Below are 72,089 nucleotides of genomic sequence, written 5' to 3'. Positions count from 1 at the left end.
AGCGGGCAACTGATAGCTTCTTTCCCAGCAGGCCCTGCCCACTGAAGCTCAGAAGGACAGGGCCAGGGCACTTAATATTTGGCATTAATAGTTTGTCACTTCCCGTCCCTGCATATGGCCCCATTTCTATTCATAACCGCCCATCTATTTCAATGATTAACTTGGCCTCAGCACTGCCGCCTGCCTCTTCCCAATCCTCTGGACTTATTCCAATCTGCACTGCAGTCTGAGACATTCCAAATGTCTTGAGAACAAATGTCTTGAAGACCAGAGAGGACCTAACAAACTGAACTTAAAAAAAAGGGAAGCACGGAAGCAGCACAGTCACAGGAGTGACTGTCAGCAAGTCACTGAGGCTACTTCTTTAGAACAAAATAACTTTGAAACTGTAAGATTTCCACTGTGCTTTTCTTCCTAAGGGCTGGGAAACTGCCCTGGTGAACAAGAGGTATATGAATGAGGGTGGTTAAGGACATGCTGGTCTACCTGAATAGACCAGTCACACCAGTGCAGCGACAGACATGTAAACGGAACAGCCACATCACAAGCCACTGGGGTCAGCCCTAGAAAAGGAAAACTTCAGCACTTTACATTAAATCTTGTAAAATTCATGGCCTTCAGGGCAGCCGGGCCCAAAAGAACAAACGCAGCCTAGTTCTACTCAGAAGTTTCTTGGGCTATTCGAACAATATCAAAAAAAAGCAATGTAAACGAATGAAAACTTCAGTCTCTCTGAGCTTATGTTTCTAGGTGACGGAAATGTTCTATATCTTTGCCACTCAATACGGTCACTTGCCACATGTGACTACTGAGTACCTGAAATGTGGTTAGTAGCTATAGCATTAGACAGTGCAGCTCTAGAAAAGTTTAACTCGCAGCCTTGGCTTCTAACATCTGGTGAAGGTGGGCAGACAACCATGAAGTCTACTGGCTGTACACAACAAGCCCAACACAGTGCAGCTTTCCCAGGCATGTCACATGTGGCCACACTGCCTGGCAAAGTGGCAAAGGCCCACTACTGGGCTCAAGAAAACCTCCTGATGCTAGGTCACTGGCATCTCAAGCTACATACTGAAAACTAGAGTCCCCAAAGACAAAACAATGTCATAGACAGACGTGAAATTACATCAAGCTCGGTCTCCTCCTCTGGAAGCCCCAGTAAGCCCTTGAGTTCATCATCCTCTCCACCCATCTTCTCATCTCCTTTCACAGCTGACGGCAGTGTCTGAGGCTTCTCACGTAGAGTATATGCCCTTGTGGATGCACCAAACGAGACTGTGGAATCGATGGGAATTTGCTGAGGCTTGTGAGGCTCCAACCGAATGTGACCCAAGAAAGTGCCGTGTGCTGGGAATAACCAAATCAGAAATATAAGAGAGAAAACAGAAACAAAAACCAACCTGAGTTGTAGGAGGGAGAACAGCTCCTCCCAGAACATCAGTTTTGTTTTTTAAAATGAAAACAGCACCGGGTCCGCTCTGCATCCCTTGTCATGTGTCAAAATGAAAAGGAAACTCTTCATTGGGTCTTGAATCTCTTCAGTGGATCTCTTATACATCTTCAGACCTGACGTTACCCCATGTAATAAAGACCACTGCTTGCTCTCTGCTGCCAGACAAGTTTGGCTTCATTCTGGGTTCAGCAGGAATGGCTCCAACCCAACAAGAGCCATGCCCCCCAAGGCAGAAGACAGGCATCACTGTGGTCTGACCTCTCCAGCCCCAAGTATAAGGAACATAAGAACTTCTGGCCTGGTGGCAGTTATATTTGGGTTTTCCCCAGGACAATAAAGGAGGCTGGCTGAAACAGGTACAATATGAATGCCAAGGCAAGCCAAAATCCTACTGGAGAGTTTGAATATTTTTCCATGTCTGCATTCTGCATGTTATAAAATGGAGAGAAAAAATGAGATAAATTTGCAGGTTAAGTACTGGTGAGGCAAGTTTCTCCAAAGCCATTATATAAGCATATTGTGTCTTTGTGTGTGTGTGTGTGTGTGTGTGTGTGTTAGAGGAGGGGAGAAAGGATAGAACACGACCAGCCTAGAAGCAGGAGCCTTTACATTTTACACTATATTTATACATGGACAAATGAACAAACTTCAGAGCCCCATGAAGTCTCAATTACATTTCTGGGATCATCTTTGGCAGAGTTGAAAATCTTACTTGGAGTGTGCTTATCCAATTAAAATTGGTATTATTAGTAGTCAAAGCAAAATGCTTTGAACCTATTATAAAAAATTAAATTTTGCTCAGAGCAAGTATTTTTTTAATGTCCTGCCCCACTACTCTAATACATTAATGGAGTTTATCACGGCTTCTGCTTAAATTGGACCACAATTTTATCATGGTCCTATCAACACCTGAATACCCATAGCCCCTGGCTCCTGAGTAACTTTTTCTTTGTTCTCTATATATTCCTATTGCCTCGTCCAGAACATGCCTCCCCAAAACCCTCTTCTCTCTCCAGTCATCAATTATTTCAGGAAAATAGGAGATATAACAGAAATAGAGAAGGGCTGATTTAAAAACCAAACAAAAACTTCTTCCTTGATGAGCAATAAAACATGATTTCAAAATGGAAGAACCCAAAGAGCATTTTCACATTGCCCCAAAGAGAATGTGTCAAACAGGGTGGGCGTGAGTTACTTACTACTGTTGAGATCTATTAGGAAAACTCTCTTCAGATGCTTGTGGTAGACCAAGGCAGCGTGGACCCGAGAGCAAGACTGGTGGTCAATGGTAAAGTCACACAAATCAGGGTTTCTCCCAAATAAGTAATACTTCTTCTCATCAATAATCAGTTTCTAAATAAATATTAAATTAAATATTATTTAAATCTCGTTTCAACAGGGTTTAGCAAAAACTCTTCCAATCTAGTAAGTAGAGAATCTTGAGTGGATAAAATTCCTTGCTGAGGCGAAAACAAAATTATTTCCCACTATCCTTCAAGATAAAGAGCTCAGAATAATTTACGAACATTTTTGGGGGGTGGATGGCAATTAATCTCCTCAAATACAGTGGTTAAAGGTCTTGTGTTGGTATGAAAAGAACTTTTCTTAATTCTAGTAGATGAAAGTGGCTTGTGGGAGTGGCTGTCTTCTGTCCATTGGAAATTTAAGATTTCACCAGATCTTAATTTTAGGTCAACCAGGAAACCAGAAATACAAAGCATGTCTACAAAGTAATAAGACTGCAATTCAGAAAATCTACATTCAAATGAAGATTAACAATTGGTTAGGAAAGGACAGGGGTATAAACACCTATATATATTCCAATTATGCTGCCATAGCCCCAGAGGATTTTTGGAATCTTCTATAGGCAGTGCAATTACATTAGATACCACTGTATGAGCATCTAAATCTAACTTTATTGTCACTTCACTCTGGCCACAGAAAAGTATTACTCCAAGTTAACTCTAAATGGGTGTTTGCTGTGTCCAAACATGGAACTACTTCATGGGGCAAAGATTTTCTAGGTTTGGGGGAATGGATTAACATTTATTAAAGGACTACTACTGCGAGGCATTTTAAACATGATCTCATCAAATCCTCAAAACTCTGTGAAATAAGTATCACCTCTATTGTTAAAGACAAGAAAACAGATTGAGAGAGATGAAGCCACAAATCTAAGGTGGCCCAGCTGGTTAAGTAGCAGAGCTGGGGTCTGAACTCAGGTGTGAATGACTTACAACGCCAATATTCTAAATAATGTGCTGTGGGTCCGAAACAATTCCAAGAGAAGAGTTCCAAATGTTTCTAGACACTGGTATGGCACTAAACAGAACCCAATATATAATAGAATACCCCAATATAATAGCAGAAAAGGATTATTTCACAGACCAGTGAAGTGTTATTAAAAATTTATGAAGGGAGGGATACCTGGGTGGCTTAGTCAGTTAAGCACCTGACTCTTGATTTCGGCTCAGGTCCTGATCTCAGGGTGATGAGATCGAGCCTCGAGTAGGGCTCCGCGCTGGGTATGGAGCCTGCTTGGAATTCTCTTTCTCTCTCTCTCTCTCTCTCTCTCATGAATAAGTGAGTGTGAGGGGAGAAGGAGCTGACAGAGCAGTGTTAACTTTTTATTTTGCCAAAAAAGGACACTAAAAAAATTGTCACCAATTAGTATAACAATTTGTATAAAAGAAAGGTCATTTCAACACCAAATAAATAGGAAGGGTAAGGGTAAAGGACATTCTCCGAGCTGAATTTAGCTTTACAGAACATTCACAACACTGTCCTTATTTTCCTTTAATCCTGAATCAGTAAAGCCTTTGCTGATTGGTTGCAGACTGAACTGTGGTAGATGAAGGACTCTAGATGAATTACTGCTAACACTTCTCTCAGTTCTAGAGGTCTACAACTTGACCGCTCAAGAACATGATGTTTTTCCTTTATTTCTTAAAATGATTATTTATTTATTTTGAGAGAGTGAGCCCACGAGAGAGCACGTGCATGCACAGGAAAGGGCAGAGAGTGAGAGGGAGAGAGAATCCCAAGCAGACTCTGCTGTCAGCACAGAGCCTAACATGGGTCTCGATCTCACAAACTGTAACCTGGGCCAAAATCAAGAGTTGGACACTTAACCAACTGAGCCACTCAGGCACCCCTATGTTTTTCCTTTAAACACAAAGTCTCCTTAAGCTCTAGTTGACATTTCACACTATGCTGCTCCTAAAATCCCCAAGAGAAGATAGCACAAAGCTGAGTAGAGAAACAGTCACGTCAGTATGGTACCAGGCTAGCTCTCAAGAGGTTTAGATTTCATTCCTGGCTGTCACTGAATGCACAGCGGGCCACTATTCTACCCTGTGCTTTAGTGTTCCCCTACAAAACCAGAAATATACCTCATACTGATAAGGAACAACTGCCGAGCACTTATGCGCCATATACTGTGCTGCGTTTTATGCTGGGTCACTTCATCTTCACAGCACTCTGTGGGGTAGGTAGGTACTTTTATTCTTATTTTTATGATGACAAAATTGAGGCACAAAGAAAATAATTAACCTATTCCAGTTTACACAGCGAAACACAGAAGCCACCCCCTTATCCGTGGGGGATATATTGATTCAGCTGATGCCTGAAACCTCAGATAATACCAAATATATGTATGTATCTACTATGTCTCTTCCTACACATACACCCTTATGATAAAGTTTAACTTATAAATTAGGGACAGTAAGAGATTAACAGCAGTAATAAGAAAAATTCTAATATCCTGCAATAAAAGTTATGTGAATGTGGTCTCTCTCTCTCAAAATATCTTACTGTCCTGTACTTACCCTTCTTACGATGATGTGAGATGATAAAATGCCTATATGATGAGATGAAGTGAGGTGAATGGCACAGGCACCGTGATGCATTCGGCTACTACTGACCTTCTGACACCATGTCAGGAGGATCATCTGTGCCAGTAACTGAACCCATGGAAAGCAAAACTGTGGATAAGGGGGAACACTACTGTATTTGTAAAGCTGGATTAGAAATTCAGGTCTGTCTTACTTCAGACTCTGACTCTTTTAACCACCACATGATAGATTTTCTTCACCCTGCCTCCCTTAAAAAATGTACCATGAGGCAAGGAACATTTTCAGGAGTGAACAAGTACTATGGGTCACTTTCTTAATTTTTCTTTTAACTATTACTTACCCAGTGTCTTTCAAGCTTAGCCTTAAGCCTCAATTAGTTCAATCTAGCTAGGTACGTGGGTCACCTCTGGGAAACTCTGTCCAGCAGTGCCCATCTGCTGCTGGCAGAGCTTATCCCAGGCCTGGACCACTACGGAGCTCCAAGATTTAACAACAGCCCTGACAGCTCAATCAATCACCCCCATGTCATCCCCAAGCTTTAAGATTTGGGTTGAAAATAAGACTTTGATTTAGAACTGAGAGAGCCCTGAAATTTCAACATCTTGTTCTCTCCAAGTACTGTCCATGCATGCTGAATCTCACGGCATTTCTCATTCATATTTATATGCACACAGATTATGTCCACACAAACTTAAATTTGCTAACTACAGTGCTCACAGACTGGTCTCAAGGAAGCAACATATAAAGTTACCCGCTCCTGGGTTCTAATACAACACTGACCAACCTTCTATGATTCTAAGGTGCCAAAGATATACTAGAGTATGTGTTCAGAGGGGGAAAAAAGAGGGGCACCTGGGTGGGCTCAGTTGGCTGAGCATCTGACTTCAGCTCAGGTCTCTGTGAGGTCGAGCGCTGGGCTCTGTGCTGATAGCTCCGAGTCTGGAGCCTGCTTCAGATTCATTCTCTCTCTCTCTCTGCCCCTCCCCTGCTCACACTGTCCCTCTCTCTCTCTCTCTCTCTCTCTCTCAAAAATAAACACTTAAAAAAAAAAAAAAGAGAAAGGGCCTCCAAATTAAATATATACATTCATTATTAAAGGGACCTCAATTACAGAAACGTTCAAATATACTGAGGATAACAGTATGTCTTAGAATCAAGGAATTGTGTTAATTCTTGGACAGTGTCCAAGTATATGAAATTAATTCATTGGTCTTTCAACAGTCATTAACACACAATTTCTTTTCTCTCTCCCTCTTTTTTTTTTTTTTTTTAAAGATTTCATTTTTAAGTAATCTCTATGCCCACCATCGGGCTCTCACAACCCCGAGATCAAGAGTGGCATGCTCTACTGACTGAGCCAGCCAGGTGCCCCTAACACAATCTCTTGACTGGCTATGGCTAATACCACTATTCAGTTGTGCCTCTGAGTTATAACTCAGAGTGTGTCTTTACACACTGGGCTTAAATGACTCATGGCTTTTGTTTTAATATTGCACTTCTTAAACCCAGCTATCACAACACATCACAAGCCTTTGACACAGGCTAGGATATAGATAGCTCGGTTAGTATCAAGTGCTAAATCCTTAAAAATAGGCACATCTCAGGTCTATTCTTCTCAGAAACAATGTAGTGATGTCTAAGGACTGTAACTTGACAATCGTGTGGCAACTCAGCATACCTAAGAGCACTGAAGGACAGAGAACACGATCAGTTAATGGAAACCAGTTATCGGCGGGATGTTTGAGAAATTAGAGTGCCTTGAAAATATGTATTATTTCACAAAGGAATATGATATTAGCATTAACACTAGGCCTCCTTGTCTGTTTCTTCCTACTACAAACTAAATATTTACTAAATTCTAGTAACAAAATAAATTCCTGTATGTCTTCAAAGCTTCATACCATGTAGCAAAAATATTTTTTGTATCTATCAAACAGTCTACAGTAAAAAGAGTTTACAGACATTTTAGCTAAATTATTTCCTTGAATAATCTTGATGTTTTGTAACCTTGAAAATAGAAGAACCCATAACAAAAAGTCTCTAAGTGACTGGCTAAGGCATGATGAATTCACAAAATTCAACACAACTCATGCCTTAATACTTTGCAAAACACCTGGGTCTCCTTCAGGAGATTTCACAGATGGCTTTTCAACCATGGAATACCTTGATTTTTACTATAGGCCAAAGGAAAACAACTGCTTTCAAGAATAGGGCTTTGAACCTTAATTCTGTCTGAGTGAGCAAACATAAAACTGCTTGAAACATGGAGACTCACAACTCCATGCTCACAGGGGACTTAATCTCCATTTGTTGGTAAATAAATGGTACCATAAGGATTTTAAAAAACTTAGAAACTTATACAGACTAATAGCTAATCAAAATTCATGTTCTCTTGAGGTTCTGTATGGTGTTCATTCTAAAGACTTGTGTAAAAGCTGGAATTCTGCTCTTTTCCCTTATAGTACTTATTTAAATTACAATCATCTAATTTTTGTGTGACTGTCTTTCCCACCAGATAATTTAAGAATAGGAACCACATTTGTTGTGTTCACTGTTGTAGTCTGTATGCTGAGTACCATGACTGGCACATAGTAAGCATTCAGTAAATGTCTTGAATGAATGAATGAGTTTTATCTTCAATCCAGTCTCTTTCTGAACAAGCATTTTAGCTTACTATATTTCTTTGAAGGGCTTGGGCCTGAATTGCATAAATGCAACTTAAAAAAGTGAAAATCTACATCATTCACTTTCTTCTTCGGTTACTGCATATCTTGCAACTTCAACACAATTCCACATACTCAGAGAGAAAGAATTCGCCAAGTTACAGGGCTTCCAGTTTGATGGGGACCCATAAGCCTATGATCAATTAAAACCCTTCATCTGGCAGGTGAGAGAAGTCACAAAAAACTGAGTGTCTGTGGGAGATACCAGTTTTGAATGTGTTATATCACCATGTGCTTTTAATAGAAAAAAAAAATCAGGATGAACGAAAGTAGCATTGCTGGAAAACAAAGCACAGGAGAGGGGGCGGAAAAGTGAGTCACTGGCAAAAATGCTTAGTGTGATGAGGGAAAAAAAAAAAGAAAAAGAAGACATGTGTTTCCATACCTCAATTAGCTTGTCTCCTTTGACTACATCCAGATGTAAACCAGGTGGGGGTTTACCTGCCCTGAAAAATAAGAGTGAGGAAAGCATTTTCAGGATGAGTTTACAAATGCCATTTACAATTATTGTCCCATTCAACACTGCAGCTCTTTTACCAGTCTATAATTAGTTCATGTTCAGCAGAAATGTCATCTACTTCACTGTTATTACAGCTCCTTTCTACATTTGACACTTCCCCAGTGATTCAATTGCTCTAAAACAGACTTTAGTGGATCTGTATTTAGAGCAGCACCAAAGAAACCTATATCTACCTTGGAGAAAAAGCAGCACAGAGAGTCCAAGTACTACTATAGCTGGGGCAGTCTGGTCACTTGAAGTTGGAATCTAAGATGTGCCACTACCACTAATACCATATAAAGGCAGAATGAATCAGGGGTGTTTGGGGCTGATCAAGATTAGTCTCATCACAGAATAAACAGAGGCTACCTGTCCTGGGCTCTGAGACCAAATCAGAGGTGCATAATTAGGGAGCCAGGGCAATCCAAAAGCATGTCCGTAAAACCAGGTGCCAATAAATACAAGAGGTGTTTGTTACCCTTGAACAGGTCTGTCTACAGGGGTATGTTTAAGGGAACTGTTCCCTATACTCCTATAACCTATACTCCTATAACACCATTCAAGGAAGATACACATAGGTCAAAGCAGCTAACAGTGGCTGGTACTTACCAGACTGAGGAAATGGCTGGTGATTGCAAATAGTCTCTTGTAACTATAAGTTTACAGTCCTGGTCCAACTTCTGAAACCCATGCAGCAAGGGACCAAAATGGACATACAATTTGTAGACTGAAGCAACTGGGTGTTACCAAAGTGCAGAGGGACCCAGAAAACAGCCACACATTTGCTTCAGGCCTTTGCTCCTTTTAAGTTTGAAGAAAGAACAATCTTGCCAGAGCCCCTACATTTGCATACACACATACACACGTACGTACACACACACACACCCCGTAGTCATCTCACAATCCTGCCTCAACTCTTCTATGGCAGTTGCTGAAAGGGCAGTGCACTGAACAAAAGCCCATTTTGTCCGGAAAACAGGGAAAGAAATGTTAAATGTTACATCCAAAACATGCTTTCTGAACTCCTACTGTGTGCCTGGCTTAGGCCTAGGGGCTGGGAACACAAAGGTGAATCAGACAGCCCTTGCCCTTGAGGATCTCAATATAACGGGAAAGAGATGAATAACACCTAAACTGGGATGAGCTACAGCAGAAATAGCTCTAACTCGGATGGGTCTCCTTGCAAGGCAATGCATATTTATTCATCTTGTAACCTACTCAAAGACTAACCTAAATTATTCCATTATTCCCAAGAGCTTGAGAAGGGCTGAAAGGGGTTCATTCCAAAAATTACTGATGCCTACTCTGAGGTGGGTCAAAGCCGTCCCTACCCTCAGGGCGCTTCCAGTCTGCGGGAGGCAGAAAAGTACTGCACGGGAGATGCAGCAACGACAGAGGGATGCTGGGCGCTGAGCTTGGGCTGGGGCCGGGAAGCTGGCTCGTGCGCGCTCGGGACAGAGAGCAGGGGGGCAGGTACGGTGCTCCACAAGAACACCAGGCACTCAGTCACTAGTTGGGGTAAGTTCGGGGCCAAGGCCCCGAAACGCCCCCGGCAACCGGCTGATCGCCCAAGGGACTGCCTAAACGAGCACCTCAGAGCCCCCACGTCTGGGTTTCCTCAGTTTCTGGGCCCGGGCTCCGGGCTCCCGGTTCCTCCACACGCCGCCCGGCCCGACCGACAGTTCTCCCTCAATCAGTTCCAGGGTCTCTGAGCCGTCCGGCTTGCTGCGAAAAATGAGCCGCCCTGCCAGTCCGGGCCAAGCCAGGCCGGGCCAGGCCACTTCAGCCCTGGCCGCCCCGCCACTCACCAGGTCGGGCAGTCGAACAGCGGGAGGCTGGAGCCGGAGTTCGCGGCTGCCGCCATCTTGCGTCTCCCCCTCCCATTTGGCGGGCCCTAAGCACGCCGGGAAACTGGAAGACCCAGAGGGGAGAGGCAGCATCCCAGCAGTCTGTGCGTACGCACTCGCGCGCGCGCGCACGCACACCTACGCATGCATAGGGCGTTTCTAGTGGTGGTGGAGCCTGTGGTCTGATTTCTTAAGTTCTCTTTCGGTGTTTTGAGACTGCCGCCCTTCTCCGGAAGATCCTGGGGAGGGTACGGCTTTCCTTGCCCAGGAAGTGCCTGAGGAAAAGGGGCTCGTAAGGAGGGGTGTCGGTCTCCCTTAATGTCCTCTTCCAGACAACGCTTCTGGGCTCTAAAATCTTGGGACTCTATCCTTGCCCTGGGCTTGCACCATCAGCCTTTCCACCCCTATCTAGCGTGAAGCTTGAGGGCAGAACTCAAAAGAGAGTGGAGTGTTCAGTTTCTCCTGGCCCTTCTCCACAGAGCTGCATGCACCCTACTTACTTCCCTTCTAATCCAAACCTGGGTTTTGAGGATTTGTGTAGATTCTGGGAGACTGCCTTAGGGGATCATCTAATCTGTTTATGAAAACCGGACAAACTGCAGCAAGGAGCGGATGCAATTAGAAGGCAGGCGTCCACATCTTAAGTGTACACGAATGAAATGGTTAATCAAGCTGTGGCCCCTTTGGATTTTAAATTTTTGGTCACAGTGATTAGGTAATGCAAGGAAGCATTAGGATTCAGGCCTGCCCTAGGTGTAAAGGCTGAAAGAGACCAATAGCAGATCCTGTGCCTGTAATGGCTTTATTGAACGATTATTTAACTGGGCAAGTATATGTTTTATATGGATCATCCATTTAATCCTCACAACACTTGAGATAGGTATAATGATCCCTGAGGGGAGGTTCAGAGAGGTTGAGTTACCCAGTCTCACCTTAGAACAAGTGGTGAGTGGGTTTCCAACCTAAATCTGTATGATGCTAAAGGCTGTGCTTTTTTTTTTTTTTAATGTTTTTTTTTTTAATTTATTTTTGAGACAGAGAGAGACAGAGCATGAGCAGGGGAGGGGCAGAGAGAGAAGGAAACACAGAATCCGAAGCAGGCTCCAGGCTCTGAGCTGTCAACACAGAGCCCGAGGCGGGGCTTGAACCCACAAACCTCAAGATCATGACCTGAGCCGAAGTTGGACGCTTAACCGACTGAGCCACCCAGGCGCCCCAAGGCTGTGCTCTTAAATCACCACTGTCCCTCGCACTTAGATGTTGGTACAATTACATTTATTAGCACACAACTGATGCCTAACATTTTTTCATTTTCGTAGAAAACATGAGAGGATTATCTGGCCTTTTTAAAAGAAACCAATGGCAAAATTACTGTTCACCCAAAAAGAGACACTGCACAGCAAGCTAGCTCTATGATGGGATTATTTCTTTTCCTGCTACTGGTCCTTTAGATTTTTAAACCAAACATCAGCCTGATGTTTGCTCTTTTGACATCTCCAGGCATCAAAATTTAACTGCAGCATAATATTAACTTTGGTTTTTAAATGATCAACTCTTATGGGTGTACGAGAATCACCTTTTCCTCTGGCCTTCAAAAACACAGTAAGCTCATCCAGCAAGCTAACTTGATCACATCACTTACCAAACGACCTGTTAATATCCTCCTTTCCAGAGGTCTTGTGATTCCAAAGATCAGGCTGATGAGAAAAATACAAATTCTAAACTTAATTTCAAGAAAACAGGCTACAGCTCCTCCTTTGAGCACAAGTACATGATTCTTGAGAAGGATTATTCTGAAGTGTTTTGAGTGTAACAGAAAAGAACAAGGTACTTTTATCTACAGAGATTGTCCATGCCTTTGAGGTTCCATGCCCTTTTTCAGGCATAAGGTGGTGTTGAAGCAATTTCCAGCTAACAGTGACCTGATATCTTATGTCAACTTTGCCTTTCAATTTCTCAGCTTCTGTGTGTGGTCCATTATTTAATCCCTTCTAGTGCTGACTATACACCCAAGAAACCTAAAGCTATATTCTTACCCATATAATTCTTTACTCCTTGGCCATGTTTCCTGTTTCCAGCACAGCTGACAATCACACTGGCTTCTGATATAATGGCGCCTTACATTTACCTAGGTCTTATAAAGCAAAATGCTCTTTGTTTGGGCGCCAATGATGTCAGCATAGATCAGCAAACTGAAGGGCAGCAGTCACTGAAATGGAAAGACTGATGGGCCAGCTGCCTTAGGATTTTGGTATCTCAACTAAGACTAATTTCTTAGACTCTGAGACCTCCTTAGAATAGAACCTAAAGACAATTAGGAGGATATTCAGGTCAGAAAACTTTCTTAAAAACATCTTTGTGAGTGATCAAATGGGGACATTGAAAAAAAATTGTGTTGGTGTATAGATAATACAGACAGGAGGCTTCATTTAGCAGAGTGGTGAATGAAAAGTTCACAGGGTCCTGACCGAAGAAAAGATGTTCTTGAAAAGTTGGGCAGACATTGCCACTACTCCGTATTTTTAGAGAATGCTTCATGAAAGAGGTGAGCAGGATAGTTGTATCAGTGATACACAGACACAGTGGAGTGTCTCAAGGTGTGGTTTCAAAGCCTGAGTGCTTGGGATCAAATCCTGGCTCCATCATTCCTAAACTGTGTGCCTGTGGGCAGGTTACTTACTATACCTCCATTTCCGAATCCATAAAAAACAGACAAGAAGCATACAAAATGTATATTTAGCATAGGAAATTAGTAGTAAGGGCTCAAACATTATGCCACAAATGGCCACGCACATGTAGAGCACTTCTTCAAGCTTTTAAATTCCTGTATTAGACTGCCATTCCTGGCCCAACTTCCTTCAACTGTAAAGTGATGGGGCTGGTCTAGATGAATGTCTCACAGACATCAGAGATGTCATGGACCAGGGGCGGGGAATAATGCCAGGTGTCAACTTTTATTTTGCCAATTAAGGAGATTTAAAAATTAAGACTTGTGACATCACCTTTTCATTTTTATAATCTTGAAATATCCTTTTTAAAAAGTGGGAAAGATCATCTCAGACTCAAAGATGGTACTTGAAAAAGCCCACTACATCATTTTTCTCATTTCTCCGTGGACTGGTAAAAACTTGGTCCATAATCACAGTCCAACATTAAAAATCCTATCATTTCAAGTTTATCCCTTAAAAATTAGGTGCTACATTGTTAAACAAATTTCATTTTGGGGAAGTACTAAAATGAACTACTCATTTGGCCTAAAAGTAGGTTCAGAGGTTGGGTATCAACACCTTTCAAACTCTATCCTGATTAAATGGAGAATCTATAAAGTAGTCATATCTCATAGCACTGTAAAGGAATACTGAAAAATCCTGTGAAACCTAGGGATACCCTTAACATGCTTAGAAAAGCAGGGAGAAGGGGTGCCTGGGTGGCTCAGTCGGTTAAGCGTCCAACTTCAGCTCAGGTCACGATCTCACGGTCTGTGAGTTTGAGCCCCGCGTTGGGCTCTGGGCTGATGGCTCGGAGCCTGGAGCCTGCTTCCGATTCTGTGTCTCCCTCTCTCTCTGTCCCTCCTCCACTCATGCTCTGTCTCTCTGTCTCAAAAATAAATAAACGTTAAAAAAAAATTAAAAAAATATCAGGGAGAAGCAGGTGAGTCTTAGCCTTAGGAAACAGGATAGACTGAAATCTGAGTTGGGTTTTGGTCTGCATTTAGTGATCACAAGCAAAAGCTTCATGCCCATGATTAAAGATAGCCTCTGGATAAGAAGGAAAAAAAGAATAGATTTTTAAAAAGATTTTATTATTTTTTTCAAATGTTTTATTTATTTTTGAGAGAGAGAACGCAAGCAGGGGACAGAGGATCTGAAGCGGGCTCCATGCTGACAGCAGTGAGCCCAGTGCAGGGTTTGAACTCATGAACCAAACCGTGAGATCATGACCTGAGCTGAAGTCAAATGCTCACCCAACTGAGCCACCCGGGTGCCCCTTTTAATTTTATTTTTTAGTAATCTCTACACCCAATGTGGAACTCGAATTCACCACCCTGAGATCAAGAGTCACATGCTTCACCAACTGAGCCAGCCAAGCGCCCCTAAAAAAGAATGGAGTTTTTAAAAAGAAGAACAAAAAGAACAAAGCTGGAAGTATCATTCTTCTGGACGTCAAACTCTACAAAGCTATAGTAATCAAAACAGTATGGTACTGGCACAAAAATAGACACACGGATCAATGTAACAGAATAGAGTCCAAAGAAAAACTACTTCTTACACGGTCAATTAGTCTATAACAAAGGAGGCAAGAATATATAATGGAGAAAAAGACAGTCTTTTCAATTAGTGGTATCGGCAAAACCAGACCACTCTATTATATATTAAAATAAACTCAAAGTGGGTTAAAGGCTTAAATGTAAGACTTGAAACATAAACTCCTAGAAGAAAACAGGCAGTAAGCTCTTTGACATTGACTTTAGCCTGTTTCCTCAGGCAAGGACAACAAAAGCAAAATAAATGTCACTATATCAAACTAAAAAATTTTCATACAGTGAAGGAAATCATCAATACAATGAAAGGCAACATACTGAATGAGAGAAGATATTTGCTAATGATATATCCAATATGGGGTTAACATCCAAAATATATAAAGAACTCATGCAACACAATATAAATTTTTTTCAATTAAAAAATGGGCAGAGGACCTGACTAGACATTTAAAAAAAATTTTTTTTTACATTTATTTATTTTTGAGAAACAGAGTGAGACAAAGCGTGAGTGGGGGAGGGGCAGAGAGAGAAGGAGACACAGAATCTGAAGCAGGCTCCAGGCTCTGAGTAAGCGGTCAGCACAGAGCCTGATGCGGGGCTCGAACTCATGGACCATGAGATCATGACCTGAGTCGAAGTCAGACATGTAACCGACTGAGCCACCCAGGTGCCCCATGACTAGACATTTTTCTAAGAACACATGCAGCTGGTCAACATGAAAAGATGCTCAACATCACTAATCATCAGGGAAATACAAAACAATACCACAATGAGATATCACCTCACGCCTGTCAGAATGGCTAGTCCCCAAAAGACAAGAAATAGCAAATGTTGGTGAAAATGTGGAGAAAAGTGAACCCTTATGCACTGTTGGTGGGGACATACATTGGTATAGCCTCTATGGAAAACAGTATGGAGGTTCCTCAAAAAAATTAAAAATAGGAAAAAAAAAATAGAACTACCATATGATCCAGCAATTTCACTTCTAGGTATTTATCTGAAGAAAATGAAAACACTAATTCAAAAACACATATGTACCCCTATGTTAATCACATTATTTACAATGGCCAAGATATGGAAGCAACCCGAGTGTCCATTGATAAATGAATCAAGATGGGGTATGTGTACACACACACGAACACACACACACACACACACACACGAATATTACTCAGCCACACGCAAAACATGAAAGCTTGCTATTTGCAACAACACAGATGTGGAGGGTATTATGCTAAATTAAATAAGTCAGAGAAAGATAAATACTATATGATTTCACTTATATGGAATCTAGAAAACAAAAAAAAAATGAACAAAGAAAACAAAATAGAAACAGACTCCTATATACAGGAAACAAACTGCAGGTTACCAGAGTGGGGAGGGGTTGTGGGTAGGCATAATAGGTGAAGGGGATTAAGAGGTACAAACTGCCAGTTATAAAATAAATTATGGGGATATAATACATAGCACAGATAATATTGTTGATAACGTAAAAACTTTGTTTGGGTCACCAGGGTGGCTCAGACGGTTAAGTGTCCAACTTTGGCTTAGGTCATGATCTCTACTTCGTGAGTTCAAGCCCCCCATCAGGCCCTCTGCTGTCAGCACAGTGCCTGCTTCAGATCCTCTGTCTCCCTCTCTCTCTCTCTCTCTCTCTCTCTCTCTCTCTCTCACACACACACACACACACACACTCTAAACATTAAAAAAAAACTTTGGTGACAGGTGGTAACGGTACCTTTGTGGTGACCATTTCATAATGTATATAGATATCAAATCACTATGTTATATACCTGAAACTTAGAATATTGTAGGTCAATTATGCTTCAATTTAAAAAACGAATGGAGGACACTTAGGGTGTTTTACTTTGCACTGATGCAATGGTAATTCCAATTTGATATTTTTGTCCAATGGTAGAAGGCAGTGTATCACCACCCTTTAGCAAAACAAGACAGGACAAAACATTCTCTGAAAGCAGGAGTCTAGCTGCTACCAAGTTCTTGTTCTGGAGCATTCCCAGATGAAGGGCCCAGAATGACGTTTCTACTTTATCCTATACAGTACTACAGTTTTAATTCACTTGAGAGAATGGTAGTTCTGCTTAGTGTTTCTATAACATTCCATAAAGGAAGGAGAAAGGGGAAGAGAAAATGAAAATAATACAGAGGCAAACAATTTGTTATGTTCAGGCCAAACCCCTGTGATCCTTATAATCAGAAAATTTTACAGCTGGAAGAGAGGTACTGAGAAAACTTGGGGCTCATACGTTAAAAGACTTGTCCAAATAACTACAGCGATTTAATGGCAGAGCCAAGATTCTTCAGTTTTTCTGTACTCCGGTCTAAGGGTTTTTGTTTGTTTGTTTTTAATGTTTGTTTTTGAGAGAGAGAGAGAGAGAGAGAGAGAGAGACAGAGCACGTGCAGGGGAGGAACAGAGAGGGAGACACAGAATCGGAAGCAGGCTCCAGGCTCCGAGCTGTCAGTGCAGAGCCCGATGTGGGGCTCAAACTCACAAACTGTGAGATCATGACCTGAGCCGAAGTCAGAGGCTTAACTGACTGAGCCACCCAGGTGCCCCCGTTTGTTTTTTAAGTTTATTTATTTTGAGAGAGAGAGAGAGAGAGAGAGAGAGAGCGCGCGCGCAAGGGAGGAGCAGAGAAAGAGAGAAGATCCCAAGCAGGCTCTGCCCTACCAGTGCAGAGCCTGACATGGGGCTCAAACCCATGAACTGTGAGATCATGACCTGAGCAGGAATCAAGAGTCGGACACTTAACCGACTGAGCCACCCAGGCACCCCACTCGTCTAGTTTTTGACCTCCAAACTAATGGTTCTCAACCATGGTTACACATGAGAATTATCTAGAGCTTTTAAATGCCCAGGCTATATATACTCCAAGCTAACTCAATTAGAATCTTGTGGCAGGGGCACCTAGGTATCAGTATTTTTTAGTTTCTGATGGGAAGCCATGGTTAAGAACCACCATCCTAGACCATGATGCCCCCTTCCCCCACCCCGACCCCAAAGACAAACAAGGCACAGATAAGGATTCTGTGAACACGTTTATTAAGACCACCTACCACAACCTCTTGGCAACTACCACAAACTCCAGGCCATTTGAATTCTAGCCAAGGTCATATTTGCTACCCATGACCACTAGGTACCACGACCACTAGATTACATAGTATTATAGAACAGAACTATGATAGCTTCATTTAACCCAAACTGAAATTGTTTTTCACAATCAAGAATGTTTTCTTGCCTGAAATGTTACAAATGATGCATCCGAGTCCAGCTTTAATCTGGAGCTGAAGGGGCCATGATTGTAGAACCAAGCAATTAGCCCTGAAGCTGCTGCTTGGGCCACTGACACCGCAGTAGCTCCATTCTGTTTTTCACGGAATGGGCAGCAGCGGCCCTTATTCCACCTCCAAACCAGCCCTCACCCGATCTCCAGCTTCTTGCGGGTCTCGACGTTTCTCAGGACAGCACATAACCTCATAGCTACCGCATCAGGACGTTAACTCATAAAAACTTACTACAAAAGTTTTTAAAATGTTTATTTGTATTAAGGAGTGCAAGAGTACAAAGAAACTTAGGCATTTGGGCCCTTGTTTCCCTACTATTCACATTAGTTTGGTAAAAGGAGATTAACATTAAAGGGAGTGGAAGAAATGAATATAAATATATCCAGGGTAGCCCAATCCTCTAATTCACTAAAGGATGAACTGAAATTGGCCCAAAACACATTTATGTGTGAGTCTACAGAAATTACATTCCCTTTAACTTCTCTAGACCTGTGTGGAAAAGGGAAGTGGACAACATTTATATTACAAGACAGCAATCTTTTATTGAAACATTTTTTTTTTTTTTTGTCTAAAACTACGCATGGAGATTAATCTCTTGTTCATAAATTAGGGTAAATCTAACATCACTATTCCAAACCAGTATTATTTACAAAAATGAACCTTTTCTGTATCACCAGGTTCATGGAAATAAATTTTAAACCAACTTCAGTCTAGCCTTTAAAAATCTTCCTGCCATCAAACGGCCAGCAACCCTCATGGGTAAGGGGCAGCCTTTTGACAGCAACATTCATCATTCGCCAGGAATGTAGAACCACAAGTGAACAACAACAAAAAGTTTAAATCATTCCAAACAATTCCTATTTGCTTTCCAAAAGCATGCTTTGTCTAATTCTCCCTTTCTATACAGACATGGGGAGAGGGACCCCAGAGAGCATAGTAACGTTAATTAAATTAACCTCTTATAAAAGTGAACAAGATGGTTTAGTGTGTGTACAGATGAACTGCTACGGATGACATTAGGAAACAATAAAGTAAACTTTAAGCCCCAGTAACAGGAACCCCAATAAGTGGCCAGCTCACATAGACACTTTTAATCTGGATCAAATGTGCAGTGTTTCACTTTCCAGTTAAATACACTGTCATAATCTTTCAAAAGCAGAAAGAGAATAGGCTTCTTGGGAATTCAAATTAAAATGTTAAATAATAAAAAGTACTGGCTTATAATATAGTTTCTGACAGACTCCGCTGCACTGGGTGTCAGAAAGAAATTCTATCTCAGTTGCTAGTAAAAAGGTGAATCTAGTATACACACAAAATGACAATATTACAAGACTGTAGTGTCACCTGTCAAAACAAGAACATCTAGAATGGAATTTTCAGTAAACACTTGGGATGAAGGGTGATCAGAACACAAGAGAAAGCAAAATCCACATAAATTAATTCTGAATTTGAGAAATCAATAAAATGTATACGTAAATTGATAAATACTGTCTCCATAGGTCACTAATTCCAAGGACTAGTTAGTAGTTATTTTCTAACTAAATTATTACAGGACATTCTGGTGTATGCTCTCTTCTTGTGATCAGTTTGTTCTGGCAAGACTCCATGAAGCACGTGCCCTTGAAAACAGCTCAGCAGAAGGCGGCTCTGAGGCAATCACTTCATTTATAAATTTGCCAGATAATAAGTACCAAGATTACAATAATCACTGACAGGACAAGCACCAGGATACAGATCTTCTTGCGAGATTTTTTCTGAGGAGAAAAATATGTAAGGAGACACTCGTGAAACAAGTAAAATTCTTCTTATCTAAGACTCCAAGATGTTTCATAAATCTGCCTCCTTGTAATTCAAAACGAATTCTATCCATGCATGAATACGGAGAGAGGCATGCCCCAAATCTCGACAGTTATCAGCAGCAGGAGGCAACAGTACGAGTTCTAATTCCTAATACATTTTTGCAAAGGGATTGTTTATACCTCTGCTGCTAGGCATTAGTTGTAATAAAATAAGTTACTTGTGCATGTGTATTTTAATAAACGTTTTATGCCTGTTATAAAATTTTATGTTTGTTGTAAAAAATACAGACAAGCAGAAAGAAAATAATCACCTACGGATAAAACTGCTGACATTTTGATTCTATTTCCTTATGATCTTTTTTATCGATGCATATCGTTATTTGACAGAATTGGGATCATACTGTATGATGTTTTTCTCACTTAACATTTTAGCATAAAAATTTAATTCCCACACAATATAATATTGAGTGGATGTGTGTAATTTACTTCATAATTCCTTTACTGTTTGACACTAAAGTTGCCATCACTCAGTTTTTAAAAGGAAACACTATTATTAAATACAGATTTCTTTAAGAACATTTCTGGGTAAAATATAACTAACCCAGGAACATGGAAAATGGCTGAAATGCTGTCTATTTCTAAAAAGCGATATAGCACCAAACAGAGGAAATGAACAGTAGCTCCTTCAGCGTGTTTGAGACAAAGATCCAGATAGATGTCACAAATCCGGAGTTTCAGCTAATATGTAAAAGAGAATCACTTCATACAGAGTACAACAATTAACTTCTACTTATTCATAGAAAAAGAACCCCCAAATGATAAACCCCTAATGATTCACAAATAGCAGCTGGAATTGATTTTATGCCCATCCTCTGTAGCAACAGTCAACATAAAGTATCTGCAAAGTCCTACTTTGTACCTATTACTATACTAATCGAAACAAATTTTAGCTGCTCATAATATAAAATAAGCCCTATGCCAGATTTAGGTATCATGCTACCTTATGGGGTTAGCCTCGTAGCAGTGAAGCTCCTGTGTAAGTTTATTCAAGGTTTGATGTCTTTTTGTAGATTTCTCTGTGGAGGAAATACTAAAAACGGAACTGGGACAGCAATTATGACCACTTGCCTCCAGCTCAAACCTAACAGGCAAAAGGCTGCAGCTGTTCTGAACGTGTCAATGAGCCGTGATGGCCCATAAATCTGCAGCACAGTGACTTTCTTTGGTACCTGCTTTTACCTGATAGTAGGCAGCTCGCTGTAACTGATCAGTGGCTCTTTCTACATGTACCTCTGAGCTTTCCACATTGGCTTCTATGCTGTCTGCAAAGAAAAAGAAGGGCAGTGGATGTTTTTACCACACTCGATGTTTCAAGATGGCAAATTAAACACACTCCTGATATTGTGGGTTCTGGTTTGACCACCATCTATCCAGCTATCCAGCCATGAAATCAAAAGTTACTAACTGGGTAAGAGAATAGCTCTATTCTTTGGAAATAAATAGTGAACTCTTTTTGTGGTAAAGGGTTATGAAGTATGCAACTGACCCACAAATGCTTCAGAAAAAATCGTGTATACACATATATATTTAGAGAGAAAGACTTAGAGCAAATATAAAGCAAATGGGGTAGAACGTTAATAAGAGGTAAATCCGGGTAAAGGTTACAAAAGAGTTCCTGTAGTATTTTTATTTTTGCAACTTTTCTAAACTTGAAATTATTTCCAAATAAAAAAGCTTAAAAAAAGAGTTACTAATCCCAAAATTGTGCAAGTTTCTGGAGATAAAAGCTGGGAAGCCAACAGCTATTTTCCTAAACAGCCAAAGACTTAAAAAAAGAGGCTATGGAGGGGCGTCTGGGTGGCTCAGTCGGTTGAGCGTCCGGCTTTGGCTCAGGTCATGATCTCACGGTTTGTGAGTTCGAGCCCCGAGTTGGGCTCTGTGCTGACAGCTCAGAGCCTGGAGCCTGTTTCGGATTCTGTGTCTCCTTCTCTCTCTGCTCCTCTCCTGATCACATTCTGTCTCTCTCTCGCTCAAAAATAAATAAACATTAAAAAATAAATAAATAAATAAAAATAAAAAGAGGCTATGGCAAGTTGAGCTGAGTACTCACGGGGGTCTCACTTTTGCATCTACATTTGACACTATAAGAGAAGGGCTAAGAAAATGAATTTAATAATTTTAATTTTTATTTATTAAAAAATTTTTTTTAAACATTTATTCATTTTTGAGAGACAGAGACAGAGTGCGAGCAGGGGAGGGGCAGAGAAAGAGAGGGAGACACAGAATCTGAAGCAGGCTCCAGGCTCTGAGCTGTCAGCACAGAGCCCAATGCGGAGCTCAAACTCGTGAACCATGAGATCATGACCTGAGCTGAAGTCGGATGCCCAACCGACTGAGCCACCCAGGTGCCCCAAATTTAATAATTTTAAAATGGCATTCCTAAATTCCTAAGACACATCTTACTGACTTCCTCATACACAAATACTACTATTAACTCACCTTATGGTAAAGGAATCAATGATACATACCAATTAGATCACCCTGATCATGGATCATCATGGCCAAATCTTTAAATATCTGATTGACATCCAAAATGTCAGCCTAAGGAACACAAAAAATAATTAATATTAGGCAACATGTTAGACAATTCAGTTCCTCTACTTAGCTAAAATTTTGGCTATAAACATAACACGTGTTTCTAAGGCTCATAAATCATGCTTTCTCCACAAACTGAAAATGAAAATAATGTTAATTAACATTTACTAAATGCCTACTATGTGCCAAGAACTATACCTGGTAGATAATTCAGCACAGACTCTTAGAGTCTGAATGTCAGCTAGAGAGGACCCACAGTCTTGCTGTGTGAAGTTAATCCTCCACAGTCTTGTACCATCTTGGGCCAGCCTCTCTAAAATGTGGATAATGACGGTACCCATCTCATACTAAAGCACAGAAGTACTAAATAAATTGATATAAAGTTCTCAGAACTGTGTGATAAGCATTTCATAAGTGTTAGCTATTATTAATCTTTACTTACTTGGTACCCATGACAACAAAATGAAACATATATTATCCCCATTGTACAGAAAACTGGGGCTCAGAGAGGTTTATGACTTGTCCCGAGGTCTCAAAGATAGCTAGTGGCAGAGCTGAGAATGAAAAGTTCATGATATTTTTATTATGTTACTATGCCTCTATGATATTTACATTAACTATTCAGTAACTGTATGAAGTCAAGTATCTCTGAGGATAATAAGGCTCAGAGAGGTTATATAACTGGTCACAAAGCTGGTCAGTGAGGAAACTAAGCGTTGGGGCCAGAATATCTCTACAGCCTACGCTCTTTTTTTTTTTTTCCTTATAAGTAGGCTCCGGGGAGCCCAGCACGGAGCCTATCACGAGGCTCGAACTCATGACTCTGAGATCAAGACCTAAGCTGAGATCAAGAGTCGGACGCCTACCTGACTGAGCCATCCAGGTGCCCCAAGTCCAGGCTCTTTCGATTGCAATATACTGCTTCTCGGAATGGCACAATAAAAAACAATGCCTTGAAAGCCATGACTTCCTAATCATAGCTTAGCAAGACTAGTTCTTACCAGCACCTCAAAACCTCAATTACTTGCTAAGAGTCTACTGTAGTTGGCACAGTCTGCTAGTTGCTGTAGATACAGAAAGACTGACTAGCTACTGGGGTGGGATGGAAGGGGGTGGGATCAGTACTTTTCTTTATAAGTCATTATATAGGAAGTGATTAGTAAATAGTACAGTAAGGAGTGTAGAGAAAGGCTTGCAGAAGAAGTAGGACTTGAGTTGTACCTTAAAGCAAAAGAGAAGCCATATAAACAAAAAGTTAACAGAGTTAAAGAGCAAAGAGCCCAGTTTGGTTACAACACAGGTATGCAATTGTGATTTATAATAAGAAGTATATATTTAGTCTTCATCCTGTTCCTGGAGCAGAGCTGTTAAAACCCTTGAAATTTCCTGAGTGATAAGAGAGATAAAATTATCTCTCGTTATTCATAAGAAACCCCTTTCAACCACACCTGAGCTTATGTTAAGAACAAGGCTTTTGGGGGCGCCTGGGTGGCTCAGTCGTTTAGGCGGCCGACTTCGGCTCAGGTCATGATCTCGCGGTCCGTGAGTTCGAGCCCCTCATTGGGCTCTGTGCTGACAACTCAGAGCCTGGAGCCTGCTTCGGATTCTGTGTCTCCCTCTCTCTCTCTGACTCTCCTCGTTCATGCTCTGTCTCTGTCTGTCTCAAAAATAAATAAACGTTAAAAAAAAAAAAAAATTAAAAAAAAAAAAAGAACAAGGCTTTTGGAAAGCCCCTCAGAATGGGGGCTGGTTGCCAGGGGAACCAATCTTCTCATCAGAGGGGCTGGAGGTTGACTCAACCACCAATAGCCAATGATTTAATCAACCATGCCTACATAACGAAGCCTCCACAAAAATACTAAACGGCAGGACTGAGAACACTGCTGGGTTGGTGAGCACAGAGGTCCTGGGAGAGTGGTGCACGTGGAGATGGCATGGAAGCTCCACACCCATTCCCCTGTGTATCTCTTCATCTGGCTGCTCCTGAGCTGTAACCTTTTATGATAAAGCAGTAACCTACTGTTTTCCTAAGCTCTAAGCTGCTCTAGCAAATTAATCAAAGCCAAGGCCATGAGAACTTCCAATTGACAGCCTGTCAGAAGCACAGGTAACAACCTAGACTTACAACTGGCTTCCCAAGCTGTGGAGAGGATGCAGTCTTGTGGGATTGAGCCCTTAACCTGTGGGATCTGATGCTAACTCCAGGTAGATAGTGTCAGAATTGGGTTAAATTGTAAAACACCCAGCTGGTGTTACAGAATTGCTTCATGTGGATGAAGCCCACGTTTGGTGGCCAGAAATGTTAGAAGTGCAGTGTGAGAGTCGAGGAGACACAACACTGTGTTGTTTCTCCATTAGAATAGGGTTTGTGGGGCACCTGGTGGTTCAGCCCATTAAGTGTCCAACTTCGGCTCAGGTCACAATCTCACGGTTTGAGGGTTTGAGTCCTGCATTGGGCTCAGCGCTGATGGTGCAGAGCCTGCTTGGGATTCTCTCTCTCCCCCTCTCTCTCTGCCCCTCCCCCACTTGTGTGCATGCGTGTGTGTGTGTGCGCGCGCGCGCGCATGCGTGCACGCTCTCTCTCAAAATAAATAAATAAACTTAAAAAAAGAAAAAAGAATAGGGTTTGTACAGTAGATGTAGGAAATGACTGGAGAGGAAAATCCAGCCCCAGTTAAGGCATCTGGACGTAATGTTGCTGAATCTGTCAAGTGCCCACTATGCTCCTGACATCCACCACCTTACACTGCTTTCCTTAGCTGCATGTCTCACTCGACTCTCTGCTAGAACAGTATTTCTAATGTCAGAGAACCAAGTTGATGATTAGTTGCAGTAGGTGAAAAAGAGAAAAAATAAGACATCTTTGAAGACAATAAAATCATCACAGTTGAGGATGAATTGTTCCATCTCAACACAGACACTTAAAAAAAAATTAAAAAAGAAAATAAAAAAGTGAAAAATAGGGGCGCCTGGGTGGCGCAGTCGGTTGAGCGTCCGACTTCAGCCAGGTCACGATCTCGCGGTCCATGAGTTCGAGCCCCGCGTCAGGCTCTGGGCTGATGGCTCGGAGCCTGGAGCCTGTTTCCCATTCTGTGTCTCCCTCTCTCTCTGCCCCTCCCCCGTTCATGCTCTGTCTCTCTCTGTCCCAAAAATAAATTTAAAAAAACGTTGAAAAAAAAAAATTAAAAAAAAAAAAAAAAGTGAAAAATATTACAAATAAAAATTAGTAAAAATTATATACATGTGTGTGTGTGTGGCTCAGTCACTTAAGCTTCCAACTTCGGTTCAGGTCACAATCTCACCATTCATGAGTTCAAGCCCCATGTCAGGCTTTGTGCTGACAGCTCAGAGCCTGGAGCCTGCTTTGGATCCTGTGTTTTCCTCTCTCTCTGCCCCTCCCCCACTTATACTCTGTCTCTCTCTCAAAAATAAATAAATATTTAATATATATATATACACATATATTTTTATTTTAAATATATATATAAATATATATATTAAATATATATATTTTTTATTTTAAATATATATATTTAAATATATATTTTTTTAAAATATATTTATATATTTTTATATTTATATATATATTTATATTTATATATATTTATATATTTTAAATATATATATTTATTTTAAATAAATATATATTTTAAATATATATATATAATTTAAATATATATATATATATATATATATATATATATATATATATATGTATATATATATAAAACACAGGAGCGCCTGGTTGGGTGTCCAATTTTGGGTCAGGTCATGATCTCTCAGTTTGTGAGTTCGTGCCCCACATTGGGTTCTCTGCTGTCAGCCCAGAGTCTGCTTCGGATCCTCTTTTTCTCTCTCTCTCTGCCCTTTCCCTGCTCATGCTTTCTCTCTCAAAAATAAATAAACACTAAAAAAAAATAAACACAAACACCAATGGTCTCTAGGGCAGTGAGTCTCTACCCTGAATGTCCATTATAATCACCTGGTAGGTTTGTAAAAAAAAAAAAAAAAAAAAAAAAAAAAAAAAAAAAAAAATCCATGCCCAGGGCCTCTTGTGGCTATCTGCCCATTTTTAACATACAAAAAATAGGAATTTCACAAAATTGAAACTAATAGTTGGTGGGTAAGGGAGGACAGCTGAGCATTTGGAAAAAAAATCTCCAAGTGACACTAAGGTACAGTCAGAGTTCAGAGCCACTGCCACAGCTGAAGGTCATAGAGGCGCTCCAAGTTTCTCCTCTCTACAGCCCCCCTCTCCCCACTGCCCCCAGGGATGGCAGTCTTCTAGCTGTGTGGAGGAGAAAACTCCTTAAGTTTAAGAATATACTGGTCATGGGGTTGCTGTGGGTGGCTCAGTTGGTTGAGCATCCGACTTTGGCTCTGGTCATGATCTCCCAGTTTGTGAGTTCGAACCCCACACTGGTTCTCCCTTTCTCTCTGCCCTTTCCCCACTTGTGTGTGCTCATGCTCTCTCTCTCTCTCTCTCAAAAATAAATAAACATAAAAAAAAAAAAGAATATGCTGGTCACTACATAAGTTAAGGTTAACCTGAAAATCAGGTAAGAAAGGCCTCAAGACCTTTCTCTCAACCCCCACCTCAAAAACTGTTCCTGTTTCTCTGCACTGAACTATATCCACAACCTGGGACTGGACTTTGGGAGGCACAAAAATTAAGCAAACTTTTTGGTCTGCCTTTATTCTGAGGTACTCAGATTAAGCAAAGGGGCTCTCTCCATAGACTCCTACCTGATCTAGAAGTTGACATAGAGGTCTAGGGGCAAAGTATTAACGAGCAATAAAATATATGTTTGCCTTGCTCTGTTCTTCATGCCTTGCTCTGTCGTTCTCGTGGACACCATGTACGACATGGTAATTGAAGAAAGGATTTGAGTCTTTTTGGGCACCGTGGCCGGTACTGTCGTAAGAGTAGTTCAAATTCGCCATGATTACACTGAGATATAATATACAAATCACATAAGGACTCATTTCATGCTTTTTCATAATCACTGAGGGAAAATCCAGGTGGGTTAGAGTGCAGACACACGGAGTCAAACAAACATCACAACCTGGCTCTCACCTCCAGCTGCCGAATTGCTGTTTCTCTCTCTTTAATAAGTTCCAGATCCTGTTCAGTGATGGCCACCTCATCCTCCTGGCTCTGCATCTGGTTCCACTCCTCATGGCTGCAAGGAGACAAGCACATTAGTTGATTCCTCCTCTCTAAGGTGTACACGAGACGCCTACAACATCTCGACTACCAGCAGAGCCTATCCAAGGACACTACTAGGGCTCGAACGCCTCTGGTATCAATACAAAGTCCTTGAGGGCCATGTTCTTCCTATCTGGAGGCGAAGAGCTGATAACACCAAGAAAACAAAGTCTCAGCTCCCATGGGCAAAACAGAGATGAAGCAGGATTATAAGGGACGGGACTCCTTGCTGTTTTCCAGCTGGGGGTACACGTTCTGCAATCTTGCCAGGGCTTACTAGACAAGGAAAGCAGACAGAGACTTGAAGTCAATGAAGCATACTGGCCCATCCCCTCTCAAAGTGCAAGCTGTGTTGGTCTCCCGGGTACTAAATGTGTGGAGGAGAGCAGGCTAAGCGATCTGTCAGTGCTTTTCCAATTTGTCTAACAGAATCACATCCTCTGGTTTTCAGAAAATTCCTTGAGGTTATGCTTTGGGTTAAATGCCTCTCAAAAGAAAACTAAAATAAAAAGCTAGTGAAATGTTTTAACTCTTCTTTTCAGGTACCATATTTAGAAAAAAGGCACACTACATATTATGTTAGACATAAAACACTTTGGAAATTCAGTATTAAGCATTTTCCCAATGGCCGGCATAAATCAGACATCATCTCCACAGTATTTAAAGGGTTTCCTCCATGCGCTAGAGATACAAAACTGAATAAAATAGATCCCACCAGGCACACCTTTGAGGTGCTCACAGTGTAGTGGGGAGAGACAGATACGTACCTATGATAAAGCATTTTAAGTTCTGAATACCACAAATACATTTCTATGCAATTGGTTAATTCAGTTTGGAGAAGTGAAAAAAGAAGATGTCTTTCAGGTGCAAATTGTTTGCTTTTTTTCTTGTACTGCTCCTAAAAGAATGAGTTGCTTCCGTTTTAGAGATGGGTAAACAGAGACCCAAGAACTTTGAAAAACTTAAATCTGAATAAGAGGTAAAATCCTAATCTGTAGATTCATGTGTTAATACTTACTCCTAGGGAGCCAAGCTCTCTTCCCAACACAAAGACATCAGGGATTCCTTTGGCTTTTTTATTCACCTTGAAATTATTCCTTCCCTAATTCAAAGATCTTAGAAAAGCCCACGGTTTTGACTTTTTAACTTTATTTGGTGGATTATAAATTACTCACCCCACATCTCCCTTTATTTTTCCTTCTTTTCTGTATTGTTTTTTAAAATTAGAGGTAAGTAAAACGTACAGAATCCCATCTCAACCAGCCAGCAGGCTATATGGATAATTCCTTACCCATCAAATGAGACGAGCTGCTCCTCTCTTTGCCTCTCCTCCGCCTAGAAAGCAGATGGCATTATTGCTGCTGTTATCCAGAAATACGTCACAGACACACAAAACAATGCTTCCTTTCGCTACAGTATAAAGAAGCAACATTCCTTGGCTCCAACAGGATCTGTAAGATGACACAGGCCTCTGGCAATCTGTCTCGACTAGGAAATGGATGTGAAGTAGCTAAAAGCATATCTGGGCTCAGAACGGCACCCCTACTGAACAGGACAGAGAGAACATGGGTAGGAGAGAGGAGTAAACAGTAATCATGATAACCTATTTTACAATCTATGTGGAGGCAGAATAAGGGAAAGAGTTGAAAACTTGCAAGGAAACAAACTTTCACAACATGTGAAGATTTTTTTAAATGGACATTTATGGCATATCAGGCACTAAAGTGGCAGACTCAGTTCAAAAATCTGTCTAATGCATATATTAAAAACAAGAAAAGATTTTAAAAGAGCAATCTATTCCAATTAGAAAAATTGCCTTTTTATAATAGCAATAATTAAAAGAGCAAACAAAATGGGGAAAATTTCAAAATTCAACCCATCCAGAGGAACACTGTGAAGTTTTTTTGTTTTTTTTTTTTTTTAATTTTTGTTCTTTCCCCAGATCAAGAAAGAAACAAAAACATTGCTAGTGTCCTCAAGCCTACCTATGTGCCCTTCTCCAATTACAAACCCCCTCCCTTGCCCTTAAAGTAATACTACCCTGACTTTATGGTGATCACTTTCTTGTATTTTTAATACAGTGATATGTATCCGTATTTAATATCATTTTGCCTGATTTTGAACTTCACATGGAGTTACACTGTTTGTATTCTTTCATGCTTTGATTGGATCACAACCAGATTGTGCCAGATCCATTCCTGATGCTGAATGTAACTGTGGTTCATGCATTTCCTTACTTAGCTGTATATTATAGTATGTGAACACACCATAATGCATTTATCTGTTCTACAACAGATGGACATTCGGAGGTTTCCAATTTTTGACTGCTACAAAAAATGCTGCTGTGAACATTCTAATACATATATCCTGATATAAAAATTTACAGTTTTCTCTAGGATAGAACTGGTGTGTTCTGAAGTTACAGGCAAAGTGTTTTCCAGGGGTTGCTTCACTTCAGACTATAACTGGCCAGGTAGGAATGTTCCTGTTGTATCGTATCTATAACAACTACCCTCAGTGTTCACAGAACTTAAAATTTTTGCCCTACTTTTGGACATGAAATAGTACCTCATTGTGGTTTTAATTTGCAGTTTCATAACTACTGAAGAAGTTGAGTACCTCTCCATTTGACCATTATTTAAAATAATACTAAGATGTTATTTGCCATTTTCACTGTGTTGATGTTTATACTCATGAAACAAAAACAATGGTGGATAAAACTGCTGGCATTTTAATGCGAATGCAAGGCAGTGGCACCAAACTGCACTACTGTTATTGTATTCTTCATCACTATACACAAAAAAGCCAGTTCGTCCTTAATGAAGCCATTAAAATTATAAACTAAGTATATCTCAAGACCTCAATACAGGTCTTTAAAACATTCCGTATGAGACCTGAAGTACACACAAAGCACTTCTGTGCTGTACAGAAATCCAATGCTTGTCTCCAGGAAAAGCACATGTGTAATTGAGCTGCTGGCTGAACTAGCTACTTCCTTTTAGGGGACATCATTTTACATATTTAATATAATTTATATATAAAACTGTTACAAACTTTAAAAAATATGTAAACTTTTAATAAAATTTGTCTATATATATAATTACAAACTTCTGTATGTGTGATATATGTATAACAACCTATGGTTATTCACATGGGTATTTGGCAGATAAGTTCTTTTTTTCTTTTTTTATGTTTATTTACTTTTGAGACAGAGAGAGACAGAGCATGAGCGGGGAGGGTTAGAGAAAGGGAGACACAGAATCCGAAGCAGGCTCCAGGCTCCGAGCTGTCAGCACAGAGCCCGATGCGGGGCTTGAACTCCCAGACTGTGAGATCATGACCTGACCTGAAGTTGGATGCTGAACCAACTGAGCCATCCAGGCGCCCCTGGCAGATAAGTTCTTGAAGATAAACAATGTAAGCTTGTCACCTCAAGGACAACAACGGACAGTGTGTGTTGCCAGTGATAAAAAATCTAGCTTCCAGGGGCACCTGGGTGGCTCAGTCAGTTAAGCATCCAACTCTTGATCGCAGCTCAAGTCACGATCTCATAGTTTGTGAGTTCCAGCCCCTGATCGGGCTCTGAGCTGATAGCGCGGAGGAGCCTGCTTGGAATTCTTTCTCCCTCTCTCTGGCCCTACCCAACTTATGCTCGCTCGCTCTCTCTCTCTCTCAAAATAAATAATAAACTTAAAAAAAATCTAGCTTTCAAATAAAAAAACCAGAATGCTGGAAAATTTGTATCTACCACTTGTGAACTTAAGAGTTTCACAACTCTCTCAAAGTCTCTTAAAGATTTTTCTGATAAAACTGAAGATAACTATATTACCTTTTGATATTGTATACTGAAGTATATCAACATTTGGAAGACCTGCATAACTTGGGGAATCAATATCTTCCAAATGATAAATACATGATATAAAAATCATATGTGGATAAAAGATCCAATCAAAATACAAAACAGACCAACACATTTGGATGTACCAGAGTACATCCAAAAGCAGTTATTTTTAATGAAAATCTAATTTATATTTATGTTAATATGTAATGGGTTTATTATTTGTAAATGAATAAACATTTTTAAAACTTCACAGTTTTAATTTCTAGTATTTATCAGTAGATACCATTCATACAAATAAAAGCTCTCTGGCGTCCCTAATAATTTTAAGTGTAATATAGCGTCCTGAGATCAAAAAGTCTGAGAAACCACTGCTCTATTGGGTTGTATCTTTTTCATATTGATTCATGGGAATTCTTTCTATATTCTGGTTACTACTAATCCCTTGTCAGGTATACATATAGTAATATCTTCTCTCTGTTTGTGGTTTGTCTTTTCACATATTTACCACTTTCTTTGCTCTTCATTCCTTTCTGCTTTTCAGACTTTCCATCTGAGCTCACCGTCCTTCTCCCTAAAGTACATTTTTTAGAATGTTAAGTAAGGTGTGCTGAGAGTAAACTCACTTTTGACTGAAAATGTCTTTAATTAGCCCTCATTCTGGATATCTATTTTCACTGGGTTTAGAATCCTACGTAGGCAGTTATTGTCCTTTAGGACATTAAAGACAGTCCTTGACTGGCTTCCACTGTTGATATTGAGAAATCAACTGCCAATCCAACTACTGCATCTTTGAAGGTATTCTATAGTTTCCCTGGCTATTTTTACAATTTTCCTTTTTCTTCGGAGTTCTGAAGTTTCTCTCTGATGTATCTACATGTAAGTCTTTTATTTATTCGTTTTGAGATTTGCCTTTTTGAAACTGAAGATTAGTGCCTCTCATAAGTTCTAAAATATTACCAGCCATGATCTCTTCAAATATCACCTCTGTTCTAAGTTTGCTCCGCTCTTATTCTGAAACTCCAATTAAAACTAGGTTAGATCCTTCACTTCATTCTCCATTTCTCATAATCTTTCTTCCTATTTAACTTCTTAACCCCGTCCTACATGCTGATACATAATATCGTAAGATAGAAAATATCAGGGCACCTGGGTAACTCAATTGGTAGAGAGTCCAACTTCGGCTCAGGTCACGATCACAGTTCGTGAGTTCAAGCCCCGCATCTGTGCTGTGCTGACAGCTCAGAGCCTGGAGCCTGCTTCGGATTCTGTGTCTCCCTCCCTCTCTCCCACTGCCCTGCTCATACTCTGTCTCTCAAAATGTGAATAAATGTTAAAAAAAAATTTAAAAAAAAAGATAGAAAATATCTTCTATTTTCTAGTTAAATCATCAATCAAGTTTTTAGTTTCCATATTTTTCAATTCTAGAAAATATTCTGACTCTTTTCCAAAGTTTTGTATAGTTTCCTGCTTCCTGTAGATGTTTTCAAAATTCTTTTACTTTGGGGAGCCTGGGTGTCTTAGTTAAGTGTCCGACTTGGGCTCAGGTCATGATCTCACAGTTTGTGGGTTCGAGCCCCGCCATTGGGTTCTGTGTTGACAGCTCAGAGCCTGGAACCTGCTTCGGAATCTGTGTCTCCCTCTCTCTCTGCCCCTCTCCCACTCGTGCTCTGTCTCTCTCTCAAAAAGAAAAACATTAGAAAAAAAATAAAATAATGACTTAAAAATGTTTTCTTTTATTTCTTTAAACCCAGTAAGTTACAGTTATCTTCTAATTCTAATATATGAAGTCTCTGTAGGTCTATTTCACCTCACTGTTGTTCCTACTAGTTCTTGTTCAGAGTTACTTCTTTGTGTACTTGGTTATTTTTAACCCAGTGCTGATCATTATGCTACAAAAATTGTTTGAGGGTATTCTTTCAGGGCTAGGCTTATCTAACAAGAAAGGATGTGTACTCGCTTCTGCCTGGCACCTACATACTCTACCATTGCAGAACTACTTGAAGCTTGAGGCTTTGGGGCCATTCATGTAGTATGAATTTGGGCAGTAAAATTGCTTCAAGGTTCCTTTGTGCTACAACTTATTGTCTGAATGTCCCCTCTCCCCTGCTGTCCTCCACCACCTGCTCAGCTCAGTGCTAATGCAATCTTTTTGTGGGAAAGAAGGGCTTACTTTTGGCATACCCATCCCGAAAAGAATATGGCCTTTCAGGGTCCAGTTTAATTGGAGTAGCACCTTCTTTTAGATTCCCCACCTTGTGTGTACTCTGGGTTTTGACTTTTGTTCCCCCTCAGGCCATAAAAACATCAAAACTGAAGTTCAAGTTTGTCGTCCGTAAATGTACTCCATGCAAAAGCAGTTTCAGTGCTCAGCTTACCTCTCTCTATGGATCTCACCTTCTCTTAGATTTTGACCTTAATATTTTCATGACTCTTTTATACTTCTGATAAAATTTAGTATTAGTTCATTTCAAAGAGAGGTCTAGTCCAAATAACCTCGCCTGCTGTATTCTAGAAAATAGATTCATTTTTTTCTTTTTTTAAGTCTTTAAGACAAATATAATAACAAAGAAATTGCATGCAATTCTACCTGTCACTTTTTCAAAACTTTGTGCATATTCCTTTCTGGTCTTTGACCATATGCATACATATTTTATTTTAGTTTTTATTTTAAGTAGGCTCTTCACCCAACGTGGGGCTTGAACTTATGACCCTGAGATTGAGAGTCACATGCTCTACTGACTGAGCCAGCCAGGCACCCTGCATACATATTTTGTATATAGGTTGTACCAATCTGGCATTTTCATAGCAGCTAATGTCTCTGTTTATTATCACTGAGGTGTGTGTGTGGGGGAATGGGGATAATAAAAGCTAATGGTCAAAATGGTCAGAGTCAGGAGGAAAAAAAAACCCAACAACATGGAAAAGAACATCATGAAATTGCAGAAGTCTTCTTTTGGGAATAAACTTACCGAGAGACGAGATCCAGCTCTTGCTCTGGCAATACTCTCCTTTTCTTTTTCAGATACCCTTCTCTGCACAGCCTGGAAATTATTTAAGGCTGCAGAGAAGTCATTCATGAGGCGTTCTTTCTGAAGTTTCTGCTGGCGCTAAGGAAATAAATAAGGACTTGAAATTTCACATTAACCCTGAATAATTTGGCTTTAATTCCCATTAAAAGCAAAACTAGTCCCCCTCAAGATTTCTAACCAAAAAAATTACTATAAAATAAGGTCTTCCTTAAATGAATACATTTGTTCTTTGCTAATTTAAATCCCTCATGAATACCATAGGCCAAGTTTGAATTTTCCTTCTTTCCTCTGACAAACCTGGAAACTGTGTGTCATTTACCTTGTAAGGTAATTTCAGAGAGAATTGCAATTGAGAATTTTGGTTCCCTGGAGAATCTAAAAGCGGAATAAATAACTTTAGGCCCAGAATGAACCCCAAAGAGATTGTTTTATGTTAAAACTATTCATCTATATGGAGTACGTAGCTTCCCCCCCCCCCAACTATGATAATCATTTTCCTTTATACTGTAATGAGGCTTAAAATCTTTGAGAACCTGAAAACTACTTTATTACAGGCTCTCTTTGCTAAGCTTACTGATTCTATGTCTCAAAAAACACATACTGAAAGGACTTGCTATGTGCTGAGAACACAGAAGTAAAAACTCATCCCTGAGCTCAAACGGCTTGCCATCTACTTACAGATAAAGGATACAGACACACAAGTCACAACTCATTATAAATAACTGCTATAATCAATTAATACTATAGGAGTTCAGAGGCAGGTATAATCAGTAAGAACTCAAGTGGTCAAAGATAAATGCCAAGCTAATCAGTTTGGGATTCAACTTCTGAAGAACACAGAGCAACAAAAATGTCTGAGCAAGAAACGTTGATGGGTACAAAATGATAATTTAGAAGAAAACATAGTCTGCCACGGTGCACAAGATGGGATGGAAAAAAGAAACAAGTCAAAAAGAGTATTATAATATTCTAGGTTAAAGGTTAGGAGGACATTGTATCAGTAATGGGAACGCAAAGACATGAGTTTAATAAATTTTATGAGTTAGTGACTGGCTGTGCAGCAAGGGGTTAAAGTCAAGAATGACTCAAATATCACACATGGGAGAGTCATGGTAATACTGAAAGCAAATTTAGATGAAGAAAGTTTCTCCTTTTCTGGGATTTTTTATTTACACATAAACATTATAACAATAAGTGGGAAAAGCCATAATTCCCTAATCTCACTATCCAAAACTAATTTTTTTTCTTTTTTGAGTAGGCTCCATGCCCAACGTGGCACTTGAATTCACAACCCTGAGATCACGAGTTGCATGCTCCACCGACTGAGCCAGCCAAGGTGCCCCATAAAAATACTATCTTTAAGTATATCATAAACATTTTCCATGTTATCATACTCTTCATAATTATGGTCTTCGTTACATAATACTCTACCAGGTTGATCTAGTAAATTTTATGTAAACATTCCTTCTAGATTGTTCCCAGTTTTTAACTATTATAAATAAAGTTAATGTGAGCCCCGCTGTAAGTGCTAATATTAATACAGTGTTTACAATGTATCGGTATGGTTATAAGTACTTTACATAATAACTCACTTAATTCATACAACAACCTATAAATTAGGTACTATATATATTTTACAGATCAGAAAACCAAGGCACAGAGAAGTTAACAATTTGCCTAGGATCACACAGTCAGTAAGTGGAAGGGGTAGACTGCAAATCCAAAAAAATCCGTCTCCAGACTATAGTTTTTTTTCTTCAAACTTTTTTCCTTAGGATAAATTTGCAAGAATGGGAATATTAGGTGAAAAGGCACAAACTTCTTTATGACAATAAGTATTATCAATCAGCTTAGTTAAGGGGTTTGGGTCAAATGGGAAGAATTCAGTATAAGACAACACATAATTTTTGATGAAAGCAGATTAAAGTGGGATATTAGAACAGGAATTGGCAATATGGGCCTAGTCCTTAGAGGTTAGGGGCTAGGGCTGGGAAAAGATCTGGGGGTCAAGTTCACAAAGGTCACAGAGAGCTCATAAAAGTAGATAAGCCTCTTGAAGGAGAAAGCAGAGGCTAAGAAAATTAGAGGGTCAATGGCAGAGCCTTGGGACATGCCCACTTCTAGGAAGACTGAGAGTCAGAGAAGAAGGCGGAGACTGCATCTAGGGAAAGAGAAAAGAAGCCAGCAAGGGATACCAGAGTTGGGGGACAGACTGAAAGGGGATCGTGGAAAGAAGAAGAAAGTTTCAGTATAGGCAAGATGGGCTGTTTCAAATGAAACAGAAGAGTGACTAAACACTCCAAAAAAAGGGGGGGGGGGTGGTGCCTGGGTGGCTCAATCGGTTAAGCGTCCAACTTCCGCTCAGATCATGATCTCTCGGTTTGCAAGTTCAAGCCCCACATTGGGCTCTGTGCCGACAGCTCACAGCCTGGAGCTTGCTTCACAGTCTGTGTTCCCCCCTCTCTCTGTCCCTCCATGCTCATGCTCTCTCTCTTTCTCTCAATAATTAATAAACATTAAAACAAAAATAAAAGAAAAAAGGGGGTAGGCACCTGGGTGGCTTAGTCGGTTGAGCATCCAACTCTTGATTTCAGTTCAGGTCATGATCCCAGGGTCGTGGGATTGAGCTCCGTTATCAGGCTCCATGCTGAGCACAGAGCCTGTTTAAGATATTCTCTCTCTCTTTCTCTCTCTCCCCCTGCCCCCTCCCCTGCTCGTGCTCCCTCTTCTCTAAATTAAAAAAAAAAAAAAAACAACTCAAAAAAGGCCACTATATTTGGCAAATAGAAGATCACTGCTGATAGCACATGAGGGTGAAAAAAGACCGAAAGCAGGATATATGGTCTGATACACAGAACTGCAGCAAAAAGATGGTGGTAAGGCTAAGATTGATGAGATGAAAAAAGAATCGAAAGGGAAAAGGGTATTCAGCACAAGAGGGGAAGGGAATCAAGGAATTACAATTGTAGATCTATTTTGTGTTCCTAATGATCCAAGATAATGGAAGGGAACAACAGCATGCATGATCCAAAAATAACTTCTTTTTGATTTTGAAATACACTTAACCCTTTTTTTTTTTTTTTTGGTAGCGGATTTAACTATTTTTGTTTAGGCTACTTTTTAACTCTTCAGTACTTTCAACACTCAGCTTTCATCAAACCCTTAGACTCCTTTTTCATTACTACTAAAACCATCCACAAGTATGTTTTCCGTAAGTACCCAGCTGGGAAGAGGAAAGGGGTAATTTGGGAATATGGGGATATTGGATGGCAAGGGGAACTGGTCCCTAAGTGAAATATCAGTATGAGTAACAACTGAGCAGCACACACAAGGATAACCAAAGCTGATTACATTAAGATCACTTTTTATCGTAGCTACTTTGTAGCACGACAAAGCATCTAGTCTTGGCTCCTCTCTTGTGCAAGGGGGCGCCAAAACTCCAAAGACTAAACATAGGCTTCAGGTATGGGTTAAACTAACATTTTCAAACTTTTTGATGGAGACATGCAGTAAGAATGAGACATCTTGAGCGGGGGGGACCTGGGTGGCTCAGTTAGTTGAACATCTGACTCTTGATTTCCGCTCAGGTCCTGATCTCATGGTTCATGAGTTCAAACCCCCTATCTTGGCTCTGCAATGACAATTCAGAGCCTGCTTGGGATTCTCGCCTCTGTCCCTCTCCAGCTCATGCGTGCACCCCACCCCCCACTACCACCTCTCTCAAAAATAAATAAACATAAAAAAAAAAAAAGAAGAATGTGACATCTTGACCTACTACCATATATACACATATGTATGAAATGGAAGCTTCCTGTAATATATATTTCCCTTTATTACATGGCACACATGTTTTTTCATGTTTTAAGTAATTAATTAATTTATTTATTTTTAAATGCTTATTTTTGAGAGAGGGAGCACGGGGGAGGAGCAGATAGGGAGACACAGAATCTGAAGCAGGCTCTGCGTTGACAGCAGAGAGCCCAACGCAGGGCTTGAACTCACGAACCATGCGATCATGACCTGAGCTGAAGTCAGACACTTAACCAACCAAGCCACCCAGGTGCTCCTATTTTTGAGAGAGAGAGAGAAAGAGCATGCATACATGTGCTCTAGTTGAGGAGGGGTAGAGAGTGAGGGGGACAGAGGATCTGAAGCAGGCTCTGTGCTGATGGCAGAGAGCCTGATGCGGGGCTTGAACTCAAGAACTGTGAGGTCATGACCTAAGCCACAGTCAGATGCTTAACCAACTGAGCCACCCAGGTACCCCTACATGGTATACATTATGATATTTCTACTCTATTTCATTTTTAAAAACATTTTTAGTGTTTATTTGCTTTTGAGAGAGAAAGAGACAGAGAGAGGCGTGAGTCAGGGAGGGGCAGAGAGAGAGGGAGACACAGAATCCGAAGCAGGCTCCAGGTCTGAGCTGTCAGCACAGAGCCTGATGTGGGGCTCAAACTCACAAACTGAGAGATCATGACCTGAGCCGAAGTCAGACGCTCAACTGACTGAGCCACCCAGGTGCCTCTATTTCATTTTTTTAAATGATCACAGCACACTAGAATTATTTCACGTTCCACCTAGTTACAACTCACAAGATGAAAAACAATCCAGAATAGGGAAGTTGTAGGCCTTGTCTTTAGAGCCATCAGAGATAAAACATCATAAAAAAATTCAATAATAAAAAGCCAAATGGAATCACAGTAGGCTAAGGTAGATGGAGAAGGTTTTTTTCTAGGAGGAGAGGATTTGAGGTAGACCATGAATGATAGGGAATAACAGGTCAAACCACAATAAAGAAGGAGGCACACTGACTTCAGGAACATGTGAAGAAAAGGCCTGGCACATCAAGGGAACAATGAACTCCAGTAAAAAGTGTGTGTTTTTAAAGGATTTCAATGACCACTGAATAAAATAACTTGAAAAGAGACATCTTTTCTCCTGAGCACTTCTTCAACCTGAGGCCTATCAGTGACTCATGATGGGACATGAAAGTAACTGCAAAATAGAAAGGAAAAACATCTGATTCAAATTATTTACAGAGACTGCATGCAAAACAAAGCAGGACCAAACATAAAGCTGCTAGCCAAACCCCAGAGATGCAAACGCTGAGATTCCTTTCCAGTTAAGCTCATTTTATTAATATATTCAATGTTATTATTAAAAATAGCCGCAGATATTGAGTAGCTACTAATTGCCAGGCACTCTGCAAGATCTGGTGCATACATTCTTCCTATCGTCACAACAGTCACATAACCCCGTTTTACAGATAAGGAAACTGAGGGTCAGAGAAGGTCTACCTAGCACCAAAGGCCAAGTCACTTTAGTTTCACACACTGCCTTCCCATTAAAATGAAGTCCTTTCCTATTTTTTTTAATTATTTTTAAATTTACATCCAAGTTAGTTAGCATATAGTGCAACAGTGATTTCAGGAGCAGACTCCTTAATGCTCCTTCCCCATTTAGCCCATCCCCCCTCCCACAACTCTTCCAGTAACCCTCTGTTTGTTCCCCATACTTATGAGTCTCTTCTGTTTTGTCCCCCTCCCCATTTTTATATTATTTTTGTTTCCCTTCCCTTATGTTCATCTGTTTTGTCTCTTAAAGTCCTCATATGAGTGAAGTCATAGGATTTTTGTCTTTCTCTGACTAATTTCACTTAGCATAATACCCTCCAGTTCCATCCACGTAGTTGCAAATGGCAAGATGTCATTCTTTTTGACTGCCGAGTAATACTCCATTGTATATATATCCCACACCTTCTTTATCCATTCATCCATCGATGGACATTTGGGCTCTTTCCATACTTTGGCTATTGCTGATAGTGCTGCTATAAATGTGGGAGTGCATGTGTCTTTTCAAAACAGCACACCTGTATCCCGTGGATAAATGCCTAGTAGTGCAATTGCTGGGTCATAGGGTAGTTCTATTTTTAGCTTTTTGAGGAACCTCCATACTGTTTTCCAGAGTGGCTGCACCAGCTTGCATTGCCACCAACAATGCAAAAGAGATCCTCTTTCTCCACATCCTTGCCAACATCTGTTGTTGCCTGAGCTGTTAATGTTAGCCATTCTGACAGGTGTAAGGTGGTATCTCATTGTGGTTTTGATTTATGTTTCCCTGATGATGAGTGATGTTGAGCATTTTTTCATGTGTCGGTTGGCCATCTGGATGTCTTCCTTGGAGAAGTGTCTATTCATGTCTTTTGCCCATTTCTTCACTGGGTTATTTGTTTTTTGGGTGTTAAGTTTGATAAGTTCTTTATAGATTTTGGATACTAACCCTTTATCTGATATGTCATTTGCAAATATCTTCTCCCATTCTGTTGGTTGCCTCTTAGTTTTGCTGATTGTTTCCTTCACTGTGCAGAAGCTTTTTATTTTGATGAGGTCCCAGTTCATTTTTGCTTTTGTTTCCCTTGCCTCTGGAGACGTGTTGAGTAAGAAGTTGCTGTGGGCAAGATCAAAGAGGTTTTTGCCTGCTTTCTCCTTGAGGATTTTGATGGCTTCCTGTCTTACATTGAGGTCTTTCATCCATTTTGAGTTTATTTTTGTGTATGGTGTAAGAAAGCGGGTCTAGGTTCTTCTGCATGTTGCTGTCCAGTTTTCCCAGCACCACTTGCTGAAGAGACTGTCTTTATTCCATTGGATATTCTTTCCTGCTTTGTCAAAGATTAGTTGGCCATACGTTTGTGGGTCCATTTCTGGGTTCTCTATTCCGTTCCATTGATCTGAGTGTCTGTTCTTGTGGCAGTACCATACTGTCTTGATGATTACAGCTTTGTAGTATAGCTTGAAGTCTGGGATTGTAATGCCTCCTGCTTTGGTCTTCTTTTTCAAGATTGCTTTGGCTATCCGGGGTCTTTTCTGGTTCCATACAAATTTTAGGATTATTTGTTCTAGCTCTGTGAAGAATGCTGGTGTTACTTTGATAGGGATTGCATTGAATATATAGATTGCTTTGAGTGGTATTGACATTTTAACAATATTTGTTCTTCCTATCCAGGAGCATGGAATCTTTTTCCTTTTTTTTGTGTGTTTTCTTCAATTTCTTTCAGAAGCTTTCTATAGTTTTCAGTGTATAGATTTTTCACCTCTTTGGTTAGATTTATTCCTAGGTATTTTATGGTTTTTTGTGCAACTGTAAATGGGATCGATTCCTTGATTTCTCTGTCGCTTCATTGTTGGTGTATAGGAATGCAACCAATTTCTGTGCATTGATTTTATATCCTGCAACTTTGCTGAATTCATGAATCAATTCTAGCAGCTTTTTGGTGGAATCTTTTGGATTTTCCATATAGAGTATCATGTCATCTGTGAAGAGTGAAAGTTTGACCTCCTCCTGGCCGATTTGGATGCCTTTTATTTCTTTGTGTTGTCTGACTGCAGAGGCTAAGACTTCCAATACTATGTTGAGTAACAGTGGCGAGAGTGGACATCCCTGTCTTGTTCCTGACCTTAGGGGTAAAGCTCTCAGTTTTTCCCCATTGAGGATGATATTAGTGTTGGGTCGTTCATATATGGCTTTTATGATCTCGAGGTATGCTCCTTCTATCCCTACTTTCTTGAGGGTTTTTATCAATAAAGGATGCTGTATTTTGTCAAATGCTTTCTCTGCATCTATTGAGAGGATCATACGGTTCTTGTCCTTTCTTTTATTGATATGATGAATCACATTAATTGTTTTGTGGATATTGAACCAGCCCTGCATCCCAGGTATAAATCTCACTTGGTCACAGTGAATAACTTTTTTAATGTATTGTTGGATCCAGTTGGCTAATATCTTGTTGAGAATTTCTGCATCCATATTCATCAGGGAAATTGGTCTACAGTTCTCCTTTTAGCGTGGTCTCTGTCTGGTTTTGGAATCAAGGTAATGCTAGCTTCATAGAAAGAGTTTGGAAGTTTTCCTTCCATTTCTATTTTTTGGAACAGTTTCAAGAGAATAGGTGTTAACTCTTTCTTAAATGTTTGGTAGAATTCCCCTGGAAAGCCATCTGGCCCTGGACTCTTGTTTTTTGGCAGGTTTTTGATTACTAATTCGATTTCCTCACTGGTTATGGGTCTGTTCAAATTTTCTATTTCTTCCTGTTTCAGTTTTGGTAGTGTATATGTTTCTAGGAATTTTTTCATTTCTTCCAGATTACCCATTTTATTGGCATATAATTGCTCATAATATTCTCTTATTATTGTTTTTATTTCTGTTGTATTGGTTGGATCTCTCCTCTTTCATTCTTGATTTTATTTGGGTCCTTTCCTTTTTCTTCTTGATCAAACTGGCTAGTGGTTTATCAATTTTGTTAATTCTTTCAAAGAATCAGCTTCTGGTTTCATTGTTAGACTGGTTTTTTTGGTTTGGATAGCATTAATTCCTGCTCTAATCTTTATTATTTCCTGTCTTCTGCTGGTTTTGGGTTTTATTTGCTGTTCTTTTTCCAGCTCCTTAAGGCGTAAGGTTAGGTTGTGTATCTGAGATCTTTCCTCCTTCTTTAGGAAGGCCTGGATTGCCATATACTTTCCTCTTATGACCACCTTTGCTGCATCCCAGAGGTTTTGGGTTGTGGTGTTATCATTTTCATTGACTTCCATATACTTTTTAATTTCCTCTTTAACTGCTTGGTTAGCCCATTCATTCTTTAGTAGGATGTTCTTCAGTCTCCAAGTATTTGTTACCTTTCCAAATTTTTTCTTGTGGCTGATTTCAAGTTTCATAGCGTTGTGGTCTGAAAATATGCACAGTATGATCTTGACCTTTTTGTACTTGCTGAGGGCTGATTTGTGTCCCAGTATGTGGTCTATTCTGGAGAATGTTCCATGTGCACTGGAGAAGAATGTATATTCTGCTGCTTTAGGATGAAATGTTCTGAATATATCTGTTAAGTCCATCTGGTCCAGTGTGTCATTCAAAGCCATTGTTTCCTTGTTGATTTTTTGATTAGATGATCTGTCCATTGCTGTGAGTGGGGTGAAGTCTCCTACTATTATGGTATTACTATCGATGAGTTTCTTTATGTTTGTGATTAACTGATTTACATATTTGGGCGCTTCCACATTTGGCACATAAATGTTTACAAGTGTTAGGTCTTCTTGGTCTATAGACCCCTTGATTATGATATAATGCCCTTCTGCATCTCTTGATACAGTCTTTATTTTAAAGTCTGGATTGTCTGATATAAGTATGGCTACTCTGGCTTTCTTTTGTTGACCATTAGCATGATAGATGGTTCTCCGCCCCCTTAGTTTCAACCTGAAGGTGTCTTTAGGTCTAAAGTGGGTCTCTTGTGAACAGCATATAGACGGATCTTGTTTTCTTATCCATTCTGTTACCCTATGTCTTTTGATTGGAGCATTGAGTCCATTGACATTTAGAGTGAGTACTGAAAGATATGAATTTATTGCCATTATGATGCTTGTAGAGTTGGAGTTTCTGGTGGTGTTCTCTGGTCCTTTCTAATCTTTTGTTGCTTTTGGTATTTATATATATGTATATATATTTTCATCTTTTCTCCCCTCAGAAGGTCCCCCTTAAAATTTCTTGCAGGGCTGGTTTAGTGGTCACAAACTCCTTTAATTTTTGTTTGTCTGGGAAACTTTTTCTCTCTCATGAAGTCCTTTCCTATTAAACAAACATACACACATATACACCCCAGAAAATACCTACCTGTTCCGAAGCAGATAAGGGAAGAGGCAAGGCCCCTAACTCCTTCAGTAACTCATTTGTTTCCTTGGCAAGCTGATTTGTGGAGTGCTGTAACTGCTGCCTGAGAGAGAAAAGACATGATTCAGGGTATTCCCACCGCTCAAGAGCTGTCACACTTTGTGCCAGCTTGTGCTCACAGTGCCTTGCGATGCAGGGAGTGAAACAGTACTTGAAGGAATGGGTTCCCAGAGGCCCAGGTCCCCCCACACACAAAATTCCACAAATACGACTCAGTCAAAAACATGTCACTCAGTAGAAAGAACCTGCCTCGGTGAAACCTGCGGATCAGGTATTTTAACTCTTCACGGAGACAAGAAAAGCCTATCAGCAGTTCTGATAGAAATTTAAGAGCAGCTGCCCCCACACCTAACTCGAATAGTTGGAACACACTGAGTTCTCACAAAATTTACGTTGAACTGCCCGGCAGTTCTGCACAGCTGCTGCCTGTCACAGGCCACTGACTGGAGACAAAATGCAGACACTGGGGGTTGGAGGAAATATGCACTAAAAGCACAGTTTCCACCCTAGGGAACAACCTCCAAAGATCTACACCCACGTTCTTGCTTAAAGCTGGTGCTTTTTCAGCTTTATACTTGGCTCCCTACTGTCCTTCATGCTTGACTTTCTGGCTCTTCCCTCCAAAACAAAGAAGACCTGTACTGTGTAAAAACACATACGGAGTATAAGAGAAGGGAAATTAAAGAGGAATTATATTAAGTGGGATTGGAAAGTAGTGGAAACCCTAAAAGAGCTCCTTTTAGTCATGGTTTCCTCTACTCTCTCGCCATTTCTACAAAGGTTTTAAGGGAGGACAGAGAAACCACACTACTAATCGTTAGTGTTTTTTCACTGCAAAGGGGTCTCCAAGATTAAAAGACAAGGGAGTCAAAACAAGAGGCAGTCAATTAAGGGCCTGAACCTCCCAGACATGACTAACACATGACCAACACGAAGATTTTTCACATCTCCCTAGAAAAAGCTCAGAGTAGTAAGTCAGTCTCTCAATTCACACCATCAAGGACAGGAAACGAAGAATATCCTTCAATATATCTTAAAGATGAAGAATAAAACTTCCAAAAGCAGAAATGGGGTCAAGGAGGATGTAATAAAAAGATTCATGAGTCCCTACTACCAGTCCATTCTCCTCTCCCTCAGACGCCCCTCCGGTCATTCGGAATACATTTTTCTAGCGTTTATAGTTGGAAATCCCACTAGACTAGATGACCTCTGCAGATCATCAGGAGTCCTGTGCCAACAAGGAGGTTCATTTAGGCAGAATATAGTTTAACAGTGGTAGGAGTTCCCTTCTCTACTTCCTCAAATTCCTAAACTGCCCAAGGAAGAAAGAATCGGAGTTTAAGGATTTTGAAAGGCAATGGAGATCACAAACCATGAATATATTTTGGTGCCCCTCTTCTAGATCCAACTATTACTTCATGTCCCACTGCCTGTCATTCTGACTCCATAGGCCTGAAACCTAAGTGAGCTGCCATGCAGCAAGGACAGTAAGTGCATCCTAGAGGGCCCTCACCAAACCCAACCTTGTTAGGAAGCTACTCACAGATTTTCCTGTAGTTTGCTTGAGTCCTGCTTAGTTCCTAGTTGGCTCATCAAATTCTTTATCTGAGCAGCTAGGGAAAGGGGGAAAAAGATTTATTTAAAAGAAAAATACATTCATCATGAGCACCCTACTTCTTAGATCGCTGGTCTCTCTCCACATCCTGAATAAGTTCATGCAACTAACAAAAAGCATGCTGTGATCAAAACTTTGGCATATACATTCCCTTCTAAAACTAACCGAGGTTCACCTTTCTCCTATAGAGTAACTATGTCACCAAGTAGGGGGTGGCAGTTTCGTTCATCATTCTCAAAGAACTTCCAAAATTTTCTAGATTTCCCATGGTGCTGGTTTAATATTTCAATACCTTTGGAAGGGGCCTTAATACCAAATATCAACTCCTAACAATGAAAATTTAAATTCATAATACAATAATTTTTCTATAGCAAACATTTTGGGAAAGACAATGTACATTTGTTATCAATAATAAATTACTATCAACTGAGCACCTCTATGTGCCAGGCACTATATCAGGAGCTTTGTAGGCGTTATTTTATTAATTTTCATAGCAACAATCCGAAGTAGATATATCTTCATTTTGCAGATGAGGAAATACATTTAGAAAAGTTATATCAGTTAAATTTACAGAAGTTAATTATGTCAAGATACACAGTAAGTGTTAGGGCAAAAAATTCACTCACAGGTACATCAAACTCTAAGGCCTATGTTCTTTTACCTATGTTGTCTTATAGTCAAATATGTGTTTTTGTTCATATAACGTTCTCTATCTTTTCCTAGATATTTTGCTAACACTAGCTCATGTTTAAATTCTAGATATTTAGGCCTCTAACCCTGGACTAGGAAAGCAGAGGTCCACAGGAAGTGATCATCTATCAATAAGAAGAAAGACTCTAACACCAGCCTGCCTGGGAATGTGAATGGCCCCGTATACCTTACTGATTTGTGTAACAGAAGTAGAGCGCTGATTTCTTTTCTTTTTTTCTTATTCTAAATATTTTTGGGTTTTGTGGGTTTTTTTGAAGTGTAGTTGACCCTTTGATTTCCTTTTTATCCTGCTCTCTGTTCTTTTGCTGGTTGGCAGGGAGGATAAAGAAAATACATTCATTCATTCACTTGAAGAGATTGGGATTTTGTTTTATTTATTTTCTGTTGTTTGCTTGCTTGTTGTTTTTTTCTTTTAATGTTTCTTTTTGAGAGAGAGAGAGAGAGACACAGAGCACAAGTCGGGGGGAGAGGCAGGGAGAGAGGGAGACAGAATCTGAAGTAGGCTCCAGGCTCCGAGCTGTCAGCACAGAGCCCAACACTGGGCTCGAAACCACAAACTGTGAGATCATGACCTGAGCCGAAGTTGGACGCCTAACCGACTGAGCCACCCAGGCGCCCCTTGCTTGCTTGCTTGCTTAAGAGCATTCATTATCTTCTATTCCAAGTTGCTGGGGTATAGAACATAATAACAGTGTATTCTTTTACCAGAGGAATCGTGGTTATATTCAAGTTTCACCAGAACTTTAAGAGATAATAAAACACAATAGGTATATGGCTCCTCCAACCAAAACACAGTTTCCTTTGTGAGGGGCTTTCTATTCTCTCAGTATTAATGCCAAAGTTTCACTTGTGAGATATCAGACTGCTAAATGACTGGCTTAGTGGAAGATGAGGAGGAAGTATATAATATATATTATAGGGGCAGCGTATACAATGCTTCCATATCCAGTAAGAAAGAATCTTCACTTACTAGAACTTTGAATTTTAAAAATTAGTAGTTCCTGGGGCACCTGGTTGACTCGGTTAAATGTCCAACCTCAGCTCAGGTCATGATCTCATGGTTCGTAAGTTCAAGCCCCACATTGGGCTCTCTGCTATCAGTGCAGAGCCCGCTTCAGATACTCTGCCTCCCTCTCTCTCTGCTCTTCCCCCCCCCCCCTCTCTCTCAAAAATAAATAAACATACAAAAATAAAAAATAAAAATAAAAATTAGTAGTTCCTGGGATGCCTGCATGGCTCAGATGGTTAAGCATCTGACTCTTGATTCGTGGCATCCAGCCCCATGTTGGGCTCTGTGCTGACAGCACTGAGCCTACTTGGGATTCTCTCCCCTTCTCTCAAAACAAGTAAATAAACATTTAAAAAAGATTAGAAGACAGAAGAATTTAAAAATTAAAAAAAATTACTGTTTTCTTATGATAGGGTGCTCCTTAAAATAACAAAATTTGGGGTTTGGTCTTTTTTTTTTTTTTTCATTTTATTTTTTATTTTTTTAAATTTACAATCTTAGTTAGCATATAGTGCAACAACGATTTCAGTAGTAGATTCCTTAGTGCTCCTTACCCATTTAGCCCATCTCCCCTCCTACAACCCCTCCAGTAACCCTCAGTTTGTTCTCCATATTTATGAGTCTCTTCTGTTTTGTCCCCCTCCCTGTTTTTATATTATTTTTGTTTCCCTTCCCTTATGTTCATTTGTTTTGTCTCTTAAAGTCCTCATATGAGTGAAGTCATATGATGTTTGTCTTTCTCTGACTAATTTCACTTAGCATAATACCCTCCAGTTCCATCCACATAGTTGCCAATGGCAAGATTTCATTCTTTTTTGATTGCCGAGCAATACTCCATTGTATATATATCCCACATCTTCTTTATCCATTCATCCATCGATGGACATTTGGGCTCTTTCCATACTTTGGCTATTGCTGATAGTGGGGCCAGGTCTTAATCGTGCCCCTAATTTGGTCACCAAGAATAGTAAAAATGCAAGCTGAGGTTTATTAAGTACCAGTTACCTTACAAAAACACTGATAAACTAATAGCTTCCAAGTCTGATTAGAAACAATGATTAAGCCACATCTGATTGTTGGGTGACTCTACTCCCAAGTAGAAACTGAACAAACTCATCCTTAGCAATATGTGCAAGTTACTTCTCTCTAGCCAAAATCGCTGTATCATACGTGTTATAAAACAAAAAATTCCAAAGTCAAGAATATATAAACTTGTAGCACTTCAAATTATGATTTTATCTTATTTTGGGACTGTTTTTTTTTTTTTTTTTTTTTAGCAAAAACGTAACTCCAATTTTATAACAGAAATACAGTGTTCAAGTGATTAAAATTGTGCCTTTTGACCAACTTCATAAAATATATTTATTCTATTAAATGAGGGTTCCTTTTAGCTTAATGGTTCCACAGGAAAATGTAAACACCATAATTTTGCTAAGACAGCATCCTACAAGATAAAATTTTTCATCACTGACATATGGAATTTCCCCTTATCTCAGTCAAATAGGAATTAGGATACCACTAGAGCTATCAACTGGTTATCCATACAAATAATTTATAAGAGGGCATTAGCATTAATTGAGCATTTCTTCTGTGCCAGACAATTGGTTAGGTACTTGATGTGATATAATAGAAAATATATTGGGTCTTTGTCCCCAGATCCTGGCACAAAGCACCTAAAACCCTTGGAATTTTGTGCACAATGGGAGTGTCTTTTGTTATGCATAAAGACCCCCTTCTGAGCACACTGAGTTTATGCTCCTGGGGTGACTTAAAGTTAGATAGCCTTAGGCTGGGTGGGGCTAGTCAGAAGAATGACCAAGTGATTAGAAGGTTAGAACTTTCAGCCCCACCCACAGACTTTAGGGAAATGGGGGGCGGGAGGGTGATAGGCACTACAGATTAAGTTCTATAAAAACTCTTCAAGTACACTTGATGAACTTCTGGGTTGGTCAACAGCTGAAGATACACAGACGGTATCAGAGGGTGTCCAAGCCCCTTCCTTGAATGGGCATCTCTTCTACCTGGCTGTTCCCGAATTATGCTCTCTTATAATACACTGGTAATCTAGTAAGCAAATGTTTTCCTGAATTATGTGAGGTGCCCTAACAAATTAATCAAACTCAAGGAGGGGCTCATGGGAACCTCTGATTTTACAGCCCACTGGTCAGAAGCACATGTGACAACCGAACTTGTAACTGGTATCTGAAAAGGGATAGTCACATGGGACCCAGTCCTTAACCTGTGGGATCTGATAATAACTCCAGGTAGAAGTGTCAGAATTGCGTTAAATTGTAGGAAATCCAACTGGTGTTTGAAGAATCTCAGAATTGTCTGGTGTATGGAAAAGCCACACATCTGATGTCAGAAGTATTTAAAGTGTAGGAAACACAGGAGTATTTTTCCTTTACACTTAATAAGCATTATCTTATTTGATTCCAAAAACCCTTTGAATAAGCATTATGCTCTCAATATTATAGATGGGCTCACTGAGGCTCACGAGCACAACAACACTCATTTATTCATCCATCCATCCGTCTCTCCATTCATTCAGAATACCTACTTTACACTGTCCTATGCTCTAGAAGAATCTGCTCTCAAGAAGGTAACATTTTAGGAGCACCTGGGTGGCTCAGTCTGTTAAGCCTCCAACTCTTAATTTTGGCTCAGGTCACGATCTCACTGTTTGTGAGATCAAGCCCCACATCAGGCTCTGTGCTGATAGCGTGAGCCTGCTTGGGATTTCTCTCTCTCCCTTTCTGTCTATCTCTCTCTCTCTCTGCCTTTCCCCCAAGCTCGCTCTCGATCTCTCTCTCTCAAAATAAATAAACATTTTTTAGAGAGAGAAGCTAACACTTTAAAGAGACAATAAGTATATATCTGGTGGTGATAAGTACTATAAAGAAAAATAAATTCAGGTAAGGGCTGGAAAGACAGGGCAAGGAGAGGGTGCTCGTTTTACATAGGGTGGTTAGAGAAAACCTCTCTGAGAAGGTGACACAGAGAAGAGATCTAAAGGAAGTGAAAGATCAAGTTATGCAAATATATGGGGGAGAAGCTTTCTAACAAAGAGAGTATTAAGGCAAAGTCCCAAGGCAAGAGTGCTTCCTGTGAAGGAGGAACAGTGAGGAGACCATTGTGGCTAAAGTAGAGCAAGCAAGAGAGAGGAAAAGTGGACAAAGAGGCAGAGGCCAGATTATATAGGGCCTTGTAAACTAGAGCAAGGACTTCAACTTGTAATGAAATGGGAAGCCACGGAGTATCGTAATAACCAGAACTCAAGCCCAGGGCAAATTCCAACAGCTATATTCTTGGTGCCACATTATGTTTTCTCAAAAGGCTGACGCTAAATGGAAACAGAATGAAGTAACACAGGGCAGGTCTCAATTCCAGTGTTCCACTTAGCCCCACCCTGCTTATCTGATAACTCCCCAACTGAACAGCTCTCTCTCTGCTCCAGGTAGGCTGATGCCCTTGCTCTAACCTGTTCTCTTCCCAACTCCCTCCCACCTTCGGGAACACTCCTGTGTACTCACCAGAGTCCAGCAGAGTGCCAGGCACCCAGTGGGTACATAAGTCATTGCTGACTGAGTTAACCTCCCTTTTATATCATGACACTTTATTTAAGACAAAAGCTATGAATGAACATGAGCGAGGAATAATTGAGACCTGACCTCTAAGCCAGATTTGACCACTAACTAGATGTATGGCACCAACCAAGCTCATTTCATGTAGTTGGGTTTCTTGTCACCAAATGTCTGTGGCATTCAGGTTTAACTTGCATATATTGAGTACTAACTATCGTTATAATACCAGTTGTGGGGGTGAGGTGTTTTCTCATTATAAAATCTTGTTTTTTCTTTCTTTTTTCTTTAAACATTTTGTAGTATTTATTTTTGAGAGAGAGAGAGAGAGAGAGAGAGAGAGAGAGAGAGAGAGAGTGAGAGTGTGTGTGAGTGGGGGAGGGGCAGACAGAGAGGGAGACACAGAATCTGAAGGAGGCTCCAGGCTCTGAGCTGTCAGCACAGAGCCCGACACAGGGCTCAAACTCACGAACAACACCAGAGCTGAAGTCAGATGCTTAATCAACTGAGCCACCCAGGCACCCCCCCTTTTTTTTAAGTTTATTTATTTTGAGAGAGAGAGACAGCATTAGTGGGGGAGGCACAGAGAGAAGGAGAGATAGAGAATCCAAGTAGGCTGTGTGCTGTCAGCGCACAGTCTGATGTGGGACTCAAACCCAAGAACTGTGAGATCTTTACCTGAGCCGAAACCAAGAGTCAGTCACTTAACCAACAGAGCCACCCGGGCGCCCCTCCTCATAAAATATTTACAACTATGTGAGAATGAAATGATCTCTGAGTATTCCCATCACTCCTCAGTGCTAAAATTCAACAATATGAATAAGCATAGTCCCAGAACGATGCTATGTAACCAAGGAGTGTTTTTGGCAAGCCAGAGTTTGGCTTAGAGAGGTTCCACGTGTGTACAGATGAGACTGGACTGAGTTTGTGCCTCTGGAGGGCAGGGACCACATTCTTCTCATTTTTGTATTTGCGTAACCGTGCGCACGCGCGCGCGCACACACACACACACACACACACACACACACACCCCACACACTCCCCCCTCCAGAAAATAGTTGGTTGAATGTATGATGACACATTAAGGTAGATCTTTAAAAAGTTCAAGGAAACAGAGCTCCTATCATTGACTGTCTTTATAAAGTAGAGCACTCTCCTTAGAAACGCTATAGATATGTCAAAGTATCAAGTTATTAATCATCTATCAAAACTTATTAAATACCCAGGGCACCTGGCTGGCTCAGTCAGACGAGCATGCAACTCTTGATCTCAGGGTCGTGAGTCAGAGCACCACGTTAGGTGTAGTGATCACTAAAAAATAAAATAAACTTTAAAAACTTTATTAAATAGGGGCACCTGGGTAGCTCAGTCGGTTGACCGCCCGACTTCGGCTCAGGTCATGATCTCCCAGTTCGTGGGTTCGAGCCCCGCATCAGGCTCTGTGCTGACCACTTGCTCAGAGCCTGGAGCCTGCTTCAGATTCTGGGTCTCCTTTGCTTTCTGCCCCTCCCCCGCTCATGCTTTGTCTCACTCTGTTTCTCAAAAATAAGTAAACTTAAAAAAAAAATTTTTTTTAACTTTATTAAATACCCTAGAGAGCAGTGGGAATTTTCTAGCACATGGGGGGAAAATCAATTAAAATCAGCTGTTCTTTGTGTATTCTCAGCTGAGAACTTTTTCATCTAGATTCTCCTGACTTCTCTTGTTTGTTGAGGTTACCTGAATTTGTTGGGGGAGGGTTATGAAAGTGCAGGAGAGGGGGACTTATAAGGCCATTTGCTAGCTAAGCACCAAAATCAATCTATGCCTCCATCAATTCTTTCTAAATTCCTGAATATTAAAGCATTTTCCTAAAAGTTTCCAGCAAGACTCAGGTATCAGATACCCCAAAACTCAAATCATAAGGGGAGTAGTGTCTTACTTTACTAGAATCCAAAGAAACAGAATTTTTTGTATACTGCCCTCCATAACCACCAACACCAGGGGGTTACTAAAAACTAATGACTCAATGAGGGGCGCCAGGGTGGCTCAGTCAGTTGAGCATCTGACTCTTGGTTTCGGCTCAGGTCATGATCTCAGTTTGTGAGTTCGAGCCCTGGGTCAGGCTCTCGGCTTTGGGGAGCCTGCTTGGAATTCTGTCTGTCTGTCTCTCTCTCTCTCTCTCTCTCTCTCAAAAATAAATAAATAAACATTAAAACACAAATAATGACTCAATGAGCCATCTAGTTTCCATTGAAGAATTTCACCCCTTAATGAGCTTAAGGCACAAAAAGGAATAGAATGTTCACATATATAGGTATTTTCACTGGAGTGTACATAAAATATCAAAAAGTAAAGTGATACTTTTTGGAAAGATTTTTATTAAATGGGTTGAATCTAAAAGGGTTTTCTGGTCATCTTGACTAATGAGAAAACCCTTTTTCTAAGCATTCTAGTAAATAAAAGTTTTACCTTAGACTGATTTGCTACAACCTTTTGGATGAAAAGAATCCTCTATGAAATGCTGCATAATCCTGGAAACCAGATGACTAGGCCAAATGGAAAGACAAGTCCTTCAGTTCTGTGTAAGCAATTTTGTTATTTTTAAAACTAGACCTCAAGTTCCATCACCGATATCCTATTTTTAAAAGCATGTCCTGGCTAAAACTTTTATGAAGACTACAAAACAAATCAACTTATTATACATTACAGTTGATATCCACACTGCAAACTACTCTATACTGAACACTCTTTATGTACTTTCAGGTGATATCAGTTTTAAGCAGAATCTGAATCTCCGAATGAACCTTAATCCAAATCAAGGTCTAGTCATATCAAAGCAACTACTGTCATAGTATATTAAAAAAACAAATATAAATTCAAGGAAAAAACATTATTTACACCAAATGGGAAAATGAAGGCCTATGTGGTGATTAAGACAATAAAGTCATCTCAGTGTGTTACTCTGAAAATTAGGTTTATATTCTGTTTTCATACAACGAAAATGACCTGACTTTAAAAAAAGTAGCCACTCTATTATAATAGGAAAGCTCTAAACCAAACTGAACATGAGCACTAAATATCAAAGGTCAAAATATGTAATGGTTAATTAAGAGCACAGGCTCTGAATTAAGACTGCCTATGTGTTACTCCTGGCTCCACCACTCCTTGGTGTTATGATCTTTTCTTTTCTTTCTTTGTTTTTTAAGTTAGCTCTATGCCCAACGTGGAGCCTGAACTCATGATGCCAAGATCGAGAGTCACATGCTCCACTGACGGAGCCAGCCAGGCGCCCCGACTCAGCTTTCCTATCTTGAGCAAAACACTCCACTCCTCTGTGCCTCAGTTTCTTCACCTAAAAAATGGGAATAACAAGAGAACTCTCATACGGTTTTTGAGAGAATAAAATAATACGGGGCTAAATTTAGAACAGTGTCTGGCACAGAAAAGAACTCAATGAAGGATAGCTATTATTATCAGACTCAAGACCAAGAACGACATACTCAGCAATGATAACATCAATTAAGTACATACTGAATGCCAACAACATAACCATTGCTGTGCCAGACACCGGAGCTAAAGAGAACTATACAATGCATGCTGTCTCTATCCCCAGAAAACTAAAAGTAATCTCTCTAATTAGAATGACAAGGTAAAAAAAAAAAAAAAAAAAAACAAAAAAAAAAAACAAATTGAAGAATACTGAATATAAATAAATGCTAAACTGTGAAAGAAAAGTGCCTGTAAATTCAAAGAAAAACAACAACATAAAAGGATAGTTAACATTTCTTAAACATTTACTATGTTGCAGGTGCTGTTTTAAGCAATTTTCATAATTACCTCATTCAACTCTCAAAGCCCTATGAAGTAGATTATTTTTTACTCTACTTTAAAGATGAGGAAATTGAGAAATAGAGCAGTAAAGCAGTATGTCTACACAGGTAAGTAAGAAGCAGATCTCGGATTCAAACCCGGGCAGTGTGACTCCTGAAACTGCTCACCTAGCTACTAAAGCATAGTGGGGCAGGAGATTCGACCAATAATATCACCATTTACTGAATGTCTACTATGTGCCAAGCACTCTACTTTCAAATGCCCCATTTTAACAATTCCATTCATTTCACACCTGGGGTTGCAACAAAAAAGGGAAATAAGCTGCCCAAGGTTAACAGTGCACAGAGGGGCGAGGACTCAGTCACCGAAGGGCTGACCTGAAAGCTCATGCCCCTTCTGACTTCACTTTCTTTCAAAAGCAAAGGAAGGCTTAGTTGCAAGGGGTAGGATTTAAGCACAACTCAGAGGATTTGTATAATTTAGATAGTGAGGTAGGGAAAGATATTAAAGAAAGGAGGAACAGAAGGTGCAAAAACTTGAAGCAAAAACCAGTGTTTAAGGATGTTAAGAAAAATAACCTGCTTATAGCAAAGAGTGAAGATAAGTAGAAAATACGGCTTATTTGGGTTAAGATGACAGAGACTGAGTTGGTAGAGCAAATGACTCTTTTTTTTCAATTTTTTTTAATGTTTATTTCTGAAGGAGAGAGACAGAGCGTGAGTGGGGGAGGGGCAGACACACACACACACACACACACACACACACACACACACACACACACACAGAAGCCCAAGCAGGCTCCAGACTCTGAGCTGTCAGCACAGAGCCCGATGCAGGGCTTGAACTCACGAACTGTGAGATCATGACCTGAGCCAAAGTTGGACGCTTAACCTACTGAGCCAACTGGGCGCCCCTAGAGCAAATGACTCTTAACCTTGGGGTGGTAGGCTCAAGCTCCACCTTGGGTGTAGAGATGGCTTAAAAATAAAACCTTAAAAAAAAATGATGACAAAGAGTGAAAACAAAGAAAGTTATGATATGATGCAGCAGACAACAGAGAGCCACCACAGGCTCTTGAGGAGGTGAGTGGTATAATCAAAACAGGATTTTAGGGGCGCCTGGCTGGCTTGGTCAGTGATTTCGGCTCAGGTCATGATCCTGCAGTTCATGAGTTTGAGACCTGAATCGGGCTCTGCGCTGACAGTGCAGAGCTTGCTTGGGATTCTCTGTCTCCCCCTCTCTCTGCCCCTCCCTCACTCACGCTCTCTTTCTCTCAAAATAAGTAAATATACTTAAAAAAACAAGCCAGGATTTTAGACATACTGCTGATACATTATCAGGATGAATAAGAATGGAAACAGAGACACTGAGAGTTTGATGCTGTGATACACATGTTGACATCTTGAAGATTTACGAGACGGCAATGAAATAAAAAGCAAATGGCAAATGCGAAAATAACTTTGAAAGACCACCCATGGGATTTCACAGTAATCAGTTTTAAAAATTCAACTGCCTTTTATTTATTTTTTTTTAGTTAAAAAACTGTTATCAATAAATAAGCAATATTAAAGAACAGCAATGCTGCTCTTGGAAGCAAAGCTAACTTGGAGGCTATTAGGTCTTTTCCTATATCTGACACAGCAATACTTGCCCAGACCCTTCACTCCATAATAGGCAGAGTTAAGTATATTTCTTCTGTACCCCACACATACTGATAACAACCCTTGTTGTACCAGGCAGTCAGCCTTAGCTGTATCTATATCAACTCACGTGGTGGCCTGCCATATTTCGGCTGATATGCTCAGTAATTCCAAACCTACATCTGTGGCTGGAGAGCTGAGAAAAAAGAATAGCTATTCTCTCAAATTTTCAATGGGTAGAGTGCCTGCAGGGCTCTCTGGACATGGGTATATGTCTGTGAGCTCAATTTCAGAGTGTATACTTAGTATGTCTGCCATGTCTGGGAGAGGTTTGGGGAAAGTCACCAACCTCATAACAGGGTAGAAGCAATGTCACCCTACTAACTTCAAATTCCCCATTCCTCATCTAACAACCCTAAGGGAAGAATTCCAACTCACGCGGACTAGGGTCATAAGATGTGGTAGGTACCACCCAGTACAAGGAAACTGAGGCAGTAAGAGTTCAAAGATAGTAGAAAAACCTCATTCACTTTAAATATACTATTTATTAAGCATCAAAACCCTAGGGGTGCCTGGGTGGCTCAGTCAGTTGAGCGTCCGACTTCAGCTCAGGTCACGATCTCGTGGTCTGTGAGTTCGAGCCTCGCATCGGACTCTGTGTTGACAGCACAGAGCCTGGAGCCTGCTTCTGATTCTGTGTCTCCCTCTTTCTCTCTGTCCCCTCCCCCGCTCATGCTCTGTCTCTCTCTCTGTGTCAAAAATAAATAAATATTAAAAAAATTAAAAAAAAAAAAAGCATCAAGACCCTAAATGATAAGATGTTTGGCTACGTCCCTGACTTCTTTTCTTACTATGCTCCCCTTCTTTAACTGCAGTCCGGCCACACTAGCTTCCTTGCTATACTTTGAACACACTAAGGTCTTTGCTCTTACTATAACCTCTGCCTAGAATGCCTTCCCCCAGCTACTCACATGGCTCTCTCCCTCACTTCATTCAGGTGTCTATTCAAATATCACCTCCTCACAGAGCCCCTCCTTAACCATCTGATCTAAAATACAGAACACCCACCCTCTTTCTCTCTTCATTCTCTATCCCCTTACCCTATTTTCTTCATGGCATTTAATCATTACTGGATATTTATATATGTATATACACACACATAGGTACACACACATTCTCAGGGCAGCAATTTTGTCTGTCTTGTTCATCACTCCAATCCCAGCACACAGAGGGTGCTCAAAGAATATTTGTTGAACAGTACATGTATGAATCTATCATATATTTGGGACTGAGATAAGTACTAGAAATAAAAAGATGAATAAGTCATGCCCCATGCTTCTTCAAAGGAGCTAACAATCTAGCAAGGGAGGTTAGACACACCACATGAGAAAGTTCTATGGCCTCAGGTATTCCCCACTTTCCTATGGAGAGTTAAAAAAAAAAAAAAAAGGGTCATTTGTAAGTTGAAGGGCTGCTACAAACTGTAATATTAATTAAAAATTATAAAAAAGCTAATTACTGGTCATAAGAGACAGATGTGGTTTCAAATTCAGGTATTGCCATTTATTAGCTCGGTAATTATTTAAACTTTCTCAGTCTGCTTCCTAACCCATACAAAGAAATAATATTGGTAGCTACTTCACAGAGTAGTTAAAAAAAAATAAGATAATGCATATAAAGCACTTTTTGCATTGCCTGGCACACAGTATGTACTCAAAAATAACCTATTAATGTTATTAACAGTTGACTCCAATGATCCCTTGAGCCCAACACCCAACCAACAGCTAAATCCTGTCAAGTCTATTACCAAAGAAGCCTATCCTTTCCTTCCTTTTCATTTTCACAGCTCCTAATTGGTGTCTCTAATTCCAGTCTCTCCCTTCCAATTCAATATATATACTCCTAAAGAATTAAATCCAAGCCCTCTTAAGTTTAACACTTAAAGCCTTTCAGGTTTGGGCCCCAAATTAACTTTTCCAACCCAATTCTCCACTACTTTCTGGAGTCCACTCCCGCAGCCAAATTAAATCACTCTACTTTCCTATATATACCCCATACTTTCCCACCAGCATGCCTTGTGCATTTTATTCCCTTCTCTAGTGTCTAAAGTTCGAATCCTTTCCACCACTTTCTGGACCTAGCTCAAATGCCATAATGCCTTCCCAGGTTCCTCCCAAATGAAAATGGTATCTTTCTCCCCTGAACACCTGCACAATGTTATTATATACCTCTTCTGTAGTACTGATCACTTGCAACTTTGTATTTCGGTTGTTACAACTCCACAGGCTCCCTGTTGAAAGAATCCATGCCAGTTCCTACACTTACCACATGCCTAATACTCAAAAAAACAAAAAAAAACAAAAACAAAAAAAAAAAAAAACAACGTAGGATGAATATTTCAGACATTAAGGTTACATTTAGCCTCAACAATAAACTTCCAGCCTTGAAGTAGACTCTTGTGACCTAACTGGTACTACAGCTCTCTCACAATAGGAGGAATTAGAACACAAAATACTATACTTTCTAACCAGTGGTCATATTAATTTTTTTTAATTTCTATATTATACAGGCCACATATTTATTCTTCCTTCCACTGCCATATCACCCAGTCTCACACTCTTCATCAGAAACTTTCCCCCCTCTTTATATAGAACGTAATTATAATTCAGGACCAGCTGAGTTCTACCTATTAAAAGAGTACAGCCAAGCTCACAAAAACACAATAATAAATGAGGATTCTTTCCAAGTCAAGTTGTGCTGCTGACCTGTTTATAAGGCTCTGAGATGATTTTCAAGCACAAGAAACAGGCTGTATTTGACTCAATCAGTTCAATCAGTCCTACTCAGAACCTAACGATGGGGAGGTGGTTTTAAGACAAGCAATGACATTCTGAAATCCGCCACTAACTCTGTCATGTCTTACTTGCTGTGTGAATGTGGCCAAGTCCCTGAGCTTCTCTGTGTACGAGATTTGTTCAAAAAAGCGGCTAAATAGGGAAGGAATGCAAAAACTTCATCGGCTTGAAATCCAAAAATACGTGCACATCTTTTGCTACAAAAGACAAAATCATGTAAATCCAAATGTTTTCGGTGAATTCTCTTTATTAAAACAGAAGTCACCTCGTCCCTCAAATACAAGTTATTGTATCTGATTTCCAAATTCATCACAGGGAGAGCTGGGTATTAAGTCACCCAAACACATGCCCTCTCCACTTCCCTTAATTGAAAGCTGCTAATTTCCAAGGAGCAAGAAGCTGAGCGGAATGTAAACCTAAAACCTACATCAGTAAACAACTCCTGATCCAAACTGGCCAAAGAGGAAAGAGAGGTGGGTGGGGGGAAGGCGGATGACAGGAAAAACTCGGCTGACCACTGCGCCAAGTCAACTCACTCACTCACTATTCCCGAGGTGACACACACACCCCTCCCACCCTAGGGCTGTCAGGACTGCTGTTTCGGCCCCAAGACCGTGAGAGGAGAACACCAGAGAAGAAACTCAAGCTTCAGCTGGGGCTCGGGACTCTCGGGGAGGCTGGGCCTGATAGACTCGGGGATGGCAACCCGCCGCCCCCACAGGAGAGAGCCCGAGATGGGCTCAGGTGTGGCCTTGGCCGTAGCCTCGGCCGGGCTCCGCGTCCCGGCACCCTCACCCAGGCCTGTCCCCGGGACGGCCCCTGCCCCCCAGCCCTGTACCGCGGCTCACTGGCTTGGCTGATCCGCTGGATGTTGCCGCTGCACGTCTGGATGATGCTGTTGAAGTCCCGGAGCTGGGGCCCAGAGGACCCCGGGGTCCGATACATGTCTAAGGGACCGTAAGACATGATGAGGAACTGAGGCCGACTCGCCCTGCAGCGCTTTCCTATGGGAAGCAGCCACCAGAATGGACCCGCACCCTGACGGGGAAACCGAGAAGAGAAAGGGCGGGGGAGGGGGCTAGGGCTGCGTGCGCACTAGCCCCACCTCCCTGCAGCGCGCATGCGTCCGTCCCGCCCCGGGCCACTGCGCAGGCGGCGCTGGATCTGGTGCCCGAGACAGTAGCTTAGAGACAGGACGCATCCGCTTTGGAGGAATGGGGCGGGGCGATGACGTCATACGGTTGGGGCTCGGATTGGAGGAGCTGGTGTGACAGTGTTGTTGCTCGCCAGAGCACGGTGACAGGAGGCAAGAATTTTCGATTAGCATAAAATTGTACCGATGATCTCAGCCCTAACATCCTAGTCTGAGAATTCAGGCCCAAATATGGGAGAATTCGACAACCTTGACCCTCAGATCCGTAACCAAACTCCTGAAATCCCTCACTCTACTTCCATCCTCTAGGGCTTTCATAGTATTTGCGGAGCACTTTTATGGTTTACAGACGGCTTTTATTTCTTCCTCCATCCCTCTTCTAATCTAAACAATAAAGCGATGATAATATTTTTTATTGAGAACATACTATGTATGAATCTTTACTGCAATTCGCTGTTCATAAGCTCTATCATAGCAAGGGACAATGTTCTAACTATATTTTTACCTTCGGGATAAATAATAGACAATCTTTTTTTTTTTTTTAATGTTGAAGCAAAGTAATTCGACAAAGTAAGTTCTTTTCTTTTGCAAAACTTAGAAAATTAAGACCACAGCAGTCAATTTGCTTTTCTGAGATTTGACTGCAAAACCCAAACACTAAGACAACTCCATCCTCATGTTGCTTCTTCCCTAAAATGCATTCTCATATTCCTAAACTCATTCTCCATCTAAATCGTTCCCAAATAGCCTCTTAATTTACTATGTATCTCAAACCAGGATTTTTGGGAGAACTAGACTCTCAAATTTTAAAAATCATTCTGTAAGTTATTTGGAATGTATGACCTCAATGTTCCCACAGAAGACTGCATTTTGTGAGCTTATCGTAAATGGGCAGACGTCGGTAGGATTTTGGTTTGGGAAGAGATCAAGATAGGGAGAAGTGAAGGGGGAACTGGTAGTGTTTATTTCCTGAGTTCTCCACCCATCCCCACCCCAGCCTATTTTGAAATGTCTGGGAAAGGTCAAAGAGAGGAAGCTGTTTGCCTGTTTGGGAGGAGACCCCAAATGAGGGAATAAGCCTGCGTTCAGCCTTAGAGATTTTGTAAGCAAAGCTGTTTCTGTGCAGCATTTATAAGAGCATTTCTTTCTGTACAGAAAGGGACAGATGACATTTGGGGGCTCTGATTCTGGTCAGTAAAACGCTACCATTTCTTAGATCCATATGTCAAATCTTATAGCAAATCATGTCAATTGTACTTTTTTACCTATAAAATAGTCTTGAGTATTTTTCATTTACATTTGACTCTATTTAAGGTGAACTTCAGTAAAGGTATTTTTAATCCTAGGAACTGAAGACATAGGGTTTTGTTATTGTTGTTTTTTTGTTTGTGTTTTTCTAATGTTTTATTTTTGAGAGAGAGAGAGATAGAGAGAGAGAGAGTGCTGGGGGGGAGGAGCAGGGGGCGAGGGCAGAGGATCAGAAGCGGGCTCTGTACTGACAGCAGCCAGTCCAGTGCAGGGCTCAAGCTCACAAACTGTGACATCATGACCTGAGCCGAAGTTGGACACTCAACTGATTGAGCCACCCAGGTGCCTGTATTTTCTCCATCTCAATAAAAAGTGGTTTTCTGGGGCGCCTGGGTGGCTCAGTCGGTTGGGCGTCCGACTTCGGCTCAGGTCACGATCTCGCCATCCGTGAGTTCAAGCCCCGCATCAGGCTCTGGGCTGATGGCTCGGAGCCTGGAGCCTGCTTCCGATTCTGTGTCTCCCTCTCTCTCTGCCCCTCCCCCGTTCATGCTCTGTCTCTCTCTGTCTCAAAAATAAATAAAACGTTAAAAAAAAATTAAAAAAAAAAAAGTGGTTTTCTGTGTCTTGTGCTATTGTGTGCTATCTGCCAAAGCAATACATTTATGTCTTGCAAATACTAGATGTCAAATGCACATTTATTATATTTATACATAAATATAAATAAATAAATAAAAATATAAATAAATATAAAATATATAAATAAATATAAATAAATATAAAAAATAAATAAAAATATAAAAAATAAAAATATAAATAAATAAAAAATAACTACCATTTTTTAAATACCTATCCAGGCAATGTGAACACCTTTTACAATTCTTATCGGTAACCCCCAAGATAAAGCCTATCTGATAAAGACCACCTGTGGTCTGACAAACTTAGGCTTATCAACTTAATGCTGCAAGGGAGACTGCACACCAGAGAAATCACAGGGCATCTCACCTAGCACAGGAGGAGATAGAGTTATTCTAGGATTTGGGGGAAAGATGGGGTGTAGGTAAAATTTAAAAGAAGCAGTGTTTTGATAGCCTTAAAGCACAGGAGGCTACATGTAAGGGGATTATCATCAGGCCTGAGCTAACAAGAGGACTCGGGATCTTGTTTCCTTGGAAACTACAACGTGAGGATAAATGTGGAATGTTGTATCTGGAAACCCCTTATCTGAAGCTCTGCACCTGGGTTGGAAATCGAGGCTGCTCCTCTGTGTCAAAGTAACTCAAATCCTCCAGGCCGGAGTGGAATATTCCATTCTTACTGATCTTTTAAATGGCAAATATTCTGAAAATCTGTGATTTTTCTGCATTATGTCCTTTTGTTAATTGACAAAAACAATTCTCATGGTTTGCACCCATCAATGTGAGATTAACTCCTTGGTAACAGATAAGGAATCTGGTGTTCTCTAGAGGTTCTGGGTACTTGCCCAATGCTGTACAGCTATTAAGTTCAGAGCTGGGATTCATACATATTCTATGACACAACAATTCTACCCCTAACTAAATACTCAACAGATATGAATACCTATGTGTTCCAAAAACCAAGTATAGGAATGTTCATAATAGCATTTTTTAGGACTAAGCATTTTTTTGAATTTATTTTTATTGAGTTATAATTGACATACAATACAATGTCACGTACAGATATTAAGTGTTCAGATCAGTGAATTTTGACATTTGTATGCATCCATGGAACTAGCACCCATATCAAGATATAGAATATTTCCTCATAATCCAGGAAAGTTTCCTTGAGCTGTGCTCCTTTCTATCACATATTTTATGGGGGGGGGGGAGGGGGAAGGAATGTAGCAAATGGGTCAGAGTTGTACAAAAACAAAAACATCAAAAACTGCAGGTTTGTGCATGTTGCTATATCAAGTTGTGCTCCTTTCTAATCAATTTCCCTCATCCCCAGAAATCACTTTCTAATTTTTATCACTACAGATTTGTTTTCCCTATTCTTGGACTTCGTAGAGATGGAGTCATATTTTATGTATTGTTTGGTGTTAGGCTTATTTCAATTAACATAAGATTTTTGAGACTTATCCATGATATTGCATATATCAGTGGTTTGGTCTTTTTTATTGCTGGGTACTATTTTATCATACAAATATACTACAATTTGATTATCCATTCTCTTATTCATGGACATATGGACTGTTTCCAGTTTGAGGCTATTATGAAGAAGGCCAGAGAAGCATTTATTTTTACTAATTCCCACCTGGAAATAACCTGAGTGTCCATCAACAGTAGGATGGATAAATTGTAGTAGTATTAGAGAACACAAAAATAAATGTCCTACTGCTATGTGAGCAATGTGGGTGAACTCATGCAAACATAATACATAGTGGGACGCCTGGCTGGCTCAGTCAGTGGAGCATGCAACCCTTGGTCTCTGGGTTGTGAGTTCAATCCCCATGTTGGGTGTGGAGCCTACTTTAAAAAAAATTTAAAAATAACATAATGCTTAGCCAAAGAAGCCAGACAAAAATGAGTACATTCTGTATCAATCCATTTTTCTTAGATTCAAAATGAGCAAAATCATATTATTAAAAGTCAGGATAGTATGTAGTTAGTTTTAAGAAAGAGAGGGAGTACTAAGAATGGGCACATGAGGTGAGCTTCTAAGATGCTGGTAGCAGTCTTTCTTCATTTGGGTGGTGATTATATGTATGTTATATGTATGTTACTTTGTGAAAATTCATCAAGTCATATACATGTAATGTGTCCTCTTCTGAAGTATGCTATGCTTCAGTAAATAAGTTTCGTATTTTAAAAATAGAGTGTCATTATGACCAATATGGTAATCTTTCTAGGGAATGGGAAGGAAGTGTCAATGGAGATACGGTACTCACTTAGGTTGCAGTGAAGGCTGCATTCAAATTAGGACTCATCATACATTGCTAGTGGAAATGCAAAATCTTATAGCTACTTTGGGAAACAGTTTGGTAGTTTTTTAGATGAAACAAATTTACCATATGATCCAGCAACCCCATTCCTAGGTATTTTACCCAAGAGAAATGAAAACACATTTTTATATAAAGATCTGTACATAAATGTGTAAAACAGCTTTATTCATAATAAACCAAAGCTGGAAATAACTCAAATTTCCATCAGCTACTGAATAAGTAAACAAATTGTGGTACATTCATACAACGGAACACTATTCAGCTATAAAAAGAATCAGACTACTGAAACATGGAATGGATTAGTGAGACATGCCCAACACGGACGGATCTCAAAAGCATATGCTAAATGAAAGAAGTCAGGCACAAAAGTCAGGCACACAATCATATTGTGTGACTCCATTTATGAGACATTCCGGAAAAGGCAAAACTGTAGGGATAGAAATCAAATTAATGGTTATGGGGGGGAGGGGGGGGGATGGAGTTGGGGGCAGGGGATTAACTGCCAAGGGGCATAAGGGCAGTTTTGAGGTTGAGAGAAATGTTTTATGTCTTGATTGTGGTGATTACACAACTGTATACATCCATCAAAACTCCTTAATCTATATACTAAGATGGGTAAATTTTATTGTATGCAAATTATATCTTATTAAACTTAAAAAAAAAAAAAAAAGGCAGTGCGATGAGAAGAGCCAGCGCAATGAAGTGGCATTCATGAGGTGGGTAGTGTGGAGTTGCAGAAAGGATATACAAGTTGTGGGTTGCATGAATGTTCTGAGGGCCTAAAAGTGATCTTGGGATAAGGTAACAATGGAAGCAAAAAACAAGTGAACATCCATGTTTATTCCAATGTGTGACTCCCTCTCAGGAGACAGAAAATGTAGATTCTGTAGAAGCCATCCAAAATAATCGCTTGCAAAATCTAGCGCATGCTATGTGCGAAGTACTGTCCTAAAGACTTCTTATATTATTTAATCCTCACAACCCTAAGTAGAGACAGAACTCAAACCCAGGCGGTCTGACTTCGGAGCTAACCATAGCCTGACACGATGTCACTTTTCAAGCGGAATTGATAACCCTGTTGCAGAGACAACCTGGCAAACGGGAGTAGGCAAAGTAGTCGTTGATTCCAGTGAGAGCTAAGGAATACGAATTGCTTTCCCCACATTGATAACTTTCATTTTTGGCTTCAAAATCTAGAGGTTTTACTCAATCGTATAGGCCAAAGGGCAATGTGGTAGCCAGCCTACAAGATGGACCCCAATGATTCTTACCTCCTGGTATGTACCCACATGGGTGACACCGTCCCACATTGAATAGTGTCAATAATTTGACCTCTGTAACCAGTAAGCTGTTGTAGAAATGATGAAGAGTGGCATCTGAAGGTAGATCATGAAAGACATTGCAGCTTCTACCTTGCTCCTCTTGGTTTTAGTCTGGTTCCAAAATCTACTCCCTTTCTTGGCTGATTATATTTTTTTTTTATTTTTTTTTTTTTAACGTTTATTTATTTTTGAGACAGAGAGAGACAGAGCATGAACGGGGATGGGTCACAGAGAGAGGGAGACACAGAATCTGAAACAGGCTCCAGGCTCTGAGCTGTCAGCACAGAGCCCGACGCGGGGCTCAAACTCACGGACCGCGAGATCATGACCTGAGCCAAAGTCGGACACTTAACCGACTGAGCCACCCAGGCGCCCCAATGGCTGATTATATTTTTTAAGATAGCCACCACAATAGCTATTCAACATGCTCTTCTACTTTGTCATCTTCTCATTAAGAGAAGGGATTTATGTCCACTCCCCTCAAGTCTGGATGGACTTCTGTTCAACCAATAGAGAACTGCAGAAGTAAGGTAATGTGACTTCTGAGGACAGGTCAGAAAATGTATGCATCTTCAGCTTTCTTTACTGAATCCCTTCACTTGTGTTTGGGAGTCTGGAGCCACCACAGAAGAAGTCTGATTACCTTGACCCACCATGCTGGGGAAGGCCAAGCTATATATGGAGGGGTCCCAGGTCAGTGCTCCAGTCAGCATTACTGGACTTCCAGAATCCCAGCCCGAGCACTAAATATACAAATAAACAACCTTTAGAGACGATTCCAGCCCCAGGAAGTATCCCTCAGCTTTTGAATCTTCCCAACTGAGGACCCAGACATTGTAGAATAAAGACCAGTCAGCCCCACAGTGCCCTGTCCAAATTCTTGATCAACAGAGTCTGTGGGCATATTTAAATGCTTGCTTTAAGCCACTAAATTTTGGGGTAGTTTGTTATATAGAAACAATAAGCAGGATATCCTGCAACTCCTGACAGTTTGGGCCTTCCCAAAAACGGCCCCTCCTCCAAGACCTTTGAGCTGGCCGTTAGTGGAAGACAGCTATACTGCAGGTAACTTATGATCTTAAACCGAAAGAATGGAACTAAAGCGCTAAACTTTGAGGGTTGAGCGGCTGAAGGCCTTCCTGAAGAACTAAATATCCTTCTCTGTTTATACTCTATACTTCCCCTACAGTGATTTTTAAGGCTGAGAAAATGGATAAATGGATTTACACAATGAAGATGGTCATAAACATAGCCTACCGCCTTTTCTTTTTCGGGCTGCTGTAACAAAGTATCACAGACTGCATAGCTTGTAAACAACAGAAATTCATTTCTCAAGAGTTCTGGAGGCTGAGAAGTTCAAGATCAAGGGGCCAGCAAGGTTACACTCTAGTGATGGCCCTCTTTCTGGTCCACAGTCAGTGCCTTCTGGCTGGGTCCTCACATGGTGGTAGAGATAAGGTATCTAATTCCATTTGTGAAGGCAGGGCCCAAGCACCTTCCAAAGACAGGCTCCACCTCTTAATACTATCGTCTTTGGGGGTTAGGATTTCAACACATCAATTTGGGGGGAGAACCCCCCTAAATTCAGGCCATAGTACCTACAAAATAAAACTTTCTTCAATTTATTGAGAGAAAATAAGTTGTCGCTGAGTCTACAGAATGACCAGGATGTGGCAGTGACAATGTCTGAGAGGCACCTGTTATTAATTTTAAAAATTACCAGCACCAAAGATTCAAACTAATACATTCCTCTCCTTGAGATGGTATCTCAAAATCTTCTCACTCATACCTTATGAAGATTCATCCTGTGTTGTATTTTGACTCATAACGGTGAATATAAAATCAAGGAACAGTGGTGGTGTCCAATATTTCACCAAATAGAAGCCCCATGAGGAAATAAATTTTCTTCACTGCTGTATTCTCATTGCCTAGCATAGCGTTTATAACAAAGCAAGCACTTAAACTGGAAAATAAAATCACAGAAGAAAAAAAGAGAATGGGTTTATTCTCTGATGGATATGAAGCTCCCTATTACCACAGTTAGGCTTTTAACTGTTTAAGTCAACAAGCAAGACAAACTGTTTTCTAGGCTGAAGGGCATAATGGGATATGCCTACTGGTAAACCGGCAATCAATCAATCAATCACCCAACAATACTTGACTCAATGTGAATTTTTATTAACACACATTTTTCAAAGTTTGTACAAACCAAAACATTCCTGTGTTTCAAAGTGTCCATTATACAAACATACAAATAAACAAAAGGTGTTACCAAAAGTTAGCTACTCAATTTCATGGTAAAACAGTGTCATGATTTTTAAAAACCAAAACTTCAAGACTGAGGTTTCTTCCTTCACTTTTTGGAACTTGTGGAAAGTTAGAAAATGTGTGAATCTGCTTTGTATTAAATGCCAACACCTTAAAAAAAGATTTAGTATAAAACTAAGTATGTGTTTTTATATTGTCACTTCATGAAACAGAATTTCTCAAGTCTTCCAAATTAAAAAAAAAAACAAAAAAAAACCCAAAACCATGACTGTAACTTTTTTTCATAATCTTTTCCCCAGAGTCAAACGTAAATGCATCTGAAAAATATTATCTGACAGTTTATCTTTACATAAAAGTTTCTCATTCAAAAAGTTACAAAAGTGTTTAGCACTGTCGTCTCCCTTGCTTGGAAGGGAAAATGACCTCCCCTACTAGAGTGATAGATGAGCAACGTGGTCCATTGTTTCTTTTATCAGAAAGAAGCCACCCATTTCCACATTTCTGTCCAATTCTGTGCATGGCTCCACTTGTGAGAATGTTATCACGGATTACAAGCACTGGCTTTTAGGAAATGCCTAGCAAGTTAAACTGACTGCTTACAATTTTGGTGCACTGAGGTACAAAGTTCATCTGTCCTCATGGTTACCTCGAGCCTCAGGACCCCTCTGCATTAATGATTCCAAGGTAGTTGATTTTACTGTGTTTCACGGCACATCACACACCTCTCATTTCTTTCACAAACATCCCATGGAGGACCTGAGAGAATGGCGAGAAGTGCAAATCTATCTCCTCTCCCGGAAAAGTAAACCCATGTGCCTGCTCAGTCAGGAAGGGAAAGGTGGACACAAACAATTCTGGCTGAGGCCAAGCTGCTTCTGCCAAGCACCTGTCTTCAAGAAACGCCCTTTTCCCACTAAAAGCAGGGAGTGTGCAGGCTGGGATGGATGAGGAGGAAGGGGGAGAAGGTACAGTGACAGCATTTCTCCTGCTCAGACTCAGAGTCCATACTTGAGCAGATCGTACTAACCCCCAAAATGCTCTGTAGTTCAAATATTATCCATTTTGAATCTGCTCATTAAAAAAAAAAGCTCTCTGACAATGGCCCAATGTAACGACCGATATAAGTAAAGGGTATTTTTTTTTCTTTAAAAAGAAGTGGCAGTGTGAGAATTTAAAATCAGTCACATAAAACAATCTAGAAAGGGGTAGGGGAGGGAAACGTCCAGTAAAACCTGGACAACCTTTCTTTCTGCCCTTACTTAAAAAGACAGACTGTTCAAATCTTTGCTACCTCCCCTAAGCATCTCCTTAAATGCTCTTCCAAGAAGTCCTCCAAAAGGCACTTAACTCCACACTGATGCACTGAATTGTTGCACCGTAGCAATCAGTTTTTAAGACTCCAAGGTAACAAGAAAAGGTCTTATTCCTTTACTAAAAGGTAGAGAGAAGGGCTTTTTTTTTTCTTTTTAAGAGGCATCACTTTTACAAGAACAAGCTAGGCTACCATTATTCCTTTATCAAGAAAAAGTTTCTTTTTTTTAAAAAATAAATAAAACTCTGGCTATACATAGTACAAAGTCATACATAATATACCTGGAAAAAAACCCAAGAGTATACCCTGAAGCAAAAGGTTTATTGGAGAGAGAAAGCCTCTTCCATTGTACCAAGTCTTAAGGTGGCAGTTTTCAAAGTTCAGAGGGTGGCAGTGATATGTATGTAATTAATGCCAAACTATTTGCTCATGGGTATGGCAGGATGTGATGGACCAAAAAAAAAAAAAAAAAAAAAAAAATTCTGCACATAACACTGAACAGTGACTGCCACACACACACACACACACACACACACACACACACACAGAGTAGTGCCAAAAGAGAGAGAGAGACAGAGAGTAGTACTCGGGGTGGGGTTGGGGGGAGTGAGAGTATGAGACAGAGAGCTTGGAACCCCAAACATCCAAGCATGCAGTCATGACACAGCATAAACCAGGTGTTTCCATTCAGCCCACCACAATCCCACAAAGAAGGATAACTGTAATAAAATAGAGATTTCTTAAGAAAGCTTGCAATTCACAGAGAACAGCCAGGTCACCAACCCTCGCCCAGGAACCCCTTCGCTGTTGGCTGGGAGCCTCCTCATGGTCTCTCACGGAGAGGTGATAGCTCCTGACTTCTCAGACTTCTTGCTCTTGGACAAGGCAGCTGCCTGCTTCAGGAGCTCTCGGTTTTTGGCCTAAACAAAAAAATCAGTGCAAGGATATTTTACCAGGACAGGACATGCTTTTCATGCAGATGCTAAGGCAGACAACATAAAGGGTCAGCAAGAGAACAAATTCTAGAGGCAGAAATCAACAGAAAGCTCCAGGGCTTGGTTCAGGGGAAGGAAGTATTTGCTAGAGGTTAATCAGCACACTTCAATCTCCTGGGATCCACTGTTACAAAAGGATGCTTTGTGCAACACAAACAAACCGTGGAGTGCCTTAACGTGTTGGATAAACAGAATTTATAATCCAGACATCTGGAATCACATCTGGCTTATCCAAAACTCAAAACGCACATTTATTAATTCCAGTTTTTGAGGGAAAGAGATCAGAACACACCCAACAATGAAATAGTAAAAGACAGCTAATAAGGTAGATTAAATATGATTTTGTCAATATTTTGAAAACAAAAAAAAAATCTAAGAGATAAATCACTTAAAATACAATCAGCTAAATACACCAGGGTTATCACATAAAACAAGCAGACTCGGGGCACCCGGGTGGCTCAGTTGGTTAAGTGTCCGACTTTGGCTCAAGTCATGATCTCGTAGTTCATGAGTTCGAGCCCCACGTCAGGCTCTGTGCTGACAGCTTGGAGCCTGGAGCCTGCTTCAGATTCTGTGTCTCTCTCTCCCTCTCTGCCCCTCCCCTGCTCATGTTCTGTTTCTCTCTCTCTCTCTCAAAAATAAATAAACATTAAAACAAACAAATAGGCAGACTCACCTGTAATTGCTCTGTGACTTCTTTGTGGGTCTTCTCCATCTGGTTCATTTTGGCTCTCATCTGAGATTCTTGGTATTGAAAATCAGCCTTCAACTCTGTGATCTGAGAGGGGGGAAAAGGCAGACTGACTGAAGAAATCTCTGTGCAGTACAATGATGAATGTTCTGGCAGCAGAGAGCTAAATGGTTCCTCAAATTAATGAAATCCAGGGCTCTTCGGAAGATCCCTAACTAAGCCAAAGCCAGGGAATTCTGTATCCTATTTATCCTAAAGATTTCTTAAAAATTACACAAAATCCTGACATAGCCATTTCTGATACCTCATCACTGACAGGCTTTAAAAATTTTATGTATTTAATACCTGCCAATAATCCTCCAAATAAATCAGTGATTACAATACAACACAATATGACTGACTGTGAGAAGCCAGGAGAATAACAGCTATTGCCATTTACTAATTTTTTAACCCTGTTCTAGGTAAACTGTTTGATATTTACACACACACACACACACACACACACACAATTTTTTTTTTTTGAGTAATCTCTACACCTAAGATGGGGCTTGAACTCACGACCCCAAGATCAAGAGTTGCATGCTCTTCTGAGCTAGCCAGGCACCCCAAACTGTTTGATTATATTATTTCATTCAATCCTATGATAAACCTGTCTGTGGCGGGCAATATTATTTTTCCCATTTTACAGATGGGAAAACAATGGCTTAGAATGGCTTAAGTTGGGGTGCCTGGGTGGCTCAGTCGGTTAAGCGTCTGACTTCGGCTCAGGTCATAATCTCA

General features: G+C 40.4%; 3 protein-coding genes and 1 non-coding gene across 7 annotated transcripts in view; all 4 read right to left on the bottom strand.

The window, feature by feature from the left end:
- PPP1R8 (protein phosphatase 1 regulatory subunit 8) overlaps positions 1 to 12,498 on the bottom strand; it is a 23,571-nt gene extending 11,073 nt beyond the window's left edge. The window contains exons 1-4 of one of the 4 annotated variants that reach the window (XM_007097930.3): positions 12,413 to 12,498; positions 8,416 to 8,476; positions 2,653 to 2,806; positions 1,127 to 1,347 (exon numbers count right to left, since the gene is read on the bottom strand). In XM_007097930.3, the coding sequence (XP_007097992.1) occupies positions 1,127 to 1,192 (66 nt within the window). In that variant the 5' untranslated portion in view covers positions 1,193 to 1,347; positions 2,653 to 2,806; positions 8,416 to 8,476; positions 12,413 to 12,498. Of the gene's footprint in view, positions 114 to 1,126; positions 1,348 to 1,400; positions 1,879 to 2,652; positions 2,807 to 8,415; positions 8,477 to 10,337; positions 10,446 to 12,412 lie in introns of those variants that run through there. The other 3 variants (XM_007097929.3, XM_042996420.1, XM_015544645.2) reach the window with 3 other exon arrangements.
- Positions 6,721 to 6,885, bottom strand: LOC122241765. The gene has a single exon (XR_006221988.1).
- Positions 12,499 to 18,179: 5,681 nt separating the features above from the next.
- On the bottom strand, positions 18,180 to 60,441 carry STX12 (syntaxin 12). Its single transcript, XM_007097931.3, has 9 exons — positions 60,207 to 60,441; positions 45,678 to 45,747; positions 44,078 to 44,177; positions 34,358 to 34,495; positions 28,839 to 28,882; positions 27,416 to 27,521; positions 22,272 to 22,344; positions 20,983 to 21,065; positions 18,180 to 19,698 (listed from the first exon to the last, which is right to left on the bottom strand). Exons 1-9 carry the CDS (start codon positions 60,322 to 60,324, stop codon positions 19,606 to 19,608), a joined length of 825 nt encoding a protein of 274 aa, XP_007097993.1. The 5' UTR covers positions 60,325 to 60,441; the 3' UTR covers positions 18,180 to 19,605.
- Positions 60,442 to 70,348: 9,907 nt separating this feature from the next.
- FAM76A (family with sequence similarity 76 member A) overlaps positions 70,349 to 72,089 on the bottom strand; it is a 22,737-nt gene continuing 20,996 nt past the window's right edge. Inside the window, exons 8-9 of the mRNA XM_042996579.1 lie at positions 71,295 to 71,396; positions 70,349 to 70,543 (exon numbers count right to left, since the gene is read on the bottom strand). Coding sequence (XP_042852513.1) covers positions 70,457 to 70,543; positions 71,295 to 71,396 — 189 coding nt within the window. The 3' untranslated portion in view covers positions 70,349 to 70,456. The remainder of the gene's footprint in view (positions 70,544 to 71,294; positions 71,397 to 72,089) is intronic.

The sequence above is a fragment of the Panthera tigris genome, chromosome C1, assembly GCF_018350195.1.
Source record: "Panthera tigris isolate Pti1 chromosome C1, P.tigris_Pti1_mat1.1, whole genome shotgun sequence".
Taxonomy (NCBI): Eukaryota; Metazoa; Chordata; class Mammalia; order Carnivora; family Felidae; genus Panthera; species Panthera tigris.
This window is presented reverse-complemented; position numbering and strand designations above follow the sequence as displayed.

Excerpts from the sequence above, each read along its gene's own strand:
- STX12 (XM_007097931.3), bottom strand. The coding sequence starts at position 60,324 with ATGTCTTACGGTCCCTTAGACATGTATCGGACCCCGGGGTCCTCTGGG. Across the intron at positions 34,496-44,077 it reads CCTTATCTGCTTCGGAACAG|CGCCAGCAGAAACTTCAGAA; the intron begins GTAGGTATTTTC and ends TTATTTCCTTAG. Across the intron at positions 21,066-22,271 it reads TGATCAGGGTGATCTAATTG|ACAGCATAGAAGCCAATGTG; the intron begins GTATGTATCATT and ends TTTTCTTTGCAG.